This window comes from Equus quagga, chromosome 14, assembly GCF_021613505.1.
Source record: "Equus quagga isolate Etosha38 chromosome 14, UCLA_HA_Equagga_1.0, whole genome shotgun sequence".
NCBI classification, from domain to species: domain Eukaryota; kingdom Metazoa; phylum Chordata; class Mammalia; order Perissodactyla; family Equidae; genus Equus; species Equus quagga.
The window spans coordinates 25,364,759-25,415,400 of record NC_060280.1 but is presented as its reverse complement, the minus strand read 5'-3'; the positions used below and the strand labels follow the sequence as shown (position 1 = coordinate 25,415,400).

At 35.4% G+C, this 50,642-nt stretch overlaps 3 protein-coding genes and 2 pseudogenes across 3 annotated transcripts; all 5 read right to left on the bottom strand.

Annotated features, from left to right (window-relative positions):
- Positions 1-6,869: 6,869 nt before the first annotated feature.
- LOC124225517 (olfactory receptor 52K2-like) lies at positions 6,870-7,814 on the bottom strand. Its single transcript, XM_046638204.1, has one exon. It carries the CDS (start codon positions 7,812-7,814, stop codon positions 6,870-6,872), a length of 945 nt encoding a protein of 314 aa, XP_046494160.1.
- Positions 7,815-15,849: 8,035 nt separating this feature from the next.
- On the bottom strand, positions 15,850-16,800 carry LOC124251890 (olfactory receptor 52K2-like). The gene is given in 1 exon segment (XM_046684837.1): positions 15,850-16,800. A coding segment is annotated over 1 exon segment (951 nt).
- Positions 16,801-22,223: 5,423 nt separating this feature from the next.
- On the bottom strand, positions 22,224-23,168 carry LOC124225430 (olfactory receptor 52E4-like). Its single transcript, XM_046638097.1, has one exon. The coding sequence runs from the start codon at positions 23,160-23,162 to the stop codon at positions 22,224-22,226; it is 939 nt and encodes a 312-aa protein (XP_046494053.1). The 5' UTR covers positions 23,163-23,168.
- An 8,794-nt stretch (positions 23,169-31,962) lies between these two features.
- LOC124251880 (olfactory receptor 52E1-like) lies at positions 31,963-32,771 on the bottom strand (annotated as a pseudogene).
- Positions 32,772-35,709: 2,938 nt separating this feature from the next.
- LOC124251969 (olfactory receptor 52K2-like) lies at positions 35,710-36,720 on the bottom strand (annotated as a pseudogene).
- Positions 36,721-50,642: the final 13,922 nt, after the last annotated feature.

Here is a 50,642-nt window from a genome sequence, read left to right as displayed (position 1 = left end):
TTTCAAGGCAAAAGACAAAGAGAGAATCTTGAAAGTAGCCAGAGAGGAGTGATGCGCCACATACCACGGGTCCACAATGAGATTAAAAGGTAGCATCTCACCAGAAACTATGGCAGCCAGAAGGCAGGTGGACAACATTTTAGCAATAATGAAAGAAAAAAATTATTAGTCAAGAATTGTCTATCTAAGGGCCAGCCCGGTGGTGCAGTGGTTAGGTTCGAATGTTCCGCTTCAGCGGCCCTGTGTTCGCCAGTTCAGATCCCGGGTGTGAACCTATACACTGCTTGTCAAGCCATGCTATGGCAGGCGTCCCACATATCAAGTAGAGGAAAATGGGCACAGATGTTAGCTCAGGGCCAGTCTTGCTCAGCAAAAACAAAGGAGGACTGGTGGCAGACATTAGCTCAGGGCTAATCTTGCTCAAAACAAAAAAAATTCTATATTTAGGAATATAATCTTTCAAAAATGAAGGAAAATTAGGACATTCTCCAATAGGCAAAATCAGAAAAATTGTTTCTAGCAAACCTCTGCTAAAAACTACTTAAGAAAGTTAATTAGGCAAGAAAGAAAAGAAAGTAAACAGTAAATTGAATCCACATGAAAAAATAAAGAGCAGAGTAAAAGTTAACACGTAGGTAAATATGAAATAAGTGTAAATATATTTTTGTTTATAATGCTTTTATCTGATTTTAAAAACACTAACTAAAAATAATTATTAAAATGTATTGATGGGTTTATAATATATAAAATGTATTGACGGGTTTATAACATATAAAGCTATAATTTATGTGGCAATAATAGTGCCCACTCTACTATGGAGATTAAATTGGTATGACTCCAAACTAGATTATTTGAAGTTAATATGCTAATTGTAACCTCCAGGGAAACCAATAAGAAAATAACAATATGAAATATAGTACAAGAAACAAGGAATCTAAAACGGTATACTAGAAAATATATTTTACAGAAAAGAGGGCATTGATGGAGGTACAGAGTAACAAAAAGAACATAAGATACAGAAAAAACAAAGTGGTAATCATAAAGCCTTCTTCAGCAGTATTTACATTAAATGTAAACGAATTATACACTCCAATGAAAGGCAGAAATTGGAAGAATAGGAAATGATGTCATCAAGATAGTGGACTAGAAGATCCCAATGCTCTCCTCAACAAAAACAATGAATAAACAACTACATACCAATGACAATGGCTCTGAAAGAGTTCTGGATACAACGAGGAAGCAGCAGAAACTCTGTGGAACATGAAATCTGAGGACAGCCGAAAGAAAAGCCTAAAAAACCTTTTGCCTACATCACCACATCCCTCAGTCTGGAGCAGCTCTATGCCAGGAGGGACTCCCTCTGACAAATTTCCTGCCACACTGAAAAGGAAATAAGAAGCTTAGCTTTCCTCCTCATCTCCGTGAACACCTGAAGGCTTCAACACCAAGGATCCCCACAGTCTTCACAGATCCTGAACACAGCTGACAGAGCTTCCTGAAGTCCATGCTGCAGTGCTCCCACTGGAGAAGGAGCACCCTCTGCATTCCCTCCCAAGGCCAAGCTGCTGCTGCACCCTACCACCCCCAAGACCTAAGGCACTGATGCACATTGTCTCCCCAAATACAGTCCCCCCAGGCCTAAGCCACCGTGATGAGCTGCAGCAGCCCAGACGCTGTCTCCATGGGTAATCTGCACATGCCTGTGCCTCAGACACTTGTGTCACTGCCACAGCAAGTGCAACTGCACCCCAAGACCCAGGTGCCACAGTGGTTCCAGGAACCCCTGAAATGAAGACCCAGACTCCACTGCCACTCTGGGCACCTGCACAAGAACACTGACACCACCAGCACCAGTAGTGCGTCTGCGCTCAGGAACCTGAGACCGCCATGGTTGTTTGAGTGCCTGCACAGCAGGCCCAGCACCAAGAGGGACTCCTTAGGCTAGGATTTCCTTCCGTGGGGAAAAGGTGAACAGGAGGACCCCATTAGATTTCCTCACTGAAGACTCCAACTACCCTTACCAGCGTCAAGTCAAAACCTGAACGAACATTTTTCCAAGAAGACGTACACATGCCAAACATAGCTATAGGAAAAGCTAGTCAATATCACTTAATCATCAGGGAAATAGAAATCAAAACTTTCATCAGATATCACTCACACCTGTTAGCATGACTATTATCAAAAAGTCAAAAGATAATGGTGGTGAGAGTATGGGGAAAAGAGAACTCTTGTATGCTGTTGGTGGGAATGAAAATTGGTGCAGCCATTATGGAAAACAATGTAGAAGTTACTCATAAAACTAAAAATGGAACTACCATATGACGCACCAACTCTATTTCTAGGTATATATTCAAAGGAAATGAAACACTAATGGAATAAATATGCTCAATAAATAATTTTATGAGAAATTATATTTTTACATTATGGTTTCAGGCAAAGTCACGACACACTCACAAATTTCCTGAACCAAGGTTTCTAGTAAGGTATACCACATTTTCTTTATCAATTCCATGTTGACAGACAGGTTGTTTTCCTATCTTAGCTATTGTGAAAAAGACTGAAATGAACATGGAAGTGCAGATGTTTCTTCAAGATATTGATTTCATTTTCTTTGGCTATCTAGTCAGAAATGGGATTGCGGGATAATATAGTTACATTTTTGATCTTTTGAGGAACCTCCATACTGTTTTCCATAATAGCTGTAACAATTTACACTCCCACAATAGCGTATAGAAGTTCCGTTTTCCCTACAACCTCATCAATTATACCTCAGTAAAGCTAGAAAAATAAGTTTCTAGTAAGAGAATATTAAGAGCAATACACTTGAATTTTGTGTCTTGTTTGAATTAACTCGAAACGGAAAAAAAGTATCTTCCACCGCTGTCTAGCTTTCTGTGAACATGTGCTATTTTTTTTTTTTAACAAATTTCAAAATGTTTAATGTGGTCCCACGCCTCTCTCCTAGCCTTGGGTCCCTGGATGAGATAATAATTCCTTGGGAATTATTTGTCTAAACCCCCTTGTGGTGGAGTTGGCAGCTTTAGCAAATAAAGCGCTGAACGTCCACTGACATTTGAAATTAAAATAAATAGCTTTTTCACAACAATATTTTAGTATGTGTTTCTCATAAAATATCTAATGGTATGTTATTAAAATTATTTGATGTTCATTTGAAATTCTAATTTAACATGACTTCTTGTATCTTATGCGGAAAACTTGCTTCCTAGGAAAGGGTTATTACCTACAGTGCTTTTTTTTGAAATCACCGCTGGAGAGTAAAACTTATTGACTGCCCATTTTTACAGTGCACGGATTAAAGAAAGAAGAAAGACAACATCCAGGCAAACGGGTTGCAGGCAGCACAAGAAATCAAAGTAATTACCAAACTCTGAAAATATGAGTTTAAAAAATCTGAATGTAAAGTCTGTAACCAATGACTGAGGGCACTCTAGCTTTGGCATAAAGAAAGGAGGGAGAGCTTCGGCATCATATCTGATAACTGACCCTTGTGTGCCTCTATTTGTTCCGTGTGGATATATTTAAACAATGTTTACAGTGTAATAGGCCAGTGATTACTGTTATAATTAAAAAAATAAATGGGAGTCTGCTTTTTGTATTTTAGATTAAAAAATGATGTATGAATTTTAAAGACTGAAGGAAAACGGAATTATGTATAAATGTTGAAAGTTAACAGAAATGGTGAACTATGGAGCAATCAGGGATCATTTTTACTTACATTAGCAGGATAATTTATATTATATATTTAAATATATTATATAATAATTTACATTATTACATATATTATTTATTATATTAATTACATTATTATAATTTCTATTACTATAAAACAATATAATTATATTTATATTTATGCCATAGCATAAATATCCTGCCAGTGACATTCAAGTGTTGAAATAAATGGGAGATTAAAGACTCAGATACAGCTCCTTGGGTTGAGTGTCCTGACAGACTTAGTCTGACTACATAGAAGGATCAGAGAGACTCCCTTCCTCTGACGCTGGTATCTTTAAGCCTACTACTTTCTCTTCCTCCCCTTGGGGATTCCAGCTGAGATTTACATTAGATTCACCAAAGTACATAATAGGAAATTTTGAGATTTTATTTGATAGTTAAATTTCTTTTCCTTTTTCTTTTTTTAAAATTTTTATCTAAACTCATCCCTTTAACATCTGCTTAAAGATACACTGGCTTCCTTTTGGAACTGTACAGGGAAAAATGTATTTCTCCTTATCATAGTCCTTCAAATATATGAATACACCTATATCGCTTCCTCTCAGTCTTTGCTTTTCTTTCAGATAAACATCCTTAGATTATGCAGGCTTTTTTTTTTTTTTTTTAAAAGATGTTTCTATATTCTTAATCGTCTCAAACGCTTCCCTAGATATTTTCCATTTTGTCTTTATTCTTAAAATAAGGATTCTGGAGTGACACATATTGACTCACAGACACAGGAGACTTCTTTACATTCCTGTCATCTTGACTTGAGATAGTTGCTTTGCAAATATCTTGGAGACATCCTCCAAAGTTTATTATCATGTTGGAATTGCCTCTGATATACCTATAAGTATATATTATTTCCAACAGTCTTATCCTAAAACATAAGTCACTGAAAGATGTCACCTTAATTATAAGAGTTAGGTATAAAATTAGCAATCATTAAGATTTTTTATAAGGGCTATGTCATAAAGCCACCGTGCTTTTGATAGGAAATATAGTTTTAGTAGATAAAAACAGTATCATTTACTCCTGAGAGCTAATCTTTAATTGCTTCTTGAATTTCCTGGTCCATATTGAGAGAAAATAAAATCGAAACATGAAATCGTCAATATACTACAACTAGAAATAGGCAGTGTTGTGTGCCTAGAAGATTTGTGGTATAATTATTTTTAAAGCATATCAGAGTTAGACTAAAAGGGATCTTACATTTCATATCCTCCTAATCGCATAGATGAGAGTCAAATTTCTTAACTGCAGGATTCTTGAGTCTAATCAGAAACTTTCGAGACTCAGGCACAAAGGTCAGAACTATTTCTAGAACCACTTTTCTTAAGCCCAGAAGCTACGCATGGTAGCCTTAAACAAATGTACAGATGTAGAAAAGTCAAAAGTCTAGTGGTCCAAAGAACATGGCATTTAGACTACTTCACCTAATTCTATGGGTTTATTTTTTGGTTTGGTATTGAATTATTCACACTCACATTTGGAATTCAATCAGTTGAATTTTCCATTGTATCCTAAACTCTCTACATGAGCACACTTGTTAGAGGATGTGGATTTTATCCCCATTATTCAAAAAGAAAATATGTTTTATTTCAAAACTAGTAATAAGAAAGATATCAAAGATGTATTTCATTTGATATTCTCTTATTACACTTTATCCATTCTATTTTAAATAATAATAAAAACTATGAGAGTAGCCAGCATTTATGATGTGCTTACCATATGTCATGTGACATTCTCTTATTACATTTTACACATTCTATTTTCAATAATAATAAAAATTATGAGTGTAGCCAACATTTATGATGTGCTTACTGTGAGTAAGATACTATGATCAGCACTATGATTGTAGCAGTGGTTCCTAATGTAGGTGATGCTGATTTTTAGGAAGGATTTGGAAATTTCTTGGTGTATTTCTATTATTGTCACAATATTTGGGAGGCACTATGGACTTAGGGGATATAAACCAGAGAGAAACCTCCTGTAATACATAGAATAATTCCTCCCAACCTTCCACCCTCCACAAAATATTCTGTGTCTTAGAGGAATTTCAGACATGCAAATGGACATTGTGTAGATAAAAAAGGAATACTGTAATGTTCTGAATGAAGAATTTTACTTTGCTTCATAACTACTGTTCTGAATGTAGATTTTTTTACTTTGCTTACAATCAGAAATTATCTTGGCATGGTCCTAACATGCAAACATGGATATTCTACAAATGTAACTATTATGGATGTCAAGAGAATACTGTATACTGATGTGTTAAGAATATTACCAAAAGTTATTCAACATTTTTGAAAATTACATCACCAACAGCAACTGCAACATTTTTCATGGCAGTTGACTAATCAATAAAACACACCCGGATTAATTGGCATTTGTAATTTTCACATTCACAATTATTCTATGCAGAAGCACAAGGACATGACTATTATCTCATCTCGTGTTGCCATGCACAAATACATATGTTGCTATTTTTACATTTATATCACTACTTGAGTATTATGTTGTTTTTAAAAAATCTTATTATATTATGATTATGATTAAAGAAGAAATTGGATTCGATTATGTTCAGAATGATCATTGTACATTATTTTATTTGAGATTCAAATTCACAACCATGAATTATGGATTATTATCACTGTATCATAGATGAACCTCAACCTAAATCTCACACCTTAGACAATATAAAGTTTTAGAAGAATTTATAGGAGAAAATCTTCATAACTCAAAGTTAGGCAATAAATTTCCTACATATGACACAAAAAGCATGATCCATAAAAGAAAAGAAGATAAATTAGACTTCATTAGAATTAAAATTATTTCAACATAAATTTACTCTTGGCTTAATACTTCCCAAAGACTATATTAAATACTAGGTTTGGAAAGATAAATAATAATAATTAAGAGTTTTGCTGTAATTATTTTTATTTCCTATGTATCTTTTATATTTGTTACTGCTCACTGAAGTCATTATACTTACCAATCTTCACTAGCCTATATGAATCCAAAATTTAGCAGAAAAGTTTTCCACTTCAAGGTAATGCTGACTGATTTTCAGCATTTCCTGTTTAATAAAACCCTTATCTTTGTTGATGATCTGGGGAGTCATAAATCTTGCAAAGTCAAGCACATTTGATTTTTAATAATTTAAAGAATCCCTCCCTGATTCTTTTAGTTTTAACACCATAAATAATAGGATTCATCATAGGTGGAATAAGAAGATATATGTTGGCTATAAAAATGTGGATATGTGGAGCAATGTGGTGACCAAACCTATGAGTGAGAAAAGAGAAAAAGGCTGGAGTATAAAACACCAAGATGACCCACACGTGGGAGACACAGGTGCTTAAGGTCTTCAGGCGGGCAGCTTTGGAAGGGAGACTGAAGACAGTGAGAAGAATAAGGACATAGGAACAGATGATCAATATGAAATCCAATCCCCCTGTCAGGAATGCCACAATTAGGCTATAGGCTCTACGAATCTTGGTCTCAGTGCAAACCAGCTTTATCAGGGCCATAAACTCACAGTATGTATGAGAAATGACATTAGTTTTGCAGTAGGAAAGCCACCTAAGAAGGAAAGGGTGTGGACTGAGGAGTACAGCTCCTCTGAAGACAATGAGTAAACCCAAGCCTACAATCACGGCAGGTGTTAAGAGAGTGGAATGTCTTAGAGGGTGGCAGATGGCTACATAGCGGTCAAAAGCCATGGCCAAGATAAATCCAGAATCCATAGTAGACAAAGAATGGATAAGATACATTTGAGTGAGGCAGGCTTCAAAGTAGATCTCTCTGTCATTGAACCAGAAGATGCTTAGTATCTTGGGAAGTGTAGAAGAAGTAAGCATCAAATCAGCCACTGAGAGCATGCTTAGAAAGAGGTACATAGGTTCATGAAGTTTGCGGTCTCTCTTGACAATTAATAAAAGGGCAACATTTCCCAACAGTGACAGTAGGTAGACCAGGCAGAAAGGGATAGAAATCCATATGTGGGCAGACTCCAATCCTGGAATGCCAAGCAGTAGGAAGGTGGTAGGTTGAAGACCGGTCCTGTTGTAACCTAACATTATCCAAACAATGGATATGACATGATCCTGTCCAAATTTAAAATCACAAAAATTATACATATATGAAGACCAATGTGTTTTTCATTATTACAGACTGGGAGAGAAGTTGACATCAGATAACATATAAGTTGCTATTGAATCCTTTCTTCAGTAATACAATCTTTCAATGCATCAAAATACATGGGACTGTAAATGATGCAGCTACTGTAGGAAAAGGAATGGTAGGTCCTCAAAAATTTAAACATAGACTTACCGTGTGATGGAGCAATTTTGGGGTAAGAAAAACAGGAGAAAGGTGTTCTTTCTCTCTCTCTCCCCCACCCCCGCTCTCTCCCTCCTCTTGCCTATTGTTCAAGATGTGTTGCCCAGTTGGCTAGATAAAGTTTAGTAATATTATATAGTACTACAGAGGTAGTAGTTGATATATTGCTAAACATAGGGAGATAATTTTCTACCATCTGAAATAGTCATAAGAAATAAAAACCCAACATGATGGATAAGATCAATGATTCATATAATTAACCCTTCTTATCCCCTCCTAATGATAGAGTTTCTAGATATGAGGAAAAGAGGACTTGAGAAATGCTAAAGAACAATTGGATCAATGAAGAAATATGAACAAAACTGGTCTTACATTGAAAGGTGAGTCATAGAGTTAGTAAAGGAAGGACTTTTATCTTCATAAAATCAGCCAAACTTAATGGCAAGAAATCATCATTTTAAAAAAACAATCCAAAGAGAAAATGACTGTGTCTGGAAAACATGAATGTTCAGGTTACTAGATATTTGGGCTCTTTTGTAAATTACCAAACTCTTCCAGAAGGTGCATAATATGTTCTTCAGTCATATAATACACTTGATGCTGATATTTGCTTCCCAATTAAATATTTAAATACAGCTGTTGGCTCCAGATATCTGGTTACCAGAAAGTGTGCCTTGGAATGTGTGAACAATTATTTTGGAAAGGTATCCTAACGGATGTTAAATTTTGAATTGATAAATCATCACTTTTGTTCAAATATCAGTATATGATAAGCTTTTATAATATTAGGCATCTTTTCAGTCTGAATAAAACAAAGTTTAAGAAAAAAATAAGGTTTTAACCAATGTAGTTCAAGATTAAATTCTAGAGTTGGGTTAACAAACATTACAAACAACATGTAGATCTCAGCTTAAGTATTTAAGTTAATCTCCTTCTTCTGCATTACTTTTTGTCAAGTCAAGAAGTTGAGCCATCTTTCAGACAACCACAAGGGCTAAATCTTCACTACTAAGGACAGGACCTAGAGCCTCCATCCTGGGCTCCACTATTCCCTTCTCATGGAAGCACTGAATTCTCTCTTCCCACCTTAACCACAACTCTCCTACCATAACCTAGTTATCTTACCTCTACAACTAGATGGTCTCACTGCTCAGCTTGAGGCTCAAAATAATATTGGGTATAACTACAACAGGTGCCATTATACTTCTTATCTTGGGAGACTAGAGGTCTACAAGGAATATCCTACATACAGCCTCTCATGAGAATGCTGTCTGATTGTAGGCAGTTTCACTAATCTCTCCCAATCTTTCCAGGCACAATTTAGTCTCTTGGAGGGACTCAGTCTTGTAGTGGCCATTCCACCTGAGCTATGAGCTTAGAAATCAATAGAAAATGGCCTCTGGACCCCAGGTATCATGAGATATTTGATTGATTGCACTTTGGGAGCTTAAGCATATGCAGATACTGTGAACTAAATGCTTTCTCACAATGTATGTGATGAGAGCTAGAAGCAGTGGAAGATATCATGGAAAGATAAGTTTATGAATTAATCAGAGTGATCACATTAATATCCCCATATGCCTCCAGATAGTCTTCAGTAACTCGCTTCAACCAGATTTAGTTCTGTAAAACAACTAACTCTCCAGGACATTTCCTAGTCATGTTCCTATTCCTGCATCCCCCAGGACTTACTTGTTTGATCAAGTACAGGGCATACGTGGTACCCATATATGAGAGAATCATTATCTGGGCTTTGGTTGGGATTTTATGCAAAGATTGAATATATTTTCTTACAGAGGTGTTTCTCCTTATCCTTCTCTTCTGCTTTGTATTTCAAGAGGGGTTAACTTTATAGGCTATGTTTCCCAGGATCTCAGGTCATCTGTATTTATCCTGCACTTGTCCAGTGGGGACATTGGCAGGAAAATACTAAAGAAGAGGAAAGACAAGTCAAAATATTTCCCACTCTCCTCAACTGCATCTGCTCCATGGGTCCAGATCCTGCCAGAGGGGACTTCTATGGTCTCAGCTTCCACTGGGAGACTCACATCTCTGAGATATGGTTAAACTACTGGTGCCTCTCTGTTTTGCTGACCTAGAGTTGGTGTAGCTTCTTGTAGTTTTTAATTGCTGGGAGTCTTCCCTGTCAATGTTTGTCTTCTGATAAGTTCTATAGTTTGTGTAAATAGTTTCCTATATTAAAGATGTCCTGTACTAAATACTCAAGTGATTCTATTTCCTGGTTAGATTCTAACTAATACAAATATGTTTCATAATAATATAGGGCTAATCTCTGTGGCCACTGGTTGATTTTTAAAAAATGATAAAGTATTATCCCCCTAGTTATCTCTTTTCAAATATTAGAAAGGGAATAATCAAAAGACATCAGCAATCTCAGCATAATAAGGGTCGTATATGAAAAACTCACAACTAATTTTGCAATAATGGTGAAATTCTGAAAGCTTTTTCTCTATGGTCAGGAAGAAGACAAGAATACCCACTTTTACTATTTGTACTCAACATAATACTGGAAGTCCTAGCAAGAGCAATTGGAAGTCCTAGCAAGAGCAATTAGACAAGAAAAATAAATAAAAGACATCCAAATTGGAAAAGAAGTAAAATAATATCTTTTTGCAGATAACATGATCTTATAAAGTAGAAAACTATAAAGATCTCTCTCACACACACACACACACACACACACAGACAGATGTTCTAGACTTGATAAGAAAATTGAACAAAATTGCAGGATATGAAATCAGTTCCATTTCTATGCAGTAATAATGAAGAATCTGAAAAGGAAATTATATAAACAATTCTATTTACAATGGAATCAAAAGAAATAAAATAGGCATAAACTTAAGCAAAGAGACAAAACTTTGTATTGACAACTCCAAAAACTTGCTGAAAGAAATTTAAAAAGACATAAATATATGGAAAGTCATCCCATGTTCATGGGTTGGAAGACTTAATATCGTTAATATGCCAATACTACCCAAAGCAATCTATAGATTTGATGAAATTCCTACCAAAGTCATCATGACATTTTTTGCAGAAATAGAAAAATAAAATCTAAAATCCATAGTAAATCTCAAAGGACCCCAAATATCCAAAAACATCTTGAAAAGGAGGAGCAAACTTGGAGGTTTCACACTTACTGATTTCAAAACTAACTAGAAAGCTATGGTAAGTGAACAAGTATTATACTGGCATAAAGACAGATATATAGACCAATGGAATAGAATGAAGAGCCCAAAAATAAACTCTCACATATACAATTAAGCAACTTCTACAAGGGTTCCAAGATCTTTCAATGGGGAAAGGACAGTCTTTCCAACAAATTGTGTTGGGAAAACTGGATAGTCACATACAAAAGAATGAAGTTGGAATCTCATCTTACATCATAAAAAGTTAGTCAAAATGGATCAAAGACCTAAATAGAAGACGTAAAACTATAAAATTCTTAGAGAAAAATAAAAGAAAACTTGGGGCAGCCCAGTGACTTAGTGGTGATGTTCGCATGCCCCACTTTGTGCAGCCAGGGGATCGGAAGTTTGGACCCAGGGTGCAGACCCAGCACCATTCACTGAGCCATGCTGTGGCAGCATCTCACACAAAGTAGAGGAAGATTGGCACAGATGTTAGCACAGCGACAATCTTCCTCACCAAAGAAACAAAAGAAAAAATAAAAGAAAACTTTCGTTTCATTGCATTTGACAATGACTTCTTAGATATAACATGAAAACAAAGACAACAAAAGTAAAAATAAATAAACTAGACTTCAACAAAATTACAGACTTTTGTGTATCAAAGGACACTATCAACAAAGTGAAAAGGCAGCCCAGAAAATCGAAGAAAATATTTGAAAATCATATATATGATAAGCAATTAATATCCTTAAGAACTCTTAAAACTCAACAACAACAGATGATTAGATTGAAAACAGGGCAGAGGACTTGAACAGACATTTGTCCAAAAAATATGTTCAAATGGTCAATAAACACACGAAAAGATGCTCAACATCACTAATTATTAAGGAAACGAAAATTAAAACAACAATGAGTTACTACTTCACACCCATGAGGATGGTTATTATTTTTTAAAAAAGGAAAGAACAATTGTGGTGTGGATGTTGAAAAACTAGAACTCTTGTGCATTGTTAGTGGGAATGTAAATGAGGCAGCTACTGTAGAAAAAGGAATGGCAGTTCCTCAAACATTTAAACGTAGACTTACTGTGCGATCAAGCAATTCCACTTCTGGATACAGACTCCACACAAGTGAAAACAAAGACTCAAACAGATCTTTGTACACTCATGTTCACAGCAGCATTATTCACAATAGCCAAAAGGTAGAAGCAACCCACCTACCCATCCATAGATGAATTGATAAAAAAAAATTATATATATATGTGTATATATATATATATATACACACAGTCACACAACACTAAAAGGAAGGAAATTCTAACGCATGCTACAACATGGAGGAATCTTGAAGATTGTATGCTAACTGAAATAACCAGTCAAAAAAGGACAAATACTGTATGATTCCACTCATATGAGGAACCAGAGTAGCCAAATTCATAGAAACAGTCGTAGAATGGTTGTTGTCAGAGCATGTGGGGAATGGGGAATGGGGATTTAGTGTTTCATGAATATACGGTTTCAGTTGGGAAAGATAAAAGTGCTCTGAAGAAGGATGGTGGTGATGGTTGCATAGCAATATAAGTGTACTAATTCCACTGAATTGGATACTCAAAAATTAAAATGATAAATTTTATGTTATGTGTAGTTTACTACAATTAAAAAAAACACCAGTGAAATGCCCTTTAGCTACATTCTATCCTAATGCTAAAAACGTGAATGGCATTATTTGATAGATAACTAGCTAGGTAGGTAGGTAGGTAGATAGATAGATAGATAGATAGATAGATAGATAGATGGATGGATGGATAGAGTCAGCTTTATGGACTTTCCTTTTTATTAACATATAAATACATATTAACAAAAAGAAACAACAGGGGAGGCTTCTTTCAGTTGTGCACTGAGCTGTTCCATAAAGAGGAGTGGGAAGGGCATGACAGTGATATATGGCAGTGAAAGGTATTTGAGGAAGAAAGAATAGCATACGTAAGAGCATGTAAGCGCCATCAAACATCATATAGCCTATTGTCTCTACAATTTAGTCCCTACCACCCTGATATGATCCCATCTCCTTAGTTCATATGATAAAACAGGAGAAAGGCGTCCCTGAACAATCAGAGAAAGCTGCAGGAGCCTTGCACTCGGAAGATGAGTGAGTTAGTTTACAATGTTTGCCAGACGCTTCTGGCACCGAAGGATTCTAAGGAACTTAATTATGATCTCTTCATATGGATTTCTTCTAAGGAGAAAGAGACTTAATTAATAATGATGGAAGAATAAATTTGAGTGTCATGAAAATTAGTCCAAATAAATCTAATCCAATTTAAAAGGTATTTATTGAACACATATTATAAATGAATGAATGAATGATTAAATGATTGTATCAACAGAAGAGATTAAAGGTGATTACTATATTCTTATCACTGTTCTATTGCACTCCAATAACATTATCTTACTCTCCAGAGGCTTTAATAAAGTTATCAATAATGGCATGATGTTAATCAATATACTCTACAGAAAAATAAAAAAATAAATGTTTTTTTCTTTTCTTTTCTTTTCTTTTTGAGATAACATCCACTGCCAATCCCCCTCCCCCTTTTTTTTTGCTGAAGAAGATTGGCCCTGAGCTAACATCCATGCCCGTATTCCTCTACTTTATACGTGGGAGGCCTGCTACAGCATGGCTTGATAAGGAGTGAGTAGGTCCACAGCCAGAATCTGAACCAGTGAACCCGGGGCTGCCAAAGTGGAGCATGTGAACTGAACCACTGTGACACAGGGCCAGCCCCATAAATGTTTTTTCTTGAGGTGCTGCTAGATTTAACAAATATGTGGCTAAGAGGGAATGGAATCAAATATATTCTTTACATAAATATTAAAAAATACAAATATTACACAGTTGCAAAGAAATTAAATAATGTTTAATGGGTATTTCCTAAAGCATTTTAAACAAGCAAAGGGTGAAGAACACAAGAAATTATAATCATGGGGGAAAATTAAAATAATTAACATTCATTGTTTCCTCTATACCACTGCATTGATCTTCTTTCCGTGTCTCATTTAATCATCCCATAACTACATGAGGGAGGTTCTGGGATCATGCCTTTTTATGTATCAGGAAACCAAGGTGAAGAGGAATTAAATAGAAATAAAGCTAGCCAAGTAAAGAATACTGGACTTGAACCCAGGCAGTTTAACACCAAAGCCTGGATCCTTAACGAAGAAGTGATTGGACTACCCGGAAAAATGTCATAAAGTCTAAATTCTACCAAAGTAAGAACACACATTCAGTTTGCGCATTGATTAAGCAATCAAGGAGAAGACATCTCAATATTACCAATTCTCCAAAGCAGAAAACTGCACACTCTTCTCATATTTGAATGGCAAACTGAGCGTTGGCGAATTTAGAGATGTTAATCTTTGTCTGTTTAACTATGGGTGTTTGTTCCTAAGGCTACTAAGCAAAGGGAGGTGAAAAGTTTCAGAGCATAAGTTTCAAAAAACTAATTTTACAGATCCAAAGCATAAAAAAAGGGCCATAGATCTTAGGCAATATTTTTAAAAAGTCATGAGAAATAGGTAACGAAGTTGGAAAACTAGTGACAATGAATTAAAGAAATAAGTAAGCCCTTGGTACTGAGGCAATAAATAGGACTATTTCAACATTGTTGCCAATAAATTTGAGATCTTATGATGTCCTGATACTGGGTTCCAAGTCACCTAATAAATGAGGCAGACTTAGTGCACATGGTCCCTCAAGGACCCAGGCTTTGGAGTTAGACTGCCTGGGTTCAAGTCCAGTTTTCTTTGCCTGTCTTGGCTTTATTGCTGTTTCATTTTTCTTCAACTCAGGTTCCCGATATATAAAAATGAGTGCTACTAGAACCCACCTTATATAGTTGTGTGGTGATTAAATGACACATGGTAATACTGACTACTAATCATGAAAATAAGAATTCGTGACCTCAATTTTAGCAGTCATTAAACTCCATGATATCGGCTTATTTTGTTAAATGCACTCTACATCTACCAAAATTTCTCTAGAAATGGAACAACCACAATATTAAAATTTGAGCCTTCACAACATGTCATGTTTGTTTCATAGTTTTTTGAGAGATTTGCTTAATATTAATTGTTAATATTTATGTATCATTAGTTCTACTCCTTTATCTAGATAAACAATAATTCTTCAAATTTGATTCCACTAGAGAATAGGTACAACATTTATATCACCTATTCTATCAAATCACAGCCACATGTATGATGTATGGATCAAATTGTTTCAGATTGCCAGGTGTATAATGTCCTTCATTTAGGTATCTAGAGAAATCTTTTTTTTCCTCTACTTACCCTTGTTCCCCTTCCTTTACTGTTCACTCTCTATTTGTAATTATCCTCCAAAAGACACATACACAGGAGGAGATTAATTTGTTCTCCAATATTTAATAAAGAAAAAGTTGAAATAACTTGTGGAATTAGAATTTTTGGAATTTACAGATATCTAGTAAGTAAAAGATCTTTCAAATAATAAGTGTAATTCAGCTTATGGAGTAGAGTAGTTCGTTATTTTTCTTGCATTACCTCTTTTTCTCTCATTTATTCTTGAAGCATCTGTTTTATTGTAACAACTAAAATTGGGAACCTTTGACCATTAGTGTCCTAAAAACATGTTCCCGTATTTTCTTGGTCCTTACTCCATACACAATGGGGTTGAGAAAAGGGGGCACCAAAAGGTACATATTTGCAATAAAAATATGGATATGTGCAGGCACATTTTTCCCAAAACGGTGAGTAAAAATGGAAAAACCAGCAGTGGAATAGAAGACAAGAATAACACAGACGTGGGATCCACATGTGCCCAAAGCCTTAAAGCTAGCTTCTCGGGATGGCAGACAGAGTACAGAACGAAGAATGAAGGCATAGGATACGGCAATAAGAATGGCATCACATGAGCCAATGATAGAAGCCACACTGAGGCTATATCTCGTGGTGGCCCCTGTGTCCATACACGCCAACTTCACCACAGCCATAAATTCACAGTAGGTGTGGGCAATGATTCATGCTCTGCAGTAAGGCATCTGTTTGAGCAGGATGGGGTGTGGAGAAAAGAAGGCTACACCCCGAATCACCACAATAGTACCCATTATAGTGACGCGAGCATGGGTGAGAATGGTGGTGTGGTGCAGTGGATGACAAATGGCCACATAACGGTCAACAGCCATGGCCAAAAAGAATCCTGATTCCATGGCAGTAAAGCTGTGAATGAAGAACATTTGGGCCAGGCAGGCATCAAAGGCGATGTCATGGACTCCCAGCCGGAAGAGACAGAGCATGCGGGGCAACGTAGAAGTGGAGAGGACCAGATCAGTGACTGAGAGCATGCACAGAAAGAGGAACATGGGCTCATGGAGGCTTCTCTCTGCCTTCACCACGGCCAGGATGGTCATGTTCCCCACCACAGCCACCAGGTACATGGAGCAGAAGGGAATCCCAATCCAGACATGCAGGTGCTCTAGTCCTGGGATGCCCATCAGCAAGAAGGTGACAGGAGAGGGACAAGAAGCATTAAGAAGTGGCATGATGGTTTTTCTTTTGCTTTTGATTAGCACTTCTGAATATAAAGTTGCAATGTCAAGATGATCACAACCAGAGGCTGAAAAATATGGAGATTTTGTTCAGGAAGACCATTAATTATGTGTTGATAAAAACAATTCAAATTCATAATCTGGGATATTTAAATTTGCTGGAATCAGATTAATAAAATTAGTAATAAGATACCAATTTACTATGCTTAGAAGTACAGAAAAATATACTTATATCATTTCATATTATCTCAGGGACCTCTAAGTCACCTTAGCCCTCATTTCCAGTAAAAGATTCCATCTGTAGTCATACTTGTACTTAATTCAACTAATACTTACCGAGCTGTTACCGTGCTTCTCCTTTGAGCTCGCCTGCAATATTTCTCTCATGTGACAGAGTTTTCCATAAATGGAAGTGATCAAGCAAAGACCCTGTGAAAATTTCACTGAGTTATTTAAAGGACACTTACTTGGGAGAACAGAAATAAATTACCTCTGTCCCTCTCTGTGTGGACACGATATTGAAGTCTTTGGCATAGCTTTTGAAATAGGATTAACTCAATTTATATCTTCAGTCTTTCATTTGCCGCTCTGCATACGTGATTAATCTGACAAATAAAATATGCTGAAGTTGCTGTTTTCCTGTTTATTTCTTTCTACCATGTACTCTTTAAGTAGGCACATATTATGTTCTTTTGAAGCCATACATATATATTGCTGAGGACAATATATTTCTTAACAATAACCCCACTCACTACCTTGTCATCCTCATTTTTTTTCAGATTTACATCATTTCACTGTGCAGATGGATCCTAACTGTGCTCCTGCATTTATTGATCCAGAAACCCACATTCTAAAACATGCACAGGAGTTTATTAAATTGGTAAACTGACCCAACGATGTCTGAGATACCAGTTACTGACTAAAGCAGATTTCTTTATACTTCTTCCCATAGTTTTAATGGATAGTCAACTCTCCATGGCAGAGAATCCCTGGGATAACGTAGTTGAGCATGAGGCAGGACATGAGAGAGTTAAAGAAGAAAAGGACTCTTAAGTCACCACAAATTCATGAGTTGTAGAGAAACCCTTGGTTACTAATTTTCTGTTTTCCCATCTTCCATCAAGGCAGTATTCGGTATTTGTGTAGTACTCCCATTAGCTTTTAAGGACAATCTGCTTTCCATGCCCCAAACAAATCCTGATGATGTAATAGGTACTACTAAGAACTTACACAGTGTTACCTCTACATATGCCTTCGAGAATCATGCCAGCACAGCTATGTCTCCTAATATTATTAACTGAAGAAATATTCTCCAGGGTTTTACATTTACATTTCTGGGCTTTATTATAGTAAAAACATTTGAACAAAGCAAATATGGCTTTCTTCATTATTTAGCTTTAAGTAAGTGTTCAACTTTAAGCACGTAATTTGTAAGGCAAACCATTACCCTGGAGGGGAGGAAAGGGTGAGTTATCTAGAAATAGTAACAAGGAATCAAATTAAGTTTAGTGAGTCAAGGAAAGCCTTCTTGAGTAAATGGCACTTAGGCTGGAAGGTGAAGCATCGATGACTTCAGCCCATGGGATTTGAATATAGATACGTAGATATAGACATAGACTACACATGCCTATCTGTCCTACACATACACACATGCACACACACATAAACAAAGAGAAAGGAAAGGAGCATAAACATAGTTCCATCAGGAGGGACAATCATGATGTAATGAATTAAAATCTAGTGTAGTTGGGACTCAAAGACTGCAAAGAGATTCAAGTGAGATGGGATTCCCTGGGTAAATGAGGATCTCCGCACATTCATGTGTAACCACATAAACAACAGGAAATGTTATAGTCTAGATCAGTGGCTGTCACTCATTATGTGCTCAATGAGCCCATGTTGGAGGCACAAATACAACACAGAGCATTGCACAAACGGACTTTGAAAGTGTATACACTCACAGATTTATACAATAATTTCCAAAACACTTTTTTTGCACAAACTCACATGATATGATTGTTGTGATATTATCTCCCTGAAAATGCCAACCTGTGTTTGAGACCCAGAGGTCATGAGGTATCCATGTGTTTGTCCTTCAACAGATTCAGACAATATAAAATCCGATCAAAATGAGAGAGAGCCATCACTTCTATGATTTCCTAAAAAAAATCTCTGCTTCCCAGAATCAAGTTTTTGTATTTGTTTTATCCATAGAGGGTAAAAAATATGTATTCCCTCTGTTTCAAACGATCATATCTCTTCCCTTGAATCTAGGTCATGAGGAAATAAATAGATGTTGTTTGAGGGAGTCTCATGTCCTTTGAAGTTTTCCTTAGATTTCTCAGACTATTTCCTCCTCTACATCCTTCTGTAGTTTCATAATAAACTTAATTAGTTCATAGAGAAACTAATTCAGAGCCAAGAAGCAACCAAAACAGGTAGCTTCTATATGTAGCAGCTTCAACACGGTAATCTCAGAGGATAAGCAGGAATAATATTTAGTACAAATAGGTTCTTATGGAATCATTGGGAGAACAGCGTCGCGGGGCAGGTATTTGTGTTGTTGGCGAGCACTGATAATCTTCCTAATTTCAGGGATAGTCATTTACCTGTGCCTTCCCTTAGGTTTACAGTCGCAGATGCAGCCATCCCTCAATACTTTGATATAATGTATCAACTACTTAACAGGATCAGTTCTGCAGGGAATTGAAAAGACACAGAAAACATTCTTTAGTCCTTAAATACATTAACTTCATTCCGATGTCAACTTGGGACATAAACCTTGCAGGCCAGAAGAGAGTGGAATGATATATTTAAAATGTTGAAAAAAAATCAGGAATTCTGTATCTGGTAAAACTACCTTTCAAAAATGAAGGAAAAACTAAGATATTCTCAGATAAGCAAAAGCTGAAGGAGTTCACTACTGCTAGACTCTCTCCACAAGAAATGCTAAAGACCGTCCTTTATGTTGAAGTCGAGGGAAGCTAGAGAGTCAGTCGAAAATATAAAGTTCTTTAGCAAATAGAAATACACATACAAATATAAAAACCAGCATCATCAAAATTTGGGTTTATAGCTCCACTTTTTATTCTTCTACAGGATTTAAAAGACAGTACAAACATAATTATAAATCTATGTTAATAGGTACACAATACATAAAGTGTAATTTGTGACATTAATAACTTCAAGTGTGAGAGAGAAGCTCTAAAAGAGTAAAGCTTTTGTATGTGATTGAAGTTAAGTTGTTATCCATTTTAAATATATTTTTATAACTTTAGGATGTTATATTTAATCGCTGTGGCAACTACAAAGAAAATACATATAAAATATACACAAAAGGAAATGACAAGGAATCAAAAGGTGCCACTACAAAAATCAACTAAGCACAAAGAATGGCAATATGGGAGGAAATGAGGGAGAAAAAAGTTATAAGACATACAGAAATCAACAAAAATATTTTCTTACAGTCTGAAACCTATGCTTGCATTCTCTTAACAGTGCTTTGGAAGAGCAGAAGTCCTTAAGTTTTATGAAATTTAGTGCATTAATTTTTAAAATATATCTGGCTATTGAACTTCTAATATGGTTTCCCATAGAAGTTTTATAACTTTAGGTTATACGTTTAGGTTTCTGATCCATTTTGATTTTATTTTTTTAAAGAATGTGAGATATAGATTGAAGGGCATATTTTTGAATATTATTACCCAAGTGTTCCATCTATCTATTCTACATTAAATTACTTTAGCAGTTTTTTGAAAATCAATTAACTAGATATATGTGAATCTATCTCAGGGCTTCCTCTCCTGGTATATTGATCTATTTGCACGTTTTTATGCCACTACCACACTATCTTTATTAATGTAAGTCCTCCAACTTTGTTACAGTTTTTTAAAGTTGTTTTGGTTATTCTGGTTATTTTACATTTCCACATAAATTTTAGAATCAGCTTTTTAGTTTTTACAAAAAAAATATGCCTGCTGGAAATTTGAGTGGAATATGATTAAATTTGTATATCAACTTGGAGAAAATAGAAATATTTGCAATACCAACACTTTGGATACATGAAGATTGTTCATCTCTCCATTTATGTATGTCTTCTTCAATTTCTCTCAGCGATGATTTCTCCATGCAAGTCTTTTAATTTTTCGTAAAATCTGTCCCCAAATATTTTTAAAAGCTATTTTAGATGATATTTTTATTTCATTTTCTAATGGAATGTCATTAGTATGAGAAATCCAACTGTTTGTACAGTGACCCTGAAATTTCTAACTTGCTAAAGTCACATCTTACTTCTAGTAGCTTTTAGTAGGTTACATAACATTTATCTACATAGAAAAATCATGTCATTAGTAAATTGAGTTTAATTTCTTTTAACAATATCAATGCTTTTCATTTCCTTTTATTTGTCTTAATGCATTGGCTAGAATCCCCAGTACAATAGAGAATAGACGTGATCAGAGTAGACATTCTTGCATTTTTTCTGATAGTAGAGGGAAAAGACTCAGTCTTTCATCAAGTGTTATGTAACCTATAAGTCTCTTTTTATAGATTTCCACCAGCCAGTTAGAGAAGTTCCCTTCACTTGCAAGTTTTATGAAATTTTCATCAGAAATTCATGATGGGGTTTGTCAAATGCTTTTTCAGCATTTATTAACATGATCATATGTATTTTTCTTTTCCTATGAAAGTACGGTGAAATACATTGATTAATTTTCAAATGCAAAAATTATTTGAGTTTCTGAGATAAGTGCTACTTGGTCATGATATATGATCTTGTTATACATCATTGAATTCAATTTGCATAATTTTCGGCAATTTTTTTGCAACTGAGTTTATACAGGAATTTGGTAACTAATTTTATTTTCATTCCTTTTTCTACTTTTGATAGTATTGTAGAGCTGGCAATGTAGAATGGGTTTGACTCTTTCAGAGACAGAATTAAGGGATAAATAACATTCAGATCACAATAACTCTCTGAGTGAAATTAAGAAATCATCTAGATGAAAGTATTGTTGGTAGAAAAATAAGTAGTTGAAAGACAAATTCCAAAATATTGATTCATAGACCAAAACGTAAAGAACTGCATGCCACCAGAATCTTCATTTTTATCAAACACGTACATAAATTTTGCTACTGACATCAAGAACATCATTGTCCCCACACATTCAAAAATCTCGTTAGATCTTCTACTTGGCCCTACAATCTTCTCTACTTTCAATGAAAAAAAGGAATATAATTCATTGAAAGTTAAATTACATAATTACATAAAGGAACCACTGAATGTGTATTTAGGAGACTCTAAAAAAGGCTGAAGTAATGACTGAGTGGCCTTTACATAGTCTCAATTTTGGACACCCTGAGAGATATACAAGTTGAAGGTTAGCCTGAGAATTTATCAACTTCTGAATACATTTGAGTCACTCTTTCTTTACAAACATTCTTATAACTTGGATCTGAATTTGCTTTGTCCTGACTCCATAAATGACTGGATTAAAACATGGAGGAACCACCACATACAAATTGGCCAGGAGTATGTGAATGTAGCGAGGAACATTTCTACCAAATCGATGGGTCATAAAGGAGAAAAATGCTGGTGTGTAAAAGGCTAAGATGACACAGACATGTGAACCACAGGTATTAAGTGCTTTGAGTCTGGCATCCTTGGAAGGAAGCTGGAAAACAGCTCGTAAGATCTGAACATAGGAGAGGGCAATAAGGATCAAGTCAAAGATCAAGGCAGCAATGGTGAATAAGCCATAGATCATATTGACAGTTATGCTAGCACAGGCAAGACGGGCAATTCCCATATGTTCACAGTAGGTATGAGGGATAACGTAGTGTCCACAGAAGGGCAATTGTTTGAGAAGAGGGCAAAATGGGATGACAAGAAGAACTGGCCTGCCCACTACAACAGAGGCCATAATAGCTACCATTTTGTTGGTGAGAATAGTGGTATATTTCAGGGGATAACAGATGGCGACAAAGCGGTCAATTGCCATGGCCAGGAGTACAACAGATTCCATACCAGTAAATGTGTGGATAAAGAACATTTGAATGAGGCAGCCTTCAAAGCTTATCTCCCTGAAGTTGAACCAGAAGATGGCCAGCATTTTGGGGATGGTAGAAGTGGAGAGACCTAGATCAATAAAAGAGAGAAGAGCCAGAAAGTAGAACATGGGTTGATGAAGAGTATGCTCAGTCTTGATCACAAACAAGATTGTGGCATTCCCTACAAGTGCTATCAGATAAACAACAAAGAAAGGGAAGGCAATCCACATATGGAAAGCCTCCAGACCAGGTATACCCAGCAGAAGGAAGGCAGAGGGATATGAGGCAGTGTCATTGACAGAGGACATCCTTCTGAGAACTCTTGGAAAATACTCTACAGTCTTCTTCAGTATTTCTAGGGAGACAAAAGGCAATATATGGTGGTTGGATATCACTATATGTAATAGCATACCAATTAAACTATTGAGAACATAATGGAAGGGAATTTGAGGATTTGGGGGAAGAAAACATTTCTTCCTTTCTAGGTTGTTTGGTTGGCCTAATAATTAAATTGACACAAAACAGATTAACAGGAGAAAACTAAATTTAATTGCATGCATATGGGAGCTCACAGAAATAAAAGAGTCAAATAAATGACCAAAGTAGGCAGCTTTTATATCTTTTAGACAAAAAAAACAATCAATTTGTGAAGAATTGACAAGGCAAAGAAGCTTGGGTGTGGGGTAGTAACTTAGCATCGAAGTAACAAGTTTTGGTTTTACAGCCTTCTTGGCCCATAATTATCTGTCTCTGGTGAAAAGGATGTATTTTTACCTCCTGGCATAAACAGGGTACCTTTCACATGGGAGATTGATTTCCTTTTTTCAGGGGGACAGAGGAGGGTAAGAGTGTCCTTCTTGCCTTGTTTCTTAAGTAACTTTATTTTAAAATAATCAATATGCCAAAGTGACATATTTTGGGGCAGCCTACCCTGAACTCCATCAAGGACAATTAACTATCAGAGATATTAAATTATTGCTTATTCTATTTAGTAATCCATGGGGATTGTGGAAGTTAGAAACAGTCTTTTCTAGTGGTAGCGTGGTAGAGTGATTCATGATCATCTTTAGCTCATTCTTTTGTGAAATGCTCATCTCTATATGCTACTATCAACTGAACACTTCCAGTAAACAGAACTTGTGTAACATTTTCAAGTTATCTTGGTTACTTAGTTGATTAGATACATAAGAGAACACTCCCAAAAATTTTATGAAAAAAAGAGTGAGGAACTGGAATAGGAAGAAACTTTGGATATGATGGTTGAGAAGATACCCTTGTATGAGGTTTATCTGCTTGTCATAGTCCCCTCTCTCTAGGTGTTACTTTTCCCTTTATTTGCTTTAATAAGACTGTGTTTATATTTATCTTTTAATAAAACTGTGCTTTTATGCTGTGGTTCATGAAGCCATTATTAGAATTTTTCTACTTTCACACTAAAAAAATTTGTGATTCTTGACATAACACAAAAAACACGGCAATATTAATAGAGGGAGAAAAACCATTCATTATACTCAGCATCCATGTATGATATTTAAAAAAAAACTTTCAGCATCTAGACAAACAATAAAAGTTCAATTTGGTTAAAGGAATCTATGAAAAATCTTCAGCTAATATCATACTGAATGATGAAATACTGAAAGACTTGTCACTAGGATTGAAAATAAGGCAAAAATATCAACTACTATCAATTATATTTAATATTTTACTGCAGGCTCTAAGAGGTCAATATGTCACAAAAAAGAAATAAGAAGAAATCAAGATTGGAATGAAAGATGTAAACTTTCCTGTTCATAAGTGACATGAACATTTACATAAAAATCAAAGAATTCATAAGCAACCATTTAGCTTATTAATTACTCAGATACAAGAATCAATAATTTTCTATACACTATTAGGAAATGATTGGAAACTGAAATTTTACATTAAGATTTTGTAAAATTTCACAATACCACTTACAATGGCATCAGAAACATGGAGTTCTTAGCAATAAGCACTTAAAATTGTAAAACATGACAGAAATTAAGATCTGAAATAATTTAAACAGTATATAACATATGCTTGGCTTGGAAGACTGAAATATATTAAGATGTCAATTCTTCCGAAATTGATGAATAAATTTATAACAACCAATGCCAAGAAATTTAAGCTTATTCTAAAATAATTATAGGAATACCCCAAATTCATTGGAAAAAAGTATAAAATAAGCAGAAGACTTATATTAAAGGACTTCAGACTTATAAAACTGTAGTAATCGAGATAGTGTGGCATTTGCACAATATTAGAGAAATAGGTAAGAAAGTATAATAGAAAGAACAAATAGACACATTTTGCATGTTCACTTAAATTTTATAAAGTGACTAATATAGTAGTTCAATGAGGACAGCAGAGTTGTTTTTACCAATGACACTGGTGCAACTGCAAGTACTTATGAGAAAAAGAACCTTGATTCCAACTTGACAACACATACAAATATTAATTACGTTTCTAAAATAGACTCGATATTTTAAAAAGCTCAAATTCTAACATTTACAAAATCAAAAGAAGGAGAATATTTTTACAACCCAATGGAAAGTACAGGCATTCTTCAAAGATAATGCTAGTTTGGTTCCAGACCACTGCGAATATGACAATAAAGGATGTCACATGAATTTCTTGGTTTCCTAGTGCATATAAAAGTTGTGTTTACACTATACTGTATTAAGTGTGAAATAGCATTATGCCTAAAGAACAATGTACATACCTTAATTTAAAAATACTTTATTTCTGGGGCTGGCTTGGTGGGGTACTGGTTAAATTTGCATCCTCCTCTTAAGCAGCCCCGGGTTCACAGGTTCAGATCCTGGGTGCAGACCCAGCCCTCCTCATCAGGCCACATTGTGGCAGCATCCCACATAAAACAGAGGAATATTGGCCAAGATGTTAGCTCAGCAACAACCTTTCTCAAGCAAAAAGAGGCGGTTTGGCAACAGATGTTAGCTCAGGGCTAATCTTCCTCACACACACCCACATACAAATAGATAAGCAATAAAATACTTTATGTCTAGAAAATACTAATCATTATCTGAGCCCTCAGCAAGCTATAATCTGTGTGATCACTGATAATGGGTCATCATAACAAATATAATAATAATGACAAAGTATAAAATACTGTGAGCATTACCAAAATGTGACACAGAGACACAAAGTGTTGGAAAAATAGTGCTGATAGATATATTCGATGCAGAGTTGTCACAAAGCTTCAATTTGTAAAAACATGCAATATCCACAAAATGCAATGAAGTGAAGCACCATAAAATGAGGTGATCTTGTAATGGCTTCTTAGAGAGAACACAAAAAGCAGTAACCATAAAAAGTAGTTTGCTGTATGTTATCAAATTTTAAAATTTACTGTTAAGAAAGTGAACTTAGAGGGCGTAGATGGAAGAAAATATTCATAATCCCTTATTTCTGAAAAAGAATTTGTGTCAAGAACATACATACATATATATATATATATATATACTTGGCAAAAGAAAATATATAAATGACATTAAAATTCTCAAAATCATTAAGCATTAGGAACTGTACATTAAAACTATTATGACATGCTGCTACACATCCACTAGAATGGCCAAATATCAAAGCGTGACAAGACTAAATTTTGGCAAGGATGAGGAGCAACAGACTCTCCTAAAGTACCCGCAACAATTAAACTCCTGGACGCTTACTCGAGACGTGAAAGCACATGTTCACACAAGGACTTGTACAAGAATGTTCATAGTAGCTTTATCCAAAACTGCCCCAAAGTGGAAAAACTACAAATACTCATAAACAAGTGAATAGATACATCAATTTTGGAATGTTTACATGCTGAAATTTTATTCAACCATAAAGATGGATTGATCGCTTATACGTGCAACAGCATAAATACATCAAAAATCATTATACTGAGCTATGGATTGTTACTAGTTACTAAAGAGTACCAACCAGATAATGTCATTTATAAGAAGTTCTAGAGCATACAGGGAAAACAGGTGCTGAAAATACCTATTCAGTGGTTGCCCAGGGGTTGAGAATGGTCTGGGATGACTAGAAAGGAACATAAGAGGGTTTTTTGAGATGATAGAAAAAAAATCCAGCTCTTTATAGGAGTGTAGAATGCATAAGTATGCACATTTGTCAAAAATGTGCAGATAAGTTTCATGCATTTAAACATATGTAAATTTTGCCTTAAAAATCAAATCTGAGCCTGGAGACAATATAATGTTTATGGTTGTTGAAATTGAATGATGGAAGCATTATGCACCTCAGTTTAGTCTGTATATGTTTGCAATGTTCCACAATGAAATTGTGTAAAATATAAATTTAGTAAAAATAAGTGTCATCTTTAATATTTTGCAATCTAAAGTACAATATCATTTATTTTAATAAAATATTCGATTTAGGAGCTTATTTTAGAGAGAAAATATTATACTGGAATAGAATGTTAATTTACCTCACTCAATTAATACAGAAAGCTAAAATTTCTAAAACCTAATTGTAATATTTTACAATCACACTAAAAGAGCATGAAATAAAATAAACAACTTACTGAAGTTTTAAATATCCTGTAATAATTTCTGTGTTGGATGGGATTTAGCTTTTATTCCTGAGACTTTCCTTCTTATTCATACTCACCAGCTTTTAAGCCAAATGCTGACCGTGGTATATTCTTGATTGTCGGCAACACGTTCATTGGTGATTGAAATGACTCTGAATAATGACAAATTCAACGGGGGGTACACAGTCACACAGCATGCCAGCATTGTATCCGAGGATGTGCTCTACCACTCCCTCAGAGATTTCTTAAATTTGTCATTTATTTTGCCAGTAGAACAGTGTTTTTATGTCCACCTAAAATTTCTCAAACATATTCTTCAACTCATTCAACCAAATTTCACATTACTGTATTATTAAAATTCAAAACGTAATTCAGGAAGCCAGAGCCCTAATCAGCTGAGAATGTGCCAACTGAGATGGCCTTCAGGATGTATATTTTTCTGAAATTCAGATATGTGCATAGCTATTTTTCTAATTTATGGGGATGATTCTGTAAGCAAGCAGAAGGTCAATCAAAGAAAATAGTGTCTATCAATGAGTGCACTGAATGCTTCATAAGTATTCTCACTCAAATTTCAAAACAACTCTGTAGGGGAGCCAGTATTATCATACTAGGTTTACAGGCAAGCAAAGCTAAGGTCAAGACAGTTTAAGGAATTTGTCTCAGATAACTCATAAACATAAGTTGTACCATTAGAATTTGCACATGTGTCTCTCTCCATAGTACTAAATTTCCTTTGGGCAATAGTGCTTTTGCTACAGTAAATATAGAAGTAGGAAGTAATTATAAAGTAAAAAGAAAAAATAATCTTGCATTCAAAACTGTACAGTTATTAAAAGCCTTTAGACCCAGGAAAATTATGAAAGTAACTTTACACAGTTAGTACAATATTCATGTTTTTTAAAATAATTTCTTCCTATATGACTCCATGTAGTGTTTAGAGTCAGATGCTAAAACAAAAAAGAAATGTATACGTTCTTTAAGAATAAGAAGAAAGAAGTTGAGAGTTTAGAACATAAATCACCATATCTAGAATTAGTGGGGGTTTGGGGCGGTCTCAGGGTGAGGAAGAGGTGAGACTGGAAGAAGGAAAGAAAACCCTGAGGATTGGAGTGGGTCTTGGTGACTAGAGCAGTGAAAACATGCTGACTTTTTGGGAAGTACACAAAGTAAAGGCAAGTGAATCTGAGGGAGCTATTTTTGGCTAGGAAAATGTCTTAGCATTAAATTGTAAAAAAATATAACCAGACTTTCACTAAGACCATATTTCAATTCCATTTCCTATTGTGCTGATGATAGCATCTGATAAGTAGATCCTCATTAGAAACTCACAGGCATTACTTCTATGTAAAAGGACATTTCAATGATTTAAACTATAATCCAAGAGTGTCATAAATGTGGAGAAGTTTAGTCTTTGGAAACCCCTTGGTCAAAGCTTCTCTTGTCACATCCAGAAGAAAAGTCAATCCTCTCCTTTGTATCTGTGGTTTTACCACCATTATGGGACATTAATCTGTTTCAATATTTTCATTATAGTAGCTCTAATTCAGCATTATAGATATTTGTTGTATAAAGCAATAACCACAACCTACATCTAAAGTTTAAAGCAGACACCAAGAACACATCATTATATTATTTTTTATTGAGCTTAGATAGGTTCAGTGCCAAAAGTTCTCAACAGAGTACTCCTGACATTCACTATCCATTGATAGATGTTAGCCTTACAGATGAACCAGTACTCTCAGCCCCACCCTTTCTCAAAAGTTGTAAAGGTACGGATTTAATTGAAAGCCTCATGATTTACATAGTTTCAGATCTTGGCTAGCAGATAGATCCACTTACTAGACTGTTCTTGCCAAGCGATGTCCACTCAGTGTCAAATTCACCCATGACCTCTTTCTGTCCATTATCAGAACCCATCTCCCTATTGTCGCTGATTAAGAATCAGTAGTTTGGTGTTCAGGGGCAACTCTTTCAACTCAGGCAAACATATTTATGTCTTCACTCTCCCCCTTACTAATGACCTTAAGAAAATCATTTCCTGAGCTTTATTTTATTTATCTGTAGAGACTAAGATAATCATAGTATCTACTTCGTATGGCTTTAGAAGCTAATAAAATAAGGTGCTGCATATGCGGTGCCTAATAAAATGTGTTGACACTAGATCCCTAGTACATTAACTGGAATAATTTGACATTTTTATTATCCACAGGTATGAGTCTTTGTGCTAATGTTTATTTTTCTAAATAAAACATAACTGCTTATTAATATCATAAATAAGATCCCAGAAGGGGCCGTGTAACGGAGTCCCCACCATTCAGTCTAAAGTGAAAGTTAAGACTCTAATCTAATTAAATTAGGAACTGTGTTTTAAAGTATCTTCATAGTGTCCCAGGCACACATTATTGTATAGGGAAGAAGTGGTGAAAGTTTTAGGACTCCTTCACTGATACCCATTTATGGAACGATTTTCTTCCGAGCTAAATATACAAATTTCTTGAGTTTTATTCTGAAACATGGAATTTGTAGATTAGATTCAACGCAATCAGAATACAATGAGACTATGTACCTCAAATTCTCATTTTTTTATCACTCAAACTGTGAAAAACATTGTCACCTTTACAGAATCTGATCATTGAACACTGGTTAATACACAAATGGAACAAGCATTGACATCCTTGTTTTGCAGCTCAGAGTGCAAAGGTCACCTCCAAGCCCTTGCAACTAATAAGATACAGAAACTATTTCAAAAAGGTCACTCTACTGACTATCACTGGGATGTCCATGGTTCTGGACTCTGATCACTCACCCAGGCTCATATCTATGGTGAAACTGCACCATACAGTGTCTGGGTGCTCCCGCTCTATGGGGGTAGCTGGAATAAATGAGCCTGGCACTTTCGTCAGTGACAAATCTGTAAGTGGTACTACCTGATGTGACATCCAGAAGCTCTCCTCACTGTCCACTGTGCCGAGCTGCCCCACTTGTATGAGCCTTTTTGTGGGAGACTCCCACAAGTATAAAATATGACCTGTGCTACTTCCTCAAGGACAACATTCTGCCTCTTCTTGCAGCATCAGGCTGGCATCTCGCACAGGGTGCCTCAAGAGGAATACTGTATGCGAAGGCTGTAGCTCCCCTGAGAAAGACATCCTGGTCGGTGTCTTCAGGGAGTGAGAGCATCTGAGAGCTTGAGTCAAGCACTGTGAAATGTCTTTGTCCAAACTTGCATCTAGGAAGCCAGGAATACCTTTGCATTTTGTCTGTTGAGCATACTGGTATTTTTGTGTGGTTCATCTTCCTTTCCATCCTTTATATCCATTAATTTTCTCTAATTATTTTATTCATGGTCTGGTCATATTTGAGGTATATATATAGTATATATATATAGTACACGTATATACTATATATACATATATATTCTAATCACTCATTCACATTTCTGAATTAGTAGTTATACTCACTGCTTTATGTAAGTAATTCCATTTTAAGTTGTATAATAACATGTTGACACCTAAATGTTTTCTTAAACTTTGATCACCTGCATCATAGTCTGTTTCTATATTAAATAATAGCAGAGAGGTAAGGAAACTGCCCTAAAACTAAATAACTCAATTAAAATTCTGTGTTACATCATAGTTGTGTGACTATGTGTAAGTTACTTAACTTCTGAATCTCTACTTACTTATTATAAAATGCGAATTAACTGAAGAACCAAATGTAGCTCCCAGAACATTGAAAGGTGTAAGAAATATCAGATTCCATTAGTGGGCATATTACCTCTGTTTCACAGTGTTAATATGACTCTTAAATCACATGGAGTTGTGGGGTGTTTCTTCCCATTCGTATGCTATATAAGCAACCAATGTGTCTTACTAGTGGTGTTTTGTATTTATTTACATGTAAAATATGTCCTTAGTTTTGTTCTATAGTTTATTAATATGTTCATGTTGAATATTTCTTTGCTGAGAAATAAGAGGGATTCTATTCCAACTAAGAAAATGCTACTTGTCCCAAAATAATATTGTTAATATGTAATATTATTATTGTCTCAGTTTCCTCAGCTATGGAATTGGAATAATAGGTAGTAACTATTCGTTATCGTAGTTATAAAAATTTAAAGAGCTAATACTTGCAACTTATGAAAACACTGGTTCACAATATTTGTCTATTTTTCTACTATTATTATTATGCTAGTCCATTTTTTAAACTTCTTGTGCTTTTTCCTGTGATTTTTTTTCATTTGTCATATAATTTTTGACTTTGTAATGGGTGGCTAGAACTATGCTTTATTAAATATTTACTATTGTTTATTCTGGTTTAATTTTTCTAAGATGAATGAAAGACTATAAATCTGCATATAATATACCATCTTCCCCCAACATTGTTATTGCGATTTTGAGAGTAGAGAATAAGTTCAATTTACTCCTACTCAAGCCTTGCAATCTTTGAAGATCAAATTTCATAATTTATTTCTGAGAGTTCTAATGATGCTTTCTCTTATCTGCTTATCCACATTCTTCTTCAGCTTAAAAGTTGGCAAGAAGAATGTGGATGTATTGAGGAAAATGTTGGCCAAACCAATAGGTCATGAAGGAGAAAAATTTTGGAGTATAGAAAGCCAACATGACACTGACATGGTAGCCACAAGTGCTGAGTGACTTCAGTTGAGCATCCCTGGAAGGTAGGCGGAAGACAGTATGGAGAATCTGCATATAGGATGATAATGGCTATGATGTCAAACACCAAGCCATAGACGATGTTAACCTTGATGTTAGCACAGGATAGGCAGGCAATGCCCATGTGCTTACAAGAAGTTTGGGAGATGATTTAGTGCCCACAGAAGGGTAACCTGAGGATGAGCAGAACGAAGAGCATTTCACTGGCTAAGGATCTCAGGAGGATGCTATAACTGATACCACCTTGTTCATCAGCACCAATGTGTAGCAAAGAGAGTTAGAGATGACCAGATAGCGATCATAGACCATGACCACAAGAATAGTTGACTAGTGCATAAGTGGATGAAGAAGATCCCAATGAGGCAGGCTTCAAAAGTGGTTTCTCTCAGGTTGGACCAGAAGATGCCAAGCATCTTAGAAATGGTGGATGTGGACAGGCCAAGGTCAATAGATGACAGAATGGCCAGGAAGTAGAACATGGGAAGATGGAGATGATGTTCAGTTTGAATTACAAAAAGAATTGTAATATTTCCCAATAGGGTGGTCCAATATACAACACAAAATGGAAAAGTGATCCACATATGCACATTTTCTAGCCCTGGAATTCCCATCAGGAGGAAAAAGCAGGGATGGAACTGTGCATCATTACGAGGGACCATGCTTCTGTGGTACTTTTACAACTGCACATATCATAGACTAGATGACTCATTCAGTGAGAGGCTCCAGCTCTTCTTGTCCAACGTTATTAATTTTCTATAGAATTACAGAAAAATATGTTTAATCTTTTCTAAACACCAAGCCTACCATGACATAACTGCATTACTTTTTTGAAAACTGAAGAATATATTGTTTTCATTTGATTTCAATCCAGCTAATCATATTTATTACATTTATTTTCATTCATTTCTATAACATAATTAAATAAACTTTTTATGAAGGACCAATAGAAAATCAGGCAAATGGCTAGATATTTGGTATATGGAGATGAATCATATGTTGTTACTCTTCTTAAGGAAGTTCTATAAGCTTAGGAATTAAACTAATAATAAAATATATGTTTTCTCTGGGACTTTAACAAATACGTTTTCCTTTTTATCCCAGGCAGCAGCCATCTCATAGTCAATTGGTACAGCCCATGGAGAATTTGCACAAAACCCTTTTAAAAGTACCAAACCTACTGAATAAAGCCACTAAGTCATCTCCTGGATCTTTTTCATCAGAAACAACATCATTGTAATTAGGGTAACCTGTATTAAATACAGGAAATCCAGATTCATGGTGAATAGAATTGATATAGTTGAGATGGCCTCACCATTATATTTTACAATTGACTATTGGAAACAGCAGGAGAGATAATGAAGAACTCGTAAGAGGTTTGGTTTATAGCAGCAGTAGCAGTGGCAACCGAAGGTTGACTTTAGTTACACGTAAAGAACTTACATTTGAATATTTTATGCGGTGTTAAAGTTTCACCATTAAGGTGTGGGTGGGAGATAATTTTAATACTTGTATACAAAGAATTCAATACAATACTAAAGCAAAATAACGCCAAACTGCATTAAAATAAAGTAAATCTAGTATTTACGCATCATTAGCATCACTTCTGTTTTACGTCATATGACAAAAAGACCTGACTATACATTTCTGGTAGGCTTCAACTGATGTTCTTGGCTGCTCATCCTCTGCTATTTTCTCCACAGTTAGATCTTTCTCTTCCAATAGCTTTGGTCATGAGAGTTATAAAGAAAAGTTACAGAATTATGCCAATTGAAACCTTTTCAGGTGGGACATCTAAAGCTGCATGAAAATCCTTTCTGGTGTCCTTTGACTGGTTTCATTTCCTATTTGCTTCTGTAAATACGTTAAACTTCGTTTTTCGCAGAGTGCATCTTATTTGTACATTTCTTCTTTAACTTTGAGCACTTTCTATTGTCTCCCTAGGAAATTAAGGTGATTATGCAAGTGATATTCTGAACCTTTTCACCCTTCTCTTACTTAGTTGTACAAGTGTTTTTACTCCAGTGTGAAAATAATACTTGCACCTCTACTTTGGATCTTACCTCCTTTCCAGTCTGCATATTCAATTAATGCTTATTGTATTTTGTCTGCAGCACTATATTGATCTGCTTTCATATTTCATTTAATCATCACACAGCTATATAATGATAACACAACTATATGAGGTAGGTTCTATTATTCACTTTTAAATATCAGAAATTGAGGTGAAGTAGAATTAAATAGGAGTAAAGATAGCCATGCAAAGAATACTGGACTTGAACCTGGGCAGTCTAACTCCAAAGCCTGGTTCCCTAACCAACAAGAGATTGTACTACATGGAAAAATGTCATGCAGTCTAAATTATACCAAGGTAGGAATACATGTTCAGTTAGACATCTATTAAGAAATCAAGGAAAAGATGCCCAACTATTTCTCCTTCTTGAATAGACAACTGTACATTCTCCCCATATTTGAATTACAAACTCAGTGTTGAGGATTCTGGAGATGTTAATCTTTGTGTGTTTAACTGTGGGTGTGAGTTCCTAAGGTTAATAAGCAAGGAGTGGGGAAAAGGTTCAGAGGACAAGTTTCAAACCACTATTCTTACAGATTCAAAGGATAAAAAGGTCCACAGATTTTAGGTTATTTTTTTTAAATAATGAGAAATGGATAACCAGGTGAAAACTAATGACAATGAACTAAAGGAGGAAGTAAGTCCTTGGTACTGAGGCAATAAATAGGACTATTTTAACATTGTTGCTAATAAGAAGTTTCAGATCTTATGCCTTAATACTGGGTTCCAAGTCACCTAATGAACGAGACAGACTTAAGGCATGTGGAAGCCTGGAATGAGGTAGACAATGCACATAGTAACCTAGTAATTTGACTATAGTGACAACTAATTACAAAAATAGGACTTTGTGACCTTAATTTTAGCAGTCATTAGACTCCAGGATATTGGTTTATCTTATGAAACACAGTCCACCTCTATGAAAATTTCTCTAGAAAATGGAACACCTATAACGCTAAATTGGAGCCTTCACACTACTTCATGTTTGTTTTTTTCTTTGTTCTTTAAGAAATTGCTTAATACTAATTATAAACATCTATGTATTACTAATCCTACTCCTTTAACTGGATAAACAATCATTCTCCAGTTTGATTCAACTAAAGAACAAGTACAATAGTCACCACCTATTCTATAAAATCATAGCCCCATACATGGATCAAGTTGTTTCAAATAGCCGGGTATATACTGTCCATAAATTTAGTTCTCTAGAAAACTCTATTTTCTTCTGTAAATTGTTTACTTATCATTCTTCCAGTTCCCTTACTATTCACTCTCTATTTATAATTATTCTCCAAAAGAAAGATACACAGGAGGAGATTAATCTGTTCCCTAATATTTAATAAATGAAAAAGCAGAAATAATTCATTGAATTAAAATTTTTGGAATTTATAGACATCTAGTAAATAAAAGACCTTTCAGGTGATAAACGCAATTCAGCTTGTGGGAGGATGAACAGCTAGTTCCTTTCCTTACTGTCTTTTGTAGTCCCATTTGTTTCTGAACCATCGCTTTTATTGATCTAACTAAAATCAAGAAACTCTGACCATTAGTGTCCTAAGAACATGTTCAAGAATTTTTTTGGTCCTTACTCTGTACACAATGGGGTTGAGTGAAGTGGGCACCAAAAGGCACATATTTGCAAGAAAAATATGGATATGTGCATGCACACTTTTCCCAAAAGAGTGAATGAAAATGGAAAAACTAGTTGTGAAAGAAAAGACAAAAATGACAAAGAAATGAGATCCACACATGTCCAAAGCCTTAACGCTAGGTTCTCGGGATGGCAGGCGGAATACAGAACGAAGTATGAAGCTGTAGGATACAGCCCTGAAATGGCATCACGTGAGGCAATGATAGAAGCCATACTGAGAGGATAACCCTTGGTGTCCATACACACCACCTTCACCACAACTATGAACTCACAGCAGATGTGGGCAGTAATTCATGTTTTGATGTAACAGCAATTTGAGCAGGATAGAGTGTGGAGCAAAGAACGCCACACCCTGAATCACCAATAATAATTAGTAATAGTAATTAGTAAGAGTAAATATAATTAGTAATATTAAATAGTAATTAGTAATAATAATTGCTAATAACAATACCCATTATAGTGATGTGAACATGAGTTAGAATGGTGGTATGGTGCAGTGGATGACAAAAGGCCACATAATGGTCAATGGCCATGGCCAAAAAGAAGTCCAATTCCATAGCAGTAAGCTATGAGTGAAGAACTTTTGGGCCAGCCAGGCATCAAAGGTGATGTCATGGTCTCTGAGCCAGAAGGGACAGAGCATGCGGGGCAGCGTAGAAGTGGACCGGACAAGGTCAGTGACAGAAAGCATGCATAGAAAGAGGAGCATAGGCTCATAGAGGCTTCGCTCGGCCCTCACCACAGCCAGTATGGTCTCATTCCCCACCACAGCCACCAGATACCTTGAGCAGAATGGAGTCTTGATCCAGTCACGCCGGTGCTCTAGTCCTGAGATGCCCATCAACAAGAAGATGACAGGAGAGGGACGCGAAGTGTTAGGAGGAGGCATGATGATTTTTCCTTTGCCTTTTATCAGTACTTCTAAAAGTAAAGTTGCTATGTCAAGGTGATCACAACCAGATGCTGAAAATATGGAGATTTTGTTCAGGAAGGCCATTAATGATGTCTTGTTAAAAACAATTCAAATTCAAAATACTCATAATCTGGAGTATTAAATTTACTGGAACCAGATTAATAAAATTAGTAATAACATACCAAATTACTGAGTTTAGAAGTACAGAAAGTTAATTCAGATACCATTTCATATTACCTCAGGGACCTCTAAGTTACCGTGTCCCTTCATTACCTGTAAAAACTTCCATTTGTAGTCATATTGGTACTTAATTCGACTAATATTTACTGAGCAGTTACCGTGTTTCTCCTTTGAGCTGGCATTCAATATTTCTCTCATGTGAGTGAGTTTTCCAAAACTGGAAGTGATCAAGCAGAGGCCTTGTGAAAATTTCACGGAGTTATTTAAATGACCCTTACTTGGGAATAGAAATAAATAGTCTCTGTCCCTCTCTGTGTGGACATGATATTGAAGTCTTTGGCATAGCTTTTGAAATAAGATTAACTCAATCTTTGTCTTCATTCTTTCATTTGCTGCTCTGCATATGTGACTAACAGACAAATAAAATATTCTGAAGTTGCTGTTTTCCTGTTTATTTCCTTCTACCATGCACCCTTTAAGTAGGCACATATTATGTTCTTTTGAACCAATAGGTAGATATTGTTGAGGATAACGTATTTCTTAACAATAACCCCACTCATTACCTTCTCATCCTCATTTTTTCTTCAGATTTAGATCATTTCACTGTGCAGATGGATCCTAACTGTGCTCCTGAATTTGTTGATCCAGAAACCCACAGTCTAAAACATGCACAGTAATTTACTTATTCGATTTGTAAATTGACCCAATGATGTCTGAGATATAAGTTACTGACTAAAGCAGATTTCTATATACTTCTTCCAATAGTTTCAAATGGATAGCTAAATCTCCATGGCAGAGAATCCCTGGGATACAGTAGTTGAGCATGAGGCAGGGAGTAGGAGGGTTAAAGAAGAAAAGGACTCTTAAGTTATCACAAATGCATGAGTCATAGAGAAACCCTTGGTTACTAATTTTCTGTTTCCCCATCTTCCATAAAGGCAGTACTTGGTACTTGCATAGTACTGCCATTAGCTTTTAAGGAGAATCTGCTTTCAATGCCTCAAACAAATCGTTATGAATATAGCAGGTACTAATAAGAACTTACAGAGAGTTACCTCTACATATGCTTTCCAGAATCATGCCAGCACGTTTATGTTCTCCAAATATCATTAACTGAGGAAATAGTTTCTAGGCTTTCACAATTACATTTCTGGACTTAGCATAGTGAAAAATGCTTGAAAAATGTAAATATCTTTTTTTTTCATTATTTAGCTTTAAACAAGTGATTATATTTTAACTTTAAGCAAGTAATTTATAAAGCAAACAATTACTGGATGGGAGGGAAGGATGGGTTATGTAGAAATGATAGCAAGGAATCTAATTAAGTTTAGTGAGTCAGGGAAAGACTTCTTGAGTAAATGGCACTTAGGTTGGACTGTGAAGCATATATGATTTCAGCCCATGGGATTTGGATATAAGTGTATAGGTATATACATGAAATCTATCTATCTATCATCTATCTATCTATCTGTCTATCTAACTACACACACACATAAACAAAGAAAAAGGAAAGGAGCATAAACATTGTTCCATCAGAAGGACAATCATGATGTAATGAATTAAAATATAGTGTAGTTGGGACTCAGTCTACAAAGAGATTCAAGTGAGATGAGAGTCTATAGATAAACAAGGATCTCCACACACTCATGTGTAATCACATAAACGACAGGAAATTTTATAATCCAATTTCTAGACCAGTGGCTGTCACTCATTAAGTACTCAATAAGCACGTGTTGTAGGTACAAATACAACACAGAGCATTGCAAGAGCAGAATTGGAAAGTGCACACATTCACAGATTCATACAACAGTTTCCCAAACACTTTTATTTGTACAAACACACATGGTATGATCTCTATGCTATCATCTCCCCAAAAATGCCAATCTGTGGTTGAGTCTGGAGGTCACGAGATTTCCATACTTTTGTTCCTTAAATAGATTCGTACAATATGAAATTTGTCAAAATGAGAAATAACTCACATTCTATGATATCCTTAAAGAAAATCTTCGATTCTTAGAATCTAGTTTTTTATTTATTTCACCCATAGGAAGGTGAAATGTGTATTCCTTCTGTTTCAAAGGATTGTATTTCCTCCCTTTGATCTAGGTAATTTGGAAAATAAAAAGATGTCTGAGGGTCTCATGTCCTTTAAAGTTGTACTTAGATCACTCAGACTATCTCTTTCTCTATACCCCTCTCTAGTTTCATAACAACCTTAGTTAGCTCATAGAGAAACTGATTCAGAGCCAAGAAGTAACTTAAACATTTAGTTTCTTTATGTAGCAGCTTAAACATGGTAATCTCAGAGGATAAGCAGGAATAACACCTGACACAAAAAGGTCCTTATGGAATCATTGGGAAAACAGGGTGTTTGTATTGTTGGTGACGTGGTTAGAATACTAACCTTCTTATTTCAAGGATGCTAATTTACCTGTGCGTTAGGCTTATAGCTGTAGATGTAGCCATCTCTCAGTATTTTGATATGCTGCATCAATCACTTAGAGCCAGTCCCAAAGAAAATTGAAAAGACGCAGAACACATTCTTTATTCCTTAAAGACATCAGCTTCTTTCCAATGTCAACTTGGGACATAAACATTGCAGGCCAGACGAGAATGGGATGATATATTTAAAATGTTGGAAAAAAAATCAGGAATTCTATATCTGGCAAAACTGCTCTTCCAAAATGAGGGAAAAAATAAGATATTCTCAGATAAACAAAAGCTGAAGGAGTTCACTACCACTAGACCTGCTCTACAAGAAATGCTAAAGGGAGTCATTTATGGTAAAGTTAAAGAAAGATAGAAAGTATCTCAAATCTATGCAAAAACAAAATTCTTCTGAAGGATAAGTACATATACAAATATAGAAAATAGTATCATCACAATTATGGTTCATAACTCCAATTTTTATTATTCTACAGGATTCAAAAGACAAAAGCACAAACATAATTATAAATCTATGTTAATGTGTGCACAATATTTAAAGATTAACGACATTGACAACAAAGTGTGAGAATGGAGGTCTGAAGGAGTAGAGATCTTGTATGTATTGAAGTAAAGTTGTTTTCAGTCTTAAATATATTGTTACAACTTTAGAATGTTATATTTAATCCCTGTGGCAACCACAAAGAAAATATTTATAAAACATGCACAAAAGGAAATGACAAAGGATCAGAAGTTGCCACCACAAAAAAAGTTATAAAACATACTGAAAACTAATAACCAAAGTGGCAAAAGTAAGTTCTTCCCTATGAATAATTATTTTAAACGTAAATGTTTGAAACTACTCAGTCAAAACACATAAAATGGCAGAGTGGATTAAAACAACAGGATCCAGCCTTCCGTTTTCTAGTCCAGCATGTGTGAACCTGGAAAGTGACACTCTGGCCTAGCAACAAATTAAAAGCTGAACCAAGTGGAAAATCAACAATTCTTTCTAAATTCATTCAGAGAAGTAAGGTCACAAAGCAAACTGCTGCCCTCAAAATTGAAGAAACCAATAAGTGAAGACACCAAATCACAATTTGCCAGAGCATAAGTCTCCATGGCAACCAGTGCCAGGACAGGAAAACATGAACTATAATTGAGTAATTACTGCAGGCTTAGTATAGGCAAGTCTGTGAGATAAACTCCACCTGTTGATGGGCCTCTACACTTTTGTGAGTTTTACCTCCAGGAACTCACCAAGTTCTCACTGAAAAATCTGCTCATGCTTCTGGCAGGGAGAGGGGAATGTTTGCCATTTTGAAATACACCAGAGAATTCTGTTCTTTTTAATAAGGTCCGCCTTCAGGAAAAACTGCTTAACGAGACTCTAACCTGTGTAGGGGAGGAAGAGATTTCCTCTACCCACTGTGGGCTCTTCTGGCTGGAGAATGAATTAAATTCACATGAGACAGAATATCAGGAGAAAATTAAACAAAACTTTATAACACATATACATGAGAGAGGCCCAGGCAAGCTGAGCAACTCACCAAAATGGCTGAAGCTCCTCACTTTAAATATCATCTTCAGCTAATGACAAAGGAGGATGTTGGGAGTGGAGGGGGAGTCAGATCATGGGAGATTACCACTCAAGTACAGTAAACAAATGCAGACTTAAGTCTTGCCTTTGGCATTGATTAAGAGTTTCTAGAGATAAGGTCATTCCCCCCTTCTTTATGGTACAGAGAGGGAGACACCTTTACAGGTGGAGATTTCCTTTACAATGTAAATGTCTCCTAATAAAGGCCAAGCAAGTTCCACTCCTCAGAGCCTCCTTCCCGTCTGCAGTTTATTAAAAGTAACCAGCCCCAAATAATCCTCATGCCAAAGAGACATATCTTGGGGTGGCCAATGCCAGTCCCCCACACCTGCTAGAGTTTTATTAGAGTCTAACTGATGTGGAGGAATGGAAATACTCAATTCCATCCAAAAGTAAGCAGGAGAAAAGAAATAAGTAGAGTTGAACTAAATGAAATTGAAAACAGAGAATTAAGAGAAAATCAACTAAACTGATAGCTAGTTATGTTGAAAGATCAATAAAATTGATTTATATCTAGCCAGGCTAACTAAGCAAAAGAGAGAGAGGAAGCAAATTATTAATATCAGAAATGAAAGAAGGGTCATCACTGTAAGTCTCATGGGCATTAAAAGGATAATAAAGGAATACTATGCATACCTCTATTCCCATAAATTTGATTACCTGGATGAAATGGAGCAATTCCTTGAAAGACACAATATCCCAAAACTCACACAATAAGAAGTAAGCAATCTGAGTTGGCCTATATCTATTAAATAAATTGTCTCAATAATTAATAATATTCCAAACAGAAAGCACCAGGCCGAGATTGGTTTACTGGTGAATTCTACCAGATACACAAGGAATAAAGTATATCTACTCTTTACAATCCATTTCAGAAGATAGAAAGAGAGGGAATACTTCCTGACTCACTCTATAAGGCCAGCAACCTTCCCAAATTGAGTCAAGAAGAAATACAGACTTTCAATAGACCAATCACCAGTAAGGGCATTGAAACAGTAAAAGCTCCCAAAAAATAAAACTCCAGGACCAAATGACTTCCCTGGTGAATTCTACTGAACATTCAAAGAAGACTTAATACCTACTTTCTCAAACTCTTCCAAAAAATTGAAGAGGAAAGGAAGCTTCCTAAGTTATTCTACGAAACCAACATTACTCTGATACCAAACCCAGACAATGACAACACAAAAAAAGAAACGTAAGACAATATCACTGATGAACATAGATGCAAAAATCCTCAACAAAATACTAGCAAATGAAATACAACAATACATTAAAAAGATCATACCCCATGAACAAGTGGGATTTATTCCAGGGATACAGGGATTGTTCGACATCTGCAAATCTATCAATGTGAAATACCACATTAACAAAATGAAGAATAAAAATCACATGATCATCTTAATAGATACAGAGAAAGCATTTGACAAGATACAACATCCCTTTTTTGATAAAAATTCTGAATAAAATAGGTATAAAAGGAAAGTATCTCAACATAATAAAGGTCACATATGACAAGTGCACAGCTAATATCATACTCAATGGAGAAAAATTGAAAGCTATCCCTCTAAGAACAAGAACCAAACAAGGATGCCCACTTTCACCATTTTTATTTAACTTAGCATTAGAAGTCTTAGCCAGAGCAATCAGGCAAGAAAAAGAAATAAAAGGATCCAAATAGGAAAGGAGAAAGTGAAACTGTCACTTTTTGCATATGACATGATTTTATATATAGAAAATCCTAAATAATCCACTAAAAAAACTTTTAGAAATAATAAACGAATATGGTCAAGTAGCAGGATACCAAATCAACATACAAAAATCAGTTGTATTTATCTATACATAAACAATGAAGTATCAGAAAGGGAAATTAAGGCTACAATCCCATTTACAATTGCAATAAAAAGAATAAAATATTTAGGAATAAACTTAACCAAAGAGGTGAAAGATTGGTACACTGAAAACGAAAAAACATTGTTGAAAGAAATTGAAGAAGACACAAAGAAATGGAAAGATATTATGTGCTCTTGAATTAGAAGAATTAACATAGTTAAAACATCCATCCTTCCTATAGAAATCTACAGATCCAATGCAATCCCTATCAAATATCCAACAACATTTTTCACAGAGAGAGAGAACAAAGAATCCTAAAACTTATACAGAACAACAAAAGACCCTGAATAGCCAAAGAAATCCTGAGGAAAACGAACAAAACTGGAGGTATCACACTCCTTGATTTCAAAATATACTACAAAGCAATAGTAACCACAACAGCATGGTACTTGCGAAAAACAGACACAGAGATCAAAGGAGCAAAATCGAGAGCCCAGAAATAAACTCACACATCTATGGACAGCAATTTTCAACAAGGGAGCCAAGAACACACAATGGAGAAGCAAAAGTCTCTTCAATAAATGGTGTTGGGAAAACTAGATAGCCACATGCAAAAGAATAAAAGAGACCATTATCTTAAACCACGCACAAAAATTAACTCAAAATGGATTAAAGTCTGGAATGTAAGACCTCGAACCATTAAACTTCTAGAGGAAAACATAGGCAGGACACTCTTTGACATCAGTCTTAGTAGCATATTTTCAAGTACCATGTATGACCAGGCAAGGGAAACAATAGAAAAAATAAACAAATGGGACTACACAAGCTAAAACGCTTCTGCACAGCAAAGGAAACCACCAACGAAACAAAAAGACAACCTAACAACCGGGAGAAGATATTTGCAAACCAAATATCTATTAATGGGTCAATATCCAAAATACATAAAGAACTCATACATATCAACAACAAATAAACTAACCCAATTAAAAATGGGCAAATGATCTGAACAGACATTTCTCCAAAGAAGATATAAAGATGGCCAACAGCCATATGAAAAGATGTTCAACACCATTAAGTATTAGGGAAATTCAAGCAAAAATTGCAATGAGATATCACCTCATTCCTGTCAGAATGTCTATAATTGATAAGACAGGAAACAATAAGTGTTGGAGAGAATATGGAGAGAAGGGACCCTCATATACTGGTGGTAGGAGTGCAAACTGGTGCAGTCACTATGCAAAACAGTACGTAAACTCCTCAAAAAACTAAAAGTAGATCTACATATGATCCAGCTATTCCACTGCTGGGCATTTATCCAAATAACATGAAAACATGAATGCATAAAGGTACATGCCCCCCATGTTCATTGCAGCATTATAAACAATAGCCAAGACTTGGAAGCAACCTAGGTGCCCATCAAGGCACAAATGGATAAAGAAGATGTGGTATATATATATAATACAATACTACTCAGCCTTAAGAAACGATGAAATCTGGCCATTTGTGACAACATGCATGGACCTTGAGGGTATTATGCTAAGTGAAATAAGCCAAAGGGAGAAAGACAAATACCATATGATCTCACTCATGTGTAGAAAATAAAGACAACGACAAACAAATAGAAACAGAGATTGGGTTGGTGGTTATCAGAGGGGAAGATGGGAGGGAGGAGGGTAAAAGGAGTAATTAGGCACATATTTGTGGTGATGGATTGTAATCAGTCTTTGGGTGGTGAACATATTGTAATCTACACATAAATTGAAATATATAATGATGTACACCTGAAATTTATAGAATATTATAAACCAATGTTACCACAATAAAAATAATAAGAAGAAAAAAACAGAGTTCAAACACTTTAACAGACTCCTCACCAAATAAGATATACTGATTGCAAATAAATATATGCAAAGATGCTCCACATTTTATATCACATATATAGGTTGAAAGATAAAAAATGGGAAAAGACTTTCCATGCAAATAGTAAACAAAATACAGCAGGGATAGTATAGTAATATCAGGCAAAATAGACTTTAAATAAAAAATTGTTATAGGAGAGAGTCATTGTCTAAAGACAAAAGCTCATTTCAGCAAGATATGCCAATTGTAAACATATATACACCAAATATAAGAGCTCTTACACATATGAAGCAAAAATTGACTGAATTGAAGGAAGAAATAGACAGCTCTATGATAATCATAGGCGACTTCAATACCCCACTTTCAATGATAGACTGAACAACCAAACAGAGGATCAATAATGAAATAGGTGATGAATAACATGATAGAACAATTGGACCCACCAGACATATTCAGAACGTTCCACTAAACAATAGAAGAATATACACTTTTCACAAGTGCACATGGAACATTCTCTACGATAGACCATATTTTAGGGCACAAGATAAGTCTTAATACATGTAGAAAGACTGAAATCATATAAAGTATATTTTTCAATCATAATAGAATGAAACTAGAAGTCAATAAAGAAGGAAAACCGGAAACTCTAAAAATACGTGGAAATTAAACAACACAATCAATAAGTCAAGGAAGAAATCAGAAGAGCAATTAGAAAATATCAAGAAAAATGAAATGAAACTCAATATTCCAAACATATGAGATGCAACAAAACAATGCTAAGAGGAAAATGTATATCCATAAACCCTTACATTAAAAGAGAAGAACCTAAATTTTCACCTTAAGGAACTCTGAAAAGAAAAACAAACTAAACCTAAAGATATCAGAAGGAAAAAAATAATAAAAATTAGAGCAGACAATGAAGAGAAATAGAGAACGGAATAATGATAGAGAAAAATCAATGAAACCAACTCTCAGTTCTTTGAAATGATAACAAAATTGATAAACTTAGCTACATTGATAAAGAAAAAAAAAGACAGGGGCTGGCCCAGTGGCACAGTGCTTAAGTGCGCATGTTCCACTTCTGCGGCCCTGGGTTTGCCGGTTCGGATCCTGGGTGTGGATATGGTATCACTTGGCATGCCATGCTGTGGTAGGCGTCAGACGTATAAAGTAGAGGAAGATGGGCATGGGTGTTAGTTCAGGGCCAGGCTTCCTCAGCAAAGAGAGGAGTATTGGCAGCAGTTAGCTCAGGGCTAATCTTCCTCAAAAAAGAAGAAAAAGAAAAAAGAGACATAATTCAAATAACTAAAATCACAATGAAAGAGGGGACACAACCAATTTTACAGAACTAAAAAGCATAAAAAATTTGTATAACCCAAATTAAATAGAAAATTTCTTAGAAATACATAACTACAAAGACTGAATCACAAGGAAATGCAGTATAGAAATTGACTTAGTTACAACTAGTAAGAAAATTGACTCAGTAATCAAAAACCTTCCAACAAAGAAAAACCTGGGACAAGATGGCTTCACTGGTGAATTCTATCAAATATTCAAAGAAGAATTAACACTAATTCTAATAATGAGAATTATTAGATTATAACTCTAACATTATAACACTATAAATTATAACACTAACACTAATAATGAGAATTAACTCCTCAAACCCTTTCAAAAAATTGAGGAAGAGGAAACACTTCCAAAGTCATTTCTTTGGGCTACTATTATCCTGATATGAAAACCAGAATAGACACTACAAGAAAAGAACTACAGACCGATATGCCCTATGAATATTGATACAAAAATTCTCAACAAATACTAGCAAACAAAATTCAACAGAATGCAAAAAGATTATACCAAGGCCTAAGGAGATTTATTCCAGGAATGCAAGAATGGTTCAACATATGAAAATCAATCAATGTAATACACCAAATTAACAGAGTGAAGGGATGAAAAACTCATATTTGATCATCTCAATTGATGCAGAAAGTAAATTTTTACAGTTCAACACCCTTTCTTGATAAAAACACTCAACAGGGGTTGGCCAGGTGGAGCAGAGGTTAAGTTTGGATGTTCCATTTCTTGGCGGCCCGGGGTGCCCCAGTTTGGATCCCAGGTGTGGACATGGCACCACTTGGCAATAGCCATGCTGTGGTAGGCGTCCCATGTATAAAATAAAGGAAGATGGTCATGGATGTTAGCTCAGGGCCAGTCTTCCTCAGCAAAAAGAGGAGGATTGGCAGTAGTTAGCTCAGGGCTAATCTTCCTCAAAAAAAAAAAAAAAACCCGTCAACAGACTAGGAATAGAAGGAAACTACCTCAGTATAATACAGGCTATAGCTGGGGAAACTCACAGATAACATCATACTCAAGGGCAAAAAGATGAAAGCTTTTCCTCTAAGATCAGGACCAAGACAAAGATACCCACTTTCACCATTTCTATTCAGCGTGATACTGGAAGTCCTAGCCAGATCAGTTAGACATGAAAAATAAATAAAAGGCATCAAACTGAAAAGGAAGAAGTAAAAATATCTCTGTTTTCATATGACGTAATCTTATATGTAGAAAACCCTAAAGATTCGCCAAAAGTAGTGTTAAATATAATAAGCAAATTCAATAAAAATGCAAGATAAAACAGCAATGCACAAAAATTAGTTGCATTTTTATACACTAATGATTAACATCCAAGACGAAAATTAAGAAAACACTTCAATTTACAGTAAAAAAAATCAAAGTACTGGGGTAAAGAAGATAGTGATAATAGTTTGGAGATATGATCAAAAAAATAAAATATTTAAGAATAAACAATCAAATAGGTGAAAGATTTGTGCATTGAAATCTGCAAAACTTTGCTGAAACAAATTAAAGAAGACACAAACAAGTGGAAAGACACCTCATGTTCATGGATTGGATGACTTGATATTTTTAAGGTGTCTATACGACCCTTCTCTGAGGAAGATATACAAATGGCTAATAAATATATAAAAAAGATGCTCAACATCTCTAATGGTTAGGGAAATAGAAATCAAGATCACAATGAAATACCACTTCACACTCATTACAAAGCTATTATAAAAAAAAGTAAGAAAAGAAAAGAAAAGAGCAAATGTTGGCTAGGATGTAGAGAATTTCGAAGCTTGGTAAACTGCTGATGAGAAAATAAAATAGTCCAGCTATTACTGAAATAATATGGCAATTCCTCAAAAATTAAATATAGAGTTACTATATAATCCAGTAATTCCACTTCAGGGTTTATACCCAAAAGAATTGAAAGTAGGAACAAGATAGATATATGTACATCTATATTCACACCAATATTATTGACAAGAGTCAAAGGTGGAAGCAACCCAAGTGTCGATTCATAGATGAAAGGATAAACAAAAGGTGACTTATACATACAATGGAATATCATTTAATCTTAAAAAGGAAGAAATTCTGACACATGCTACAACATCGATGAACCTTGAAATCATTATGCTAATGAAATAACCCAATTGTGAAAGGCAAATATTGCATGAGTCCACATATTGCAAAGAACGTAGATTAGTTAAATTCATAGAGACAGTAAAGAGAATGGAGGTTAACAGGAACTGTGGGGATGGGACAATGGATAGAGTATTTCAATTTAGGAAGATGAAAAAAAATCTGGAGATGGATGATGGTGATGACTGCACAACAATGTCAATATACTTAGTGCCACTGAAGTGTACACCTAAAAGTGATTAAAATGGTAGATTTTGTGCTATGTATATTTCACACTAATACATAAAAAGTCTGAGAAGAGTAAGAGTTTAACAAATTTATGTAGTTGGTAGGGAGCACCCAGAATCAAGGAACTTCATTCACAGAAACATGATGCTTGTGTGTGAAACCGCAAGGAGATACAGAAAATCCCGAAGCACAGTAAAGTAGATAGTGGTCACAGTCTGGAGATAACATTCCATAAATGTTATGGGACAGAAAGTACTCTAAACTTTCTGAGACCTTTGGATTGTATATAGAAGCAACAGCAGATAAGGCAAGATAATTCCTTAAGAACAATAACAATTAGTTAATAACTTGGGAAATAAGGGACTTTCTTTTTCTATACAAAGTTGATGAAAATATTTAGTAGTCTATACCAATTCTTATCAAACAAGTCACTGTCTCAAGAATTTTCTGGAGTACCTTTATTAGTAATTGTCCTTGGATCTGTGAGGAAAAGTGCGTTCATATCTTAGGATTTTTTTAACTTTGAGCATGAATGTGTGAATGGGGAGCAGGTGCATCAGAAATATGTTGTCCTGATTTTAGAGAAGAATAATGCCTAAAAAGACCACAATGCAAAATTGTACTCATTTGAATGTAGTAAGTACTTCTTGTGTGTATATTTTTTGTATCTATGTTTGTGTATTTGGGAGTAACATCTTTCTCTGCATTTTGTGTGTTTCTTTTGTCAGCTTCTCTTCCACTTCCTCCTTCCTGGACAAGAATTTCAGCCCCTTCCTAGGAGACACTGAAATCATAGTCCTAAAACTTATGGTCAGAGGGAGTTTATGAAATGAGTTTATTTTGAGAGTTGTGCCTTAGGAGACCAAGGGCCAGAAGTCTCAAACTCTATTCTCTGGGGTGAGTATAAAAGAAACTCTCTAGTTCCCATTCCTGCTGGAGATAAGTTATACATTGACCAAGGAATCTAAGACAGCCTTAACCAGAATCTCTCTGCTGATGGGTAAGGGTGAAGGCTTGAAATGATTTTCATAAGGATGTGTTGTGCATCCTTCATGACTCTGCTATACACACTACTAAGAGTGAGGTCTTTGATGGCAATTTGTGGTATATTCATTACTCAGTAGTCAGGAAATGTGGAGACTGTTTTAATATTTAGCAATTTCTATTCTCTCTTTCATGGCACTAGAAAAATTCAAGTTAGTAAAGGACCTTCACTGAAAATAGACTCAAAAAACAGATGCCAAGGGGTCAGCCTCATAGCCTGGTGGTTAAGTTCGGCACACTCTGCTTCAGAACAGCCCGAGTTTACAGGTTCAGATCCCAGGCATGTACCTACACCACCCATGAGCCATGCTGTTGCAGCGACTCACATATAAAATAGAGAAAGACTGGCACAGATGTTAGCTCAGGGCTGATCTTCCTCACCAAACAAGTAAGCAAAAAAAAAAAAAAAAAAAAAAAAACACGAAAAAACAAAAAACAGACACCAAAGGAAGCAGCAGGGAACTAAGTCCTGGAAGAGGGACTTCTGTATCTTCTACTGTCAGAGGACTTCTGATTAGTCAGCTTATCAGTATTTTTAAAGATCTTCAAGATATATTTATCACGATTTTGGGGCTTTTACTTTCTCTAGATAGCTTAAATTTAGCGAGGGACTGAACATTTTTATCATTCTTTCCCTATTCTCTTCCTCTCTTCCACACAATCCCATGTTTCTTTCCTCTTACTTTCTTTTTTTCTTCGTGCCTTAAGCTTCCCTAAAGTTTTCTCTTCTTCCTTGTTTTCTCTGATTTTCTGTGTTAAAAATGAATTATCACAGGGTTGAATAAGATCCTCTGGATATTGCTCAGTGTAAGGTTAAAACTTTGTTAATTGCTCCTGACCTGGGAGAGCTGGGTCCATAACCAGTCCTTCCCTCAAACATGGTTACTTTAGCTCCTCTGACCACTGTCTCTCTTGGATGTTCTCCTTGTGTACAAGAACAAGGAGAATCCCTGAGTTCTCTTTGTTGCCTAATATTCCACTGTAACAAAGGGATTCACATTCCTCTAATAAGAAAGGTTTTGGATCTAAACTTGTTCTCTCCTTGTTGAACACCTGTGCCCATCTCAGTTTAAGATTTGTTTGATGGTGTTGATCTGCAAGTCTTTACTGAATGCTTCAGTGAGGAATACCTGTGGGTTTTGGAGGTGACTTTTTCAATTTGAATTCATGTGAAAATTAGTATTAAATGAAACATATTGAAGGCAACTGGCATATAATGTATCATTATATGTGTGTTGTTTTTGTATCT

Bases quoted from the DNA above. Each gene is read 5' to 3' on its own strand.
- LOC124225517 (XM_046638204.1), bottom strand. From the start codon at position 7,814: ATGTTAGGTTACAACAGGACCGGTCTTCAACCTACCACCTTCCTACTG.
- LOC124225430 (XM_046638097.1), bottom strand. From the start codon at position 23,162: ATGTCCTCTGTCAATGACACTGCCTCATATCCCTCTGCCTTCCTTCTG.